This window comes from Manis javanica, chromosome 6 (genome assembly GCF_040802235.1).
Source record: "Manis javanica isolate MJ-LG chromosome 6, MJ_LKY, whole genome shotgun sequence".
NCBI lineage: Eukaryota > Metazoa > Chordata > Mammalia > Pholidota > Manidae > Manis > Manis javanica.
In genome coordinates, this window is record NC_133161.1 from 127,847,890 (window position 1) to 127,919,978 (window position 72,089).

General features: G+C 39.1%; 2 protein-coding genes across 2 annotated transcripts; one reads left to right on the forward strand and one right to left on the reverse strand.

Annotated features, from left to right (window-relative positions):
• Positions 1-23,096: 23,096 nt before the first annotated feature.
• On the reverse strand, positions 23,097-31,908 carry LOC140850177 (olfactory receptor 4C46-like). Its single transcript, XM_073239948.1, has 2 exons — positions 31,902-31,908; positions 23,097-24,031 (listed from the first exon to the last, which is right to left on the reverse strand). Exons 1-2 carry the CDS (start codon positions 31,906-31,908, stop codon positions 23,097-23,099), a joined length of 942 nt encoding a protein of 313 aa, XP_073096049.1.
• A 38,141-nt stretch (positions 31,909-70,049) lies between these two features.
• On the forward strand, positions 70,050-71,051 carry LOC140850178 (olfactory receptor 4C11-like). The gene is made up of 2 exons (XM_073239949.1): positions 70,050-70,780; positions 70,898-71,051. The coding sequence occupies exons 1-2, from the start codon at positions 70,092-70,094 to the stop codon at positions 71,049-71,051; spliced, it is 843 nt and encodes a 280-aa protein (XP_073096050.1). The 5' UTR covers positions 70,050-70,091.
• Positions 71,052-72,089: the final 1,038 nt, after the last annotated feature.

A 72,089-nucleotide genomic window follows, 5' to 3' on the forward strand; every position in this document is an offset into this window, starting at 1 on the left:
TGGTTTATAGCTATTAATAATATTATATACAAATCCCTCATCTATATCTGTATATCTATACAGAGACATATAGAGATACAGAGATAGGTACATGTACATAGTCTGCATGATTTACATATCTACAAATAAAAGTACATGAATGATGTGAATTAAGTGTATTTATATATATATACATGTATACAGATACATAAACATACAAATATATACATATTTTAGAATTATATACCCAAGATCCCATATTTTAGAATGAAGTGACATAAGGATGGGAAATTTTGCCAATAAAGTAATGAATTTCAGCAACTAGGTAAAAGTAGGTGGTTAAGAAATATTTGTTGAATGAAGGACCAGAATTAAGAAAATGTCCATAGATAAAATCAGACAGTGATCCATTGTATTCTATACTCAGTTGCGTTGAGAAAAAGGAAAGTCTGAATCCTAATATCCATGCCAAAATCATCATCTCCATGGAATATTTCCAGGAAACCCCCAAATATTTGATTTTTGTCTCCTCAACTCCAATAGCCCTTATCTATTAGTTCCCATTTCCATCAGGAGCTGCTGTGCACACCTTTTATTTCTATCATCTCACTGTAAGATGTAAGGCACTCCTAGATATGCCCTAAACATTCCATCCTTCCACCAATGTGTTGCATGTACTAGATACTTACAGTGGCATTGATCAGACTCATTTGTTCCAAGTAAAAAATGCAACTAGCTTAATCTCCAATTTAAATTTTACCAGCTTTGTAAGAGCTTATGCAGAGATGAGGATGTTCAGTTGCCCTCTTTTCTTTCCAAGGTACTTTGGACACCCTCTGCTCCAAATAGATTTAAAAACAAAAAGTGCTTCTAAAATTATGTCTTCTTCTCTGGAACCAGGAGCTGTTTGCTCTTCCAAAGAGACTATATTCTCACTCACATGCCAGATTGCAGGCTAAGACAGTCAGAGATTCAGTCCCCACTTTCTCAATCCACTCACAAAGGAGTTTGACAGGGAAATGCTTCACTTTTGGTTTCCCTGGAGGAATATTTAAACATGAATGATGCAAAATATTGGAGTCTGGGGAAGGTCATTCCCTAAAGTGTCTCTTCCCTTCCTAATTAAGAAACATTGATGTGATAAATAATTTAATCTCCAATATGGGTTATTACATCATGGAGAAAGGATGGCCTATCCTTGCAATTATGCAAGTGTTCATATGGGACAGTAATGATATCTTTTGCCTGGAAAAAACTAACAATCACTTAGTGCCCAGGACAGGGTGTCTCATTCCTTCTCCAATAAAATGAAATAGGGCTTCTTGAAGGAATGGCTGATTCTAGGTTTGGGACAGGGAATGTACAAGAGGAACTGGGGCATATTGTAATGCAAGAAAGCAAGGAAGTGCTAACACCTACACCCACATATATACTCACACACACACGTGTACTCACACCATGATGAGGATATGCCAGAGGGACACAGGAGCCTGTAAAAGAGGCCACAGTGCCCAAAGCTGGAAAAAAATTGAGCATCAAAATGAATAGCACAAATGTACACATAACCCAAAGTATAAAATAAGTATTTGTGAGTTAAATGATAAATACATTTCTATAACTGGAGAGGAATAAGCTAAATAATTCTAAATGACTTATGTAGATATTCTGCCCTCAAAGTCTCCACCTGTAAGTGTGGGCTGTAAATGTTGACTTCCTTCCAAAAGGCTCATGTGGAGTGGAGGAGGGCGAGACTTCACAAAAGGGACATGTGACACGTGCTACGTCAGCCAGGTGACCAAGTTTAACAGCGACAGTGATAAGTCACACGGAGATCATGTTCCCACTGAGATGAGGTGGTGGAAAAAACACTTTGCCATATAAACTTTCTCCCAATAATCCACAAAACGTATTTTGAGGAAAATATTGGACAAACTTAACTGAGGGCTTTTGTACAAAATGTCTGCCTATTTTTCCTCAAAACTGCCAAGGTCATCACTCAGAAGGAAAAGAGAATCTGTCACTGCCTACGGGTGCCAAAGAAAACACAACAACTTTATGTGATGTTGTATCTGGAATCCAGTTCTGGAGAAGAAGAAAAAATTAGTGAAAACTAATTTGTTAGGAAACTGGTTAAATACAGATTTAAGTTAAAAGTAATTCATTAAAAAATAATTAACATTGACTGATATATTATTTTGACAAATGTGCCATACTAATTAATATAAGATGATAATAAGGGGAATAAGTGTGGAGTTCATGGAAAGTCTGTATTAGTTTTTACAACTTCACTGTGAATGGCATGTTACATTTAATACACCCTCAAAGTTTATCTGTGTTGCAGCATGTCAGAAACTCCATCCTTTCCACACTGAATGATATTCCATTGGATGCAGAACACACTCTGTTTAACCGTTTATATGCTGAAGGACACTAGGGTTGCTCACCCACTTAGGCAGTTGTGAATAATGTGCCATTAACATGAAAGGGCAAGTATCTTTTCAACCCCTGCTTTCAGTTCTTTTGGTATATATGCAGAGGAGAATTGCTAGATCTAATGGTCATTTTATTTTTAACTTTTTGAGGATTGGCATACTGTCTTTCAAACAGGCTGCCCCATTTTACATTCTCATGAACAGGGCACAAGTGTGTGTAATGATGTTGGGCATCTTTTCATACTTTCTGTGTCCATTTATATATATTCTTAGCCTATTTTTTATTCAGGTTGTCACTGACTTATAGAAATTCCTTGTATGTTTTGGATAATGGCTCCTTATCAGATATACATTTACAAGTGTTTCTTCCTACAACACAAGTCACTTTTTCCACTCTCTTAATTGTGGTCTTTGATTCATAGAAGGTTATAATTTTAATGTACTCCAATCTATTTTTTTCTTCTGTAGCCTGTGTCTTTGGTGCCATATTCAAGAAGTTATGGCTTCGTCTAATGTCCTGAAGCTTTTCCTCTGTATTTCCTCCTAAGTGTTTTATAATTTTAGTTCTTATATTTAGGTATTTGATTCATTTTGAGTTATTTCGTATGTACTCTAAGTCACGAGTCTACTTTCATTCTTTTGCATCAGAATATCAAGTTTTCCCATAACCATTTGTTGGAAAATCTATCTTTTCTTCATTGGATACTCTTGGTACCCCTGTAGAAACTGGCTGGAGAAAAATGATGGTACATTTCTGGGTTTTCTAAACTATTCCAGTCACCTAGATACCTGTGTTTATGCCAGTATCACACTGTTCTGTTAACTGTAGCTTTACAGTAAGTTTTGAGATCAGGAAGTATGGGTGCCTCTACTTAGTTGTTCTCAAGACGTTTTTGTCTATAGGGTCCCTTGAGACTCCATGTGAAATTTTTAGATCCTTCTGTATCTTCAAAAACCACCATGTAGTTTTGATAAAGTATGTGTTGAATCTGTATTAGGTATTGAATCTCTATTGTTTTTGGTATTATTGACATCTAAACAATGTTTCTTCTAATCCATGATAATGGGATATATTTCAGAATATGTCTGTATGTGCATATTTATACATGTATAAGAAGAGATTTATTATAAGTGGTTGATTCTTGTACATATTTCAGTTGAGAAGAGCAAAATTTGTACAGCCAATGTCTCATTTTGACTTGAAAGACCAGGAACTGCTGTAAACCATAGCATCCACTGTCCCTATTCAGGTCCACAGGCAGGAAGCTGCTGGAGAATCCAGAAGAGTTCACGTGCCCGTGTGCAGCCCGTGGGGCAGGAAGAGCTGGTGTTTCAGCCCTCAGGCTCTCAGGCAGGAGAATTCCCTCTTACTCAGAGGAGTCAGCCTTTTGTAATTTTCAGGCCTTCAGTTGATTGGGTGAGGAGACCTACATTAGTGAGGGCAATCTGCCTTGCAGTGTACAAGTTCAGATGCTGATACCATGTAGGCAAACATCACAGTCACAACCCCAAGCGTATGCAAGCAAATATTTGTGCACACTGTGGCCCAGTGAAATTAACACATAAAATTAGCCATCATAAGAAAGCCCATATATAAACTGAAGCATATATGGTCAATTAATATACAATAAAGGAGCCATGTACATACATGGGAAAATGACAGCCTTTTCAGCAGCTGGTGTTGGCAAAACAGCATAGCTACATGCAGGAGAATAAAACTGGGTTATTGTCAAACCCCATATACAAAAGTAAACTCAAAATGGATCAAAGATCTGAATGTAAGTCATGAAACCATAAAACTCTTAGAAGGAAAGATAGGCAAAAATCTCTTCAATATAAACATGAGCAACTTTTTCCTGAATGCATCTTCACAGGCAAAGGAAACAAAATAAAAAATGAACAAATGGGACTACATCACGCTTCTGCACAGTAAAGGACACCATCAGCAGAACAAAATGGCATCCTACAGTATGGGAGAATATATTTGTGTCCAACAAGGGGTTATCATTCAAAATATATAAAGAAGTCATACCCTCAACACCCAAAAAGACATAACCTTATTAAAAATTGGGGGGAGGATATGAACAGACACTTCTCCAAAGAAGAAACTCAGATGGCCAACAGGCACATGGAAAGATGATCCACATCACTAATCATCAGGGAAATGCAAATTAAAACCACAATGAGATATCACCTCGCACCAGTTAGGATGGCCAAAGTAGAAAAGACTAGGAACAAAAACTGCTGGTGAGGATGCAGAGAAAGGGGAACCCTCCCTCCCTGCTGGTAGGAATGTAAACTTGTTCAACCATTGTGTAAAGCAATATAGAGGTTCCACAAAAAAACTACAAATAGACAGGAGGAGGAGCCAACATGGCAGCATGAGTAGGACAGAGGGAATCTCCTCCCAAAAACATATATATTTTTGAAAATAAAACAAATACAACTAATCCTAAAAGAGAGACCAGAAGACAGAGGACAACAGCCAGACTACATCCAAATATGCGAGAGCCCAGCGCCTGGTTAAAGGGGTAGGATACAACCCCGGCCTGGTGGGACCTGAGCACACCTCCCCCTAGCTCCCAGTGGGAGGGAGAGGGAGCCCAGGACTGGTAAACACCCAGCCCCAGCCACCCGCACCAGAGCGCAGACACAGTGCATGCGTGGAGGGCTGGAAACTAGGGAAATAGGACAGCAAGACCTCTGAGCAGGTTCCGAAGCTGATGCCCCTGTGACAAAGAAAAGCGAGTGCTTTTTGAAAGTCTTAAAGGGACAGGGACATAACAGCTGGACGGATACCAAACAGGTTACAACGCAGTGGCTGGAAATTACAGGGAAAACGGGGCACACTAACCCCTGGGCAACAGCTCTGAGACCCCTCACAGAGGTAAACAGCCAAAAAGTCCCCTGGTCATTACCCCTCTGGGTACTGCGAAAGCAGAGAAGCAGCCTAAGGCAGACCACACCCACAGAAAGGGAAATTCCTCCATAACAGCCTGGCAAGACACAAAGACTCAGTCTACACACAATTACCCAACACAAGCCACTAGGGGTCGCAGTTGTCCCAGTAAAGACAGGCCAGTAGCAAGTGAAAAGTCTGGCCCTCCCAGCTGACAGTCAATAGCACGTGTCAACATGAAAAGGCAAAAAAATATGATCCAGGCAAGACTAACTCACACAGTTTCGGCATCTGCCACATTTTCCCCTGAGAAGGAACCTGGGAGATAGATTTAACAAGTCTTCCTGAAAAAGAATTCAAAACAAAAGTCATAACCATGCTGATGGACTTGCAGAGAAATATGCAAGAACTAAGGAAGGAGAATACAGAAATAAAACAAGCTCTGGAAGGACTTCAAAACAGAATGGACAACATGCAAGAGGCCATTAATGGACTAGAAAACAGAGAAGAGGAATGCAGAGAAGCTGATGCAGAGAGAGATAAAAGGATCTCCAAGAATGAAAGAATTCTAAGAGAGCTGAGTGAACCTTCGAAATGGAACAACATACGCATTATAGGGGTACCAGAAGAAGAAGAGAGAGAAAAAGGGATAGAAAGTGTCTTTGAAGAAATAATTGCCGAAAACTTCCCAAAACTAGGGGAAGAAATGGCCTCTCAGACCACAGAGGTACACAGAACTCCCATGACAAGGGATCCAAGGAGGGCAACACCAAGACACATAATAATTAAAATGGCAAAGATCAAAGACAAGGACAAAGTATTAAAGGCTGCCAGAGAGAAAAAAAAGGTTACCTACAAAGGAAAACACATCAGGCTATCATCAGACTTCTCAACAGAAACCATACAGGCCAGAAGAGAATGGCATGATATACCTAATGCAATGAAATAGAAGGGCCTCGAACCAAGACTGCTGTATCCAGCATGAATATCATTTAAATATGAAGGAGGGATTAAAAAATTCCCAGACAAGCAAAAGTTGAGGGAATTTGCCCCCGACAAACCACCTTTACAGGGCATCCTACAGGGACTGCTCTAGATGGGAGCACTCCTAAAAAGAGCACAGAACAAAACACCCAACATCTGAAGAAGGGAGGAGGAGGAATAGGTAGGGAGATAAATAAAAAATCATCAGACCACGTTTATAATACATCAACAAGCGAGTTAAGTTAGACAGTAAGATAGTAAAGAAGCTAACCCTTAACCTTTGGTAACCACAAGCTTAAAGCCTGCAATGGCAATAAGTTCATACCTCTCAATAATCACACTATAGGTAAATGGACTGAATGCACCAATCAAAAGACACAGAGTAATAGAATGGATTAGAAAAAGCAAGATCCATCCATATGCTGCTTACAAGAGACTCACCTCAAATCCAAAGACATGCACAGACTTAAAGTCAAGGGATGGAAAAAGATATTTCATGCAAACAACAGAGAGAAGAAAGCAGGTGTTGCAATTATGGTATCAGACTAAAAAGTCTTCAAAATAAAGAAAGTAACAAAAGACAATGAAGCACATTACATAATGATAAAGGGCTGAGTTCAACAAGAGGATATAACCATTATAAATATATATGCACCCAATACAGGAGCACCAACATACCTGAAACAAATACTAACAGAATTAAAGGAGGAAATATAATGCAATGCAGTCATTCTAGGAGACTTCAACACACCACTCACTCCAAAGGACAGATCCACCAGACAGAAAATAAGTAAGGACACAGAGGCACTGAACAACACACTAGAACAGATGGAGCTAATAGACATCTACATAACTCTACATCCAAAAGCAACAAGATAGACATTCTTCTCAAGTGCACATGGAACATTCTCCAGAATAGACCACATACTAGGCCACTAAAAGAGCCTCAGTAAATTCCAAATGATTGAAATCCTACCAACCAAATTTTCAGAACACAAAGGCATAAAACTAGAAATAAACTGTACAAAGAAAGCAAAAAGGCTCACAAACACATGGAGGCTTAACAACACGCTCCTAAATAATCAATGGATCAATGACCAAATCAAAATGGAGATTCAGTAATATTTGGAAACAAATGACAAAAACAACACAAAGACCCAACTACTGTGGGATACAGCAAATGCAGTCTTAAAAGGAAAGTATACAGCAATCCAGGCATATTTAAAGAAGGAAGAAAAATCCCGAATGAATGGTCTAACATCACAATTATCAAAATTTGAAAAAGAACACATGAGGCCTAAGGTCAGCAGAAGGAGGGATATAATAAAGATCAGAGAAGAAATAAATAGAATTGAGAAGAATAAAACAATAGCAAAAATAAATGAAACCAAGAGCTGGTTCTTTGAGAAAACAAACAAAATAGAGAAGCCTCTAGCCAGACTTATTAAGAGGAAAAGAGAGTCAAAACAAATCAACAGAATCAGAAACAAGAAAGGAAAAATCATGTAGGACCCCAAAGAAATACAAAGAATTATTAGAGAGTACTATGAAAACCTATATGCTAACAAGCTGGGAAACCTAGGAGAAATGGACAACTTCCTAGAAAAATACAACCTTCCAAGACTGACCCAGAAAGAAACAGAAAATATAAGCAGACCAATTACCAGCAACAAAATTGAAGCGGTAATCAAAAAACTACCAAAGAACAAAACCCCCTGGCCAAATGGATTCACCTCAGAATTTTATCAGACATACAGGGAAGACATAACACCCATTCTCCTTAAAGTTTTCCAAAAGAAAGAGGAGGAGGGAATACTCCCAAACTCATTCTATGAAGCCAACATCACCCTAATACCAAAACCAGGCAAGACCCCACCATAAAAGAAAACTAAAGACCTATATCCCGGATAAACATAGATGCAAAAATACTCAACAAAATATTAGCAAACCAAATTCAAAAATACATCAGAAGGATCATACACCATGATCAAGTGGGATTCATCCCAGGGATGCAAGGATGGTACAACATTCAAAAGTCCATCAACATCATCCACCACATCAACAAAAAGAAAGACAAAAACCACATGATCATCTCCATAGATGATGAAAAAGCATTTGACAAAGCTCAACATCCATTCATGATAAAAACTCTCAGCAAAATGGGAATAGAGGGCAAGTACCTCAACATAATAAAGGCCATCTATGATAAACCCACAGCCAACATTATATTGAAAAGCAAGAAGCTGAAAGCTTTTCTTCTAAGATCAGGAACTAGACAGGGATACCCACTCTCCCCACTGTTATTTAACATTGTACTGGAGGTCCTAGCCATGGCAATCAGACAAAGCAAAGAAATACAAGGAATCCAGATTGCTAAAGAAGAAGTTAAACTGTCACTATTTGCAGATGACATAATACTATACATAAAAAACTGTAAAGACTCCACTCCAAAACTACTAGAACTGATATTGGAATACAGCAAAGTTGCAGGATACAAAATCAACACACAGAAATCTGTGGCTTTCCTATACACTAACAATGAACCAACAGAAAGAGAAATCAGGAAAACAACTCCATTCACAATTGCATCAAGAAAAAAATAAAATACCTAGGAATAAACCTAATCAAAGAAGTGAAAGACTACTACCCTGAAAACTACAAGTCACTCTTAAGAGAAATTAAAGGGGACACTAACAGATAGAAACGCATCCCATGCTCATGGCCAGGAAGAATTAATATCGTCAAAATGGTCATCCTGCTCAAAACAATATATAGATTTGATGCAATCCCTATGAAACTACCAGCAACATTCTTCTATGAACTGGAACAAATAATTCAAAAATTCATATGGAACCACCAAAGACCCCGAATAGCCAAAGCAATCCAAAGAAAGGAGAATGAAGTAGGGGGGATCTCACTCCCCAACTTCAAGCACTGCTATAAAACCATAGTAATAAAGACAATTTGGTACTGACACAAGAACAGATCCACAGACCAATGGAACAGACTAGAGAATCCAGACATTAACCCAGACATATATGCTCTATTAGTATTTGATAAAGGAGCCATGGACACACAATGGCGAAATGACAGTCTCTTCAACAGATGATGCTGGCAAAACTGGACAGCTACATGTAGGAGAATGAAACTGGACCATTGTCTAACCCCATATACAAAAGTAAACTCAAAATGGATCAAAGATCTGAATTTAAGTCATGAAACCATTAAACTCTTGGAAAAAAGCATACGCAAAAACTTCTTAGACATAAAGATGAGTGACCTCTTCTTGAACATATCTCCCTGGGCAAGGAAAACAACAGCAAAAATGAACAAGTGGGACTATATTAAGCTGCAAAGCTTCTGTACAGCAAAAGACACCATCAACAGAACAAAAAGGAGCCGTGCAGAATGGGAGAATATATTTGTAAATGACAGATCTGATAAAGGCTTGATGTCCAGAATATATAAAGAGCTCACATGCCTCAAAAAACAAAAAACAAATAATCCAATTAAAAAATGGGCAGAGGAACTGAACAGACAGTTCTCCAAAAAAGAAATACAGATGGCCAAGAGACACATGAAAAGATGCTCCACATTGCTAATTATCAGAGAAATGCAAATTAAAACTACAATGAGATATCACCTCACACCAGTAAGGATGGCTGTCATCCAAAAGACAAACAACAACGAATGTTGGCGAGCCTGTGGAGCAAGGGGAACCCTCCTAAACTGCTGGTGGTAGTGTAAATTAGTTCAACCATTTTGGAAAGCAGTATGGAGGTACATCAAAATGCTCAAAACAGACTTACCATTTGACCCAGGATTCCACTCCTAGGAATTTACCCTAAGAACACAGGAGTCAAGTTTGAGAAGGAGAGATGCACCCCTATGTTTCTTACAGCACTATTTACAATAGTCAAGAATTGGAAGCAAGCTATATGTCCATCGATAGAGGAATGAATAAAGAAGAAGTGGTACATATATACAATAGAATACTATTCAGCCATAAGAAGAGGGCCAATCCTACAATTTGCAGCAACATGGATGGAGCTGGAGGGTATTATGCTCAGTGAAATAAGCCAAGCAGACAAAAAGAAATACCAAATGGTTTCACTCATATGTGTAGTATAAGAACAAAGGGAAAACTAAAGGAACAAACAGCAGCAGAATCACAGAACTCAAGAGTGGACTAACAGGTACCAAAGGGAAAGGGACTGGGGAGGATGGGTGGATAGGGAGGGATGAGGTGGGGGAAGAAGAAGTGGGGTATTAAGATTAGCATGCATGGGGGGTTGGGAGAAAGGGGAGGGCTGTACAACACAGAGAAGACAAGTAGTGTTTCTACAACATTGTGCTATGGTGATGGACAGTGACTGTAAAGAGGTTTAAAGGGGGACCTGGTTATACAGAGGATCAAAGCCTAAGTTGGCTACCCCGAAAATGAACTAAGATACGATATCAAAAAGAACTTCCAACATCAGCACTCTCTGGAAGACTCATGCCAGAAGTTGATCATCAAAAAACTTCAGCAAAGAACCACGCGCTGCTACTGGTGTAGATGCACTCATCCCACCGGTTCCTGGACTTGCCATGAGAATGAAGAAGGAGATATCTAAGCTGGCCTGTGCATACAGTAAAACAACAAATTTGACTGGATCTATACTGTTGGAACTCAACCAAGCATTAGGAGAAGTGCAAATTGCAGTGCTCCAAAATCTTACAAATACTGACTGTCTACTGTTAAAAGAACATATGGGATGTGAACAGTCCCCAGGAATGGGCTATTTTAATTTGTCTGATTTCTCTAAGACTGTTCAAGTTCAGTTGGACAATATTCACCATATCACAGATAAATTTTCACAAACACCTAAGGTACCTGACTGGTTTTCTTGGTTTCACTGGAGATGGCTGGTAATTATATGTCTGCTTTCATTATGTAACTGTACTCCTATTATGTTAATGTGTGTGCACAATTTAATTAGTAGTTTACAACCTATACATGCTGAAGTTACTCTATAAGAAGATATGTCAAAGAAATAATCAATCTTCCCATGTTTTCTTCCGCCTGCTACTTCTATAGCTTTTCTTCTTCCTTCCTAATTACAACACTTAAATAGAATTCGTGCCTCATATCGAATTTACCGTGTATCATAATTCTTCCAAGTGGTAAAGATACCTCAAGGCAATGCTTGGCATAGAGGCCACAGGGCATACATATGCAAAGAAGTAAAAACCCAACCATTTCAAACAATAAGGCTTCTCTCTCAGTTACCAACTTTACATTTCCCTGTATGGCCCCGGAAGATGACTGGTTAGCCAGAGATGGGTAAGATTCCTCAAGGGAGGAACAACCTAAGACAGGCACAGTCGCAGGGGGGCCATCAGGTGAGAAATTGGGGATCAACAGAGGTGAGGCTTAGAACCTCTCCCCCCCTGTTCGGAGAGATATCTTCTGCATCCGTGGATGTTTTATTGCCCTTGTCTAGCTTGGGTTAACACATAGTCTACAGGCACACACCTGATCATCTACAATTGCTCTCTTACAACACTAAACTATGTTTTCTACCTTTATCTTGCACCTACCTACCACTTCTGCATTTTATTAAAAATAATAATAATAAAGATCTACATATAAATCAAGTATAAAAATCAAATGAATATTCATATTTGAACTGATTGTTTGTAGTTTATAATGCATGATCAAAACTGAAAGTTTCTGTGATGACTGCCCTTGTACTGTTCACCATGTAACTTATTCACCATGTAAGAATTTGTTCTCCATGTAAGAACTTGTTTGTTATGCTTCAGAAGATTGGAGACTGACGAAAATTGGGTTTGGGGTGGATTAATGATTGTGCATTGAGCATTGACTCCCCTATATAGAATTTTATTGTTTTTAACAACCATTTGATCAATAAATAGGAGAGATGCCCTCTCAAAAAACAAAAAACAAAAAAAAAAAAAAAAAGTACAGACTTCCAGTTGTAAAATAAATAAGTAACCGGGATGTAATGTATAGCATAAGGAATATAGTCAAAATATTGTTAACAACTTGGTATGGTGATAGCTGGTACCTTGAATTATCATGTATATAAATGTTGAATCACTGTGTTGTACACCTGAAACTAATGTAATACTGTGTGTCAACTACCCTTCAATAAAAATAATTATCTACGAAAAAGAAAAAATGAATGGCATGTTCATTTAACACATCCACAAAATTTATCTGTTTTGTAATGTCAGAAACTCCTTTCTTTTTAATATTGAATAATATCCCATTGTATGCAGAACAGATTCTCTTTATCTATTTATGTGTTTATCTATTTATAGGGTTGCTTACACATTTTGGCAGTTGTCCATGTGCCATAAACACAAGTATACAAGTATCACTTCTAGTCTCTGCTTTAAGTTCTTTTGATATATATCCAAAAGGAGAATTGCTAGATCTAATGGACATTCTATTTTTAATTTTCTGAGGAATGTCAAACTTTCTTTCAAACAGGCTGCTCCATTTTACATTCTCATGAACAGGGCACAAGTGTGTGAAGTGATGTTGGGCATCTATTCATATGCTCTTTGCCCATTTGTATTCTTTACTCATTTTAAAATCAGGTTGTCATTGAGTTTTAGGAATTCCTTGCATATTCTGGATAGTGACTCCTTATCAGATGTATATTTGAAAGTTTTTCTTCCTATTCCATTAGTTGCTTTTCCCTCTGTTAACTCTGGTCTTTGATGCACAGAAATTTTTAATTTCAATGTAGTTCATTTTGTCTATTTTTTCTTCAGTAACCTGTGTCTTTGGTGCCATATTTAGGAAATTATTGCCTCATCTAATGTCCTGAAATTTTCCCTCTATATTTTCTTCTAAGTGTTTTACAGTTTTAGCTATTATGTTTAGTTCTTTCATCCATTTGTAGATATTTTGTATATGGTGTAAGTTAAGGGTCAACCTTTATTCTTCGGCATGGGAATATCAAGTTTCCATCACCATTTGTTGAAAAAACTATCCTTTCCCCATTGGATGCTCTTGGTACCCCTGTAGAAATTCATATGACCAAATGTGATGGTATATTTCTGGGCTTTCTAAGCTATTCAATTAGCCTAGATGCCTGCCTTTATACAAGTATCACACTGTTCTGATAACTATACTTCTACAGTAAGTTCTGAAATCAAGAAGTGTGTGACTCCCAACTTAGTTGTTCTCACATCTTTAATGATTATGGGGTCCTTTGAGATTTCACATGAAATTTTCAGATTTTTCTATATCTGCAAAATTGTCATGAATATTTGATAGGGATTTTATTGAATCTCTTTTAGGTATTATTGATGCTAAGCAATATTAAGTCTTCCAATCCATGAAAATGTGATATGTTTCAGAACACACACACACACACAGACACACACACACACACACAGAGACACACACACACACACATATATAAGAAGAGATTTATACTAGGAATCATCTCTTGTGTATATGCAGGTTCGCAAGTACAAAATCTGTACAGCCAATGCCTCATTTTGAGTCAAAAGACCAGAAACTATTGCAAACCAGTAATATCTGCGGTCCCAATTCAGGTCCATAGGCAGGAAGCTGCTGTAGAATCAGAAAGAGTTAGTGTGTCAGTGGGCAGACCGTCAGACAGGAAGAGCTGATGTTTCAGTTTGAAAGGTCTCAGGCAGCAGAATTCCCTTAGAGGATGTCAGCCTTTTGTAATTGTCAAGCATTCAGTTGGATGAGGACCACCTACATTAGTGAGGGCAATCTGCCTTACAGTCTACCAGTTTAACTGTTGATATCATCTAGGCAGACCTCACACTCACAACACCAAACAATATTCAAGTAAATATTTGTGCACATTCTGGCCCAGAAAAATTAAAACATAAAATTAACCAAAACAAGTCCATTGCTTCAACTTAGTACCTAGATACATCTCCTTAAAGCATACTTAATCTCCAAATAAAATCATTACTAAGGTCATAATTCCATATAACATCATACAACTGTCCTGTGTACAACTGAAAATGAATAACCCCTGCCCTAGAAGGGAAAGTAAATTCTTGGGGTTATTGTCACTCCAGGGGAAAATCTCTCTCCCAGCTCAGGGCAAATGATCTTTGAAACCCAAATCAGTCAAATGGAGAAATTAAGTGGGAGAAACCAGGTTATTGCTTACAAGCACTTGTCCACTTCTGCTCTTCCATGTCTTTCATGACCTGGCTGCAAAAATGGACCCACCCAACCTCTCCAGTCCAGATATGCCATCGCTCCTCCATGTAATCATGTACTGACATGGAGATGAACTCCTACTCTCCACCCCTTGGAAACACCTACTGATATGGAGATGAATTAAGCCAGGCAAGAGATTCTGGAAATATTGGGATTTTATCCACAATTATCTTTGTTCTTCTCTTTAATATCTTGTAAAATAAATACTGCGATAGAAAATTGGAAATACTAAAATATTATGATGGAAACTCAAGATATCCTATGGTACATGGAAAGGTAAGAGAGGAAAGAAAACAAAGATGTTAGCTTACTGTATGTACTCACATACACAAACATATTCTTAATATAAGGAGGACAAAGAACAATTATAGTCTTTATTTCTGAAACTGGTCACTTTGTTAGGAATGATACATAGAAAGATACACATGAGCAGCTGGGGAAGGGGAAGATAAGGTTCAAGGAAAATAACTTCCCAAATTGACCATGTATGGGTGCCCACGTGAAGACAAGAAAGGTTTTGCAGGGAGATAACCTTTTGCCTATTGGGCACAGGACAAACCATTCCCAACAAGATCCCAACGCCACTGCAAACAAAACTAAGAACGGCCAAACGATACCTCCACATAATCTAATTAAAGTAAAATTGCTGTTTTGCTGCCCTCCCTCACCATGAGCTTTTCTGTGTGCATTTTGGGGAAAGACATGCTGACCAAGAGGAATGGGTATAAAACTAGAGCTGTCAATCAAGTGACCTCACCCTGTCAATCAAAGGGGTGTCTCCCAGCTAGGTAAGGATAAAGAGACCCTCCCCTAAAAGTTTGGGGCAGCTGTCTACCTTGACTCTGGCCCACTTCTCCCTTGGAGTGTATTAAAATAAAACTTTCACTCTGTTTCACTATTGCATCCCTGCCTTTCAATTCTTTGCTGTGGTGGGAGGAGAACTGAGGCGAACAAACTCAACCATAGCAACATGGTCATAGCTGGTGTTTCTATTATTTCTGTTCCTCGTTTGTATTTAGTGTGCCCTCAGCAAGCTCCAAAGCTGATCAGGGTTCTTCACCTGGTGGGGCGACACAGAGCTTCACTGGTGAAGAGTCAGGGCCATTAGTACCTCTGCTTGGATTGGGTTGTCATGGTTTTAGACTGACCTTCATCATTGCTAAGACTTGAATAGGTTTCCTGTCTGTTTCACTTCTAGGAACACCACAATAAACTAGCAACACTGTTAATCTGCTTGTGTTGATTATTCTGATGGCAGCTTTCACTCTGCTGTACCTTGGGGTAGCCATGTCCCACCTTGCCTTTGAGGGTTGAGTGGCACCACTTGGCCACTGTTACCTGGGATCAAATGACTCACACTTCTTTTAGATTTCCCAGTCCAGTGACCATAGTTCCCACCAGAGGTCTGGCCTACAGAAAACAGTGATCACAGAGCTTTTGAAGTACACTGTGGTTCTGCCTACAAATTTATTTCTTATGGTAATGATGAAAAGTATGCCTCCTGGACCTTTCCAGTGGGGTTAAGTAGAACTTAAAGGACAAATCCATTCTAACATTCCGCTATCCCTAGTCCTTTGAATCTCTTTCTGTACGTTGAACCAAGGGAGGTCCGGCATTGCTAATTTGCTCACTATGGGCCAAGTTTTGGTTCATGTTTTAGGCACCAACCAGACAAACTGCTAGACTTTTCTGCAATATTAAATGAATAATTACTTAGTGAGCCCATGGCACTAAATTTGGCATGATTAAAATTATGGCTCTTCTCTAATTGTCCCACATATTTCTCTTTTTTTTGTAGATAATTATTTTTTATTGAAGGGTAGTTGACACACAGTGTTACATTAGTTTCAGGTGTACAACACAGTGATTGAACATTTATATACATGATAATTCTAGCTACCAGCTATCACCATACAAAGTTGTTACAATATTTTGACTATATTCCTTATGCTATAGATTACATCCTGGTTACTTATTTATTTTACAATTGGAAGTCTGTACTTTTTTTTTGATAGGGCATCTCTCATATTTATTGATCAAATGGTTGTTAACAACAACAAAATTCTGTACAGGGGAGTCAATGCTCAATGCATAATCATTAATCCACCCCATGCCTAATTTTCTTCAGTCACCAATCTTCTGAAGCATAACGAAAAAGTTCTTACATGGAGAACAAATACTTACATAGTGAATAAATTACATGGTAAACAGTACAAGGGCAGTCAACACAGAAACTTTCAGTTTTGATCATGCATCATGAACTATAAACAACCAGTTCAAATATGAATATTCATTTGATTTTTATACTTGATTTATATTTAGATCTTTATGATTATTATTTTTAATAAAATGCTGAAGTGCTAGGTAGATGCAAGATAAAGGTAGAAAACATAGTTTAGTGTTGTAAGAGAGCAAATGTAGATGATCAGGTGTGTGCCTGTAGACTATGTGTTAATCCAAGCCAGACAGGCGCAATAAAACATCCACAGATGCAGAAGATTTCTCTCAGAAGAGGGGGGTGAGGTTCTAAGCCTCACCTCTGTTGATCCCCAGTTTCTCACTTGATGGCACCCCTGTGACTGTGCCTACCTTAGGTTGTTCCTCCCTTGAGGAATCTTACCTGTCTCTGGCTAACCAGCCATCTTCCGGGGCCATACAGGGAAATGTAAAGTTGGTAAGTGAGAGAGAAGCCTTATTGTTTGAAAAGGTTAGATTTTATTTCTTTGCATATTTATGCCCTGTGGCTTCTATGGCCAGCATTTGTCTTGAGGTAACTTTACCACTTGTAAGAATTATTATACACGGTAAATTCGATCTGATGCACGAATTCTATTTAAGGGTTGTAATTAGGAAAGAAGAAGTAAAGCTATAGAAGTAGCAGGTGGAAGAAAACATGGGAAGATTGATTATTTCTTTGACATATCTTCTTATAGAGTAACTTCAGCATGTATAGGTTGTAAACTACTAATTAAATTGTGCACACACATTAACATAATAGGAGTACAGTTACATAGTGAAAGCAGACATATGATTACCAGCCATCTCCAGTGAAACCAAGAAAACCAGTTAGGCACCTTAGGCATTTGTGAAAACTTATCTATGATATGGTGAATATTGTCCAACTGAACTTGAACAGTCTGAGAGCAAGCAGAGAAATTAAAATAGCCCATTACTGGGGACTGTTCACATCCCATATGTACTCTTAACAGTAAATAGTCTGTAGTTGTAAGATTTTGGAGCACTACAACTTGTACTTCTCCTAATTCTTGGTTGCATTCCAGCAGTATAGATCCAGTCAAATTTGTTGTTTTACTGTATGCACAGGCCAGCTTAGATATCTCCTTCTTCATTCCCATGGCAATTCCAAGAACTGGCGGGATGAATGCTGCTACAGCTGTAGCAGCACCTGGATCTTTGTTGAGGTTTTTTGATGATCATCTTCTGGTATGATTCCTCCAGAGAGTGCTGATGTTGGAAGTTCTTCTTCATATCATATCTTAGTTCATTTTCTGCGTAGCCAAATTAGGCTTTGATCCTGTGGATAAACACTAACAGACCCTTTGCCTACACTTTTATATGCCCTTTATACCATTGTGTAGAACTCATTGGAGGTCACCACATAGGAACTGCTTTTTTTTAAGAGAAAGGATTATCAGAAAAATGTACCTCCATAGCTGATCATCTGTTACCCTTTAAGTGATCAAAATTAAGGATATTTAAACCATGCATTAATCATTTATTAACAGTTAGTTTTATCCTATGAGGGAGTAATCCCCCTTTCCTTTCTTTCTTTTTTTTTTTTTTACTTTTAGTCAACACTTACTTGAAGAATATTATGTTTACTAGGCTTTCCCTTATACCAGGCCCCCCCTATAAACCCCTTTACAGACACTGTCCATCAGCATAGCAAAATGTTGTAGAATCACTACTTTTCCTCTCTGTGTTCTGAAGCCCTCCCCTTTCTCCCACCCCCGATGCATGCTCATCTTAATTCCCCCCTTCTTCTTCCCTCCCCCTTATCCCTCCCTACCCACCCATATTCCCCAGTCCCTTTCCCTTTGGTACCTGTTAGTCCATTCTGGGGTTCTGTGATTCTGCTGCTGTTTTGTTCCTTCAGTTTTAACTTTGTTCTTATACTCCACAGATGAGTGAAATCATTTGGTATTTCTCTTTCTCCGCTTGGCGTATTTCACTGAGCATAATATCCTCCAGCTCCATCCATGTTGCTGCAAATTGTAGGATTTGCCCTCTTCTTATGGCTGAGTAATATTCCATTGTGTATATGTACCACTTCTTCTTTATCCATTCATCTACTGATGGACACTTAGGTTGCTTCCAATTCTTGGCTATTGTAAATAGTGCTGCGATAAACATAGGGGTGCATCTGTCTTTCTCAAACTCGATTGCTGCATTTATAGGGTAAATTCCTAGGAGTGGAATTCCTGGGTCAAATGGTAAGTCTGTTTTGAGCATTGTGACGAACCTCCATACTGCTTTCCACAATGGTTGAACTAATTTACATTTCCACCAGCAGTGTAGGAGGGTTCCCCTTTCTCCACAGCCTCACCAACATTCGTTGTTGTTTGTCTTTTGGATGGCAGCCATCCTTACTGGTGTGAGGTGATACCTCATTCTAGTTTTAATTTGCATTTCTCTGGTAATTAGTGATGTGGAGCATCTTTTCATGTGTCTGTTGGCCATCTGTATTTCTTTTTTTGGAGAACTGTCTGTTCTGTTCCTCTGCCCATTTTTTATTGGGTTATTTGTTTTTTGTTTGTGGAGGTGTGTGAGCTCTTTTTATATTCTGGACATCAAGCCTTTATCGGATTTGTCATTTTCAAATATATTCTTCTATACTGTAGGGTTCCTTTTTGTTCTATTGATGGTGTCTTTTGCTGTACAGAAGCTTTTCAGCGTAATAAAGTCCCACCGACAAGGAAGACTCATCTAACTGTTTCATCTTCTCAGTTTCCTCAATCTTCCTGGAATCTAAGTCAGAGTCTAGTTTTTATCCATGACTCTTCCTTCTCGAATCATCATCATTTATCAAGTCTTTTTGTTATAGTACCTATATAATTTTTGATGCCTTCTCTAATTATCCATTAGGATTCCCTAAATGGTTAGGTTTATTCCTAGGTCTTTTATTTTTTTTGATTCAATTGTGAATGGAGTTGTTTTCCTGATTTCTCTTTCTGTTGGTTCATTGTTAGTCTATAGGAAAGCCACAGATTTCGGTGTGTTAATTTTGTATCCTGCAACTTTGCTGTATTCTGATATCAGTTCTAGTATTTTTGGGGTGGAGTCTTTAGGGTTTTTTATGTACAGTATCATGTCATCTGCAAATAGTGACAGTTTAACTTCTTCTTTATCAATCTGGATTCCTTTTATTTTTTTGTTTTGCCTGATTGCTGTGGCTAGGACCTCCAGTACTATGTTAAATAACAGTGTGTCCTACATATTTCATGTCCATTGCTATATATATTCCACAAAACTCTTTCTGTATAAATTACAGATCTCAAGTAGCATTTGGAATGTAGTGCATCTCCTCCAGAGTCATACTTTGTACCTCACCTTTAGGGACCTCCGGGGACTTGATTGTAGTTCCAAGTCTGGAAGCAAGGAAAGGTAGTGTGGGTGTGTGTCCTGAAGAGAATCAGGTTTCTTTCATGGCCACTGCCTCAAAGAAGTCCATTAGAGTTTCCTCAAAGGATGTGGGATGATCCTTCAGACTGAGGGGAGAAGCTTCTCCCACCAACAAGAAAGACTCATCTAACTGTTTCATCTTCTCAGTTTCCTCAATCTTCCTGGAATCTAAGTCAGAGTCTAGTTTTTATCCATGACTCTTCCTTCTCGAATCATCATCATTTATCAAGTCTTTTTGTTATAGTACCTATATAATTTTTGATGCCTTATCTAATTCTCCATTAGGATTCCCTAAATGCAGATCTTGTGTTTGTATTTTTATAACAGTGATTTATAAAGAGTAAAGTTGTAAGGAGCTGAGTAGGGAGAAGAAAGGATGCAGTCCTGACTGGAGCCTGGAGTCTGGCTTCAGCCTGAATGATGCAAGTTCTGGGCTATACACTGTGTTGCACAACTAGCTCCACCTTGAGGAAAGGGAGCAGCCAATTTTTACCCTAATTCCAGTAGCTCATTGGTTCTGGTCCTGAGATAATTGGCATTCCCCCCCAGATGAGGCAGCTCCAATTTCTCTAGTGCAGGTGGACAGGGAAGGATGGGGCTCCGGCACTCAGCAGCCCAGCGCAGCAGCTGGAGAGCAGGTGTGCTGGCCTGTGATGGGGCCTGGGGCTGGGAGCAGCAGGGTCCACCCAATGCTGCCTCCTCACGGGCACCGCCAGAGTCCAGCCTCCCTCCTTTCACACCCATAGCTTTGCAGTAACCTCCTAACTGCTCTCCATCTCCCTGTCTTGGCCCCTTCAGCCCATTTTCCACTCTGATAACCCACACAGAATTGTCATCTAAAACTCAAAATCAAACTGCACCACTCACTTGTTTAAAAGATCTTCCAGTGTTTTCCCCATGATACTTAACATTGGCCTTAACACAATTATGAGAACTTTCTTGATCTTCCCTGTTCCTATCTCTTCATCTTCAGATCTTACTATTTACCCTTTATAAGCTTAGTGTCCAGCATGGTGCCCAGGAAACAGTAGGTATTCAACAAGCAACTGAATGAAAACATGGATTAACAACCACAGCTATGTTGAACTCATTAGGTTTCTTCCTAGCTATTATCACCTTCTGGACTGTATCACGCATTCTCTCTCCTGGAATGGTCTCAGTCCAACTGATGCCTCTGTGCTCTGCTGACTTCTTTGCATTCTTTGGGTCCCATTATTATGTCTTTTCATCTGGGAACTCTTCCTGACTCCTTATGTCTTTGTTGTCTGTCTCACAAACCTGCTTTCATAGCACCTGGGCCTCCACTGTCTTACCATTTATAACATAATACTGGAATTTCAAGCTTCCTTTTGAATTTCTCTCAGTGGATTGTGAGTTCTCTGATGGCAAGACCAGCAGTTTTCTTTATTCACCACTAAAGCATCAGCCCCTATCAAGGGGCCTAATACTTTCTTTGAGCTCAAAAATATTTGTTGATTAATGAATTAATGAGGGAAGCAATGAACAGGATATACTTATCCTGGAATTGCTTTGCTTATTGATAGAGCTATGTATTTTTAAAAGCATCTTTTCATAATGAAATGCTACCAAAATAAAACCCATTAACAGAGAAAAATAAACAGTCACATTCAAGAGGTGAAAATGCTGAAAGGCGGGAGAATTATCAAGGCAAACTATTTGCTCTTTCACTGAGAATCTCAGTTTCAATTTCTTTCTCATTTCAGTAAAACAGGAGTTAAAATAAATTGTGGTTCCCAAAAGAAGTCTAGCTAGAATCTTCCTTAGAGTCTGAATCAAAGTAGGAGAAAAAATCTCCAGTATCATTTTTTTGCTCCATATTTTATTGACTTTATTCATCTTACTTTATACTTACATTTATTCATTCAATATTTATGATGCACCAAACATTGTTCTACTTGTAGACACTATCATTATGTAGCAGTCAAGTACTTTATAGGGTATGACTATATATTTAATAAATAGAAATCCCTTGTGACTTTGAAATATTCTTTTAATTTAAAATACAAAAATTACTTCATCTCACTTTCTCAATGGTCATCAACATAATGGTCATTAGCAAAACAACATGATTCTGAAGCCTACAAGGAAATTTGGGAATATGGCATAATATTCATCACATACCCTTTAAAGGTTAATTGACCCATTGCTTTTATATTTCTAAAATAATCACATATCACAATATTACAGTCAACCCATTATCATCAACTATGTTACCATGTGAAAATAAGAAGTTATTAATGAAATATTATAATTTAGTGATATACAATGAACTAATATGTATTATAACTGATAACATATATATATATATATATATACATATATATATATATATATATATATATATGTATATATATATATATATATATAGTCTGCAGCACAATCCTTAGCTGAATTCATTGTAATAACATAATTACCTTACCTTGCTATCATCATTGCCTGGCAGGGTGTCACAGAGGCTAAGAGTGTGGTCTGAGGGAACAGATAGGTTCTCCTTACTAGCTCTTCACTGCACCTCTGGATACTCTCCTCAGTACAATGGGGGACAATAGAAGTGCTTACCACTTTGAATTGTTATATAGATTAATGCTCAGTACACATATATTTTATTTATTTTATTTCATTTATTGTATTAAAGTGAAAGTTTATTAATCCATATCATGAATGAAGTTAGTAGAACTAATTTGGCAGAATTTGACAACTATGGTCTTAGGTTAAGCTTTTATTACTTTACTTGCACCCATTTCTGTCCCTTTCAATGCAAAATCAATGATTTTTAGAAATTCATCTTTTTTTTAATAACATGTGCATTTCCTACAGAGATCTTCCAAACTATTCTTTTGTCTTCTGCCTCAGTTGAATCAATATGGGGACTCTAGAATCATTTATTTATCAGTTGAATAAACAATTATTTATCAGCTTTCCTACTACACAATTTTCTAATGGCATTTTTCATCTGGGCATTTCTCAAGGTATAGATTAAGGGGTTTAGCATAGGGGTTATCATAGTGTAGAATATAGAAACTGCTTTATCAATTGATAAAGTAGCTGCAGGTCTCATGTACACAAATATGCAGGGAACAAGGAATAAGACCACAGCTGTGATGTGGGAGACACAGGTGGAGAGGGCTTTTCTCCTCGCCTCCAAGCTATGGTTCTGTAGAGAGCGAAGAATGACCACATAAGAGCCCATCAAGAGGAGGAAGTTTAACAGACAGATGAAGCCACTGTTGGCAGCAACGAAGAGCCCTAGAGTGTGGGTATCAGTGCAGGCAAGATTGAGCAAAGGAATCAGGTCACACATGAAGTGATCTATGATGTTTGGGCCACAGAAGGGTAACCGGAAGATGAACAGGATCTGTATGGTTGCATGAAGAAAGGCTCCCACCCACACCACTCCCACTAGCAGGCCACACACCCGCCGATTCATGATGGTTGTATAGTGCAAGGGCTTGCAGATGGCCACATAGCGGTCATAAGCCATCACAGTCAGCAGGGTGACATCAGCACCTCCAAATAAATGTTCCCCAAAGATCTGGGTCATGCATCCATTGAATAAGATGGTTTTCTTCTCGTGGAGTGAATCCACAATCAGTTTGGGGGCACTTGCAGAGGAGTAGCAGGCATCAATAAAGGAGAGATAGGCCAGGAAGAAGTACATGGGGGTTTCCAGTAATGGGCTGGCAGTGATGGTGACCAAGATGAGCATATTTCCTACCACAGAAATGATGTAGATGAGAAAAAACACAACAAATACGATTCTCTGCATCTTTGGATTCTCTGTGATCCCCAGTAGAACAAATTCTGTCACGTTGTTTCTATTCTCCACGTATTTCATATTATCTTAATTACATTACCTGAAAAAAATTAGTTTTTATTAACACAACCTCCAATTTATTAAGCTTCTGCATCTAACACATAATAACTACCTAGATTCTATTGAATGTGATTTCTTGTGAGGGTTTTTGAGATAGTAAATAGCTCTGAGTTCTTGGATATTACCTAAATTATCTCCTGTATAAAGATTCTGTTAAGAGTGTGGACATGAGGAACTTTTGCAGACACAGAGTCAGTGATCATTTGTGAACACTTAGTCGTCTGAGGCAGCTTAGAGCCTAATATGTCCTGGCAGGTAACTAAGAAAAGGGAGGTAGAACATGGATTTAAAGGCCATAAATGCAAAGCTAAGGATTCTTCCCTGTATTCTTTGGAGATGGGGGACGATAAAGAGGAATTGAGAATATGAATGGACAGATGAAGAGGAATTTGAGGAAAGGGAATTCTTGGATATAACTCCACTAATGATGTTGGGGTGTCTTGGATGAAGTGGTTTGAGGTTCAGTAAGAGGACGGAAACCAGAGACAGAAACCCAGTGTCAGACTATTTATAGTATATTCATATAGTATAATATAATGAAGGGTAGAGGGGTATTGGTGATGGGAATTAAATGAAAGGATCCCGGAGCTAGTGTGAAGAATGTATAATGCATGGAGTCTAATTCCCATACCATTATAATAGCTCATAAACATACTTTTAGTAATTGATTGCTATGTGTAAAGTATGGTAGCAACTTTTACAGTTGGTATTATTTCAACCATTCTGCAAATGAGGAAACAATCTCAGATGCTATGTTAATAGTAACAATAATTGTAATATTAACTAAAACTCAATGAATACTTACTAGGCTCCAAGTATTTTGCAAACATTTGGTTATGGAATTCTCACTACAAACCTAAGAGATGATTACCATTTTCATTCTTATTTTACAGAGTAGGAAATAAGAGCATAGAAAAGTTAAGTGTCCTGCTCATGATAAAGTAAATAATAATGGGCAGAGCTAAGATTAGGTCAGATTATACTTGGTATCTTCTTCTTCCTCCAGACTCTTAATCCATGTCCTCCATTGTTATAATAATCAATGTTGAACCAGTAATATTTTTGGTGTATCCGAAACAATTTCATCAACAGATGCACACACACACAAACACACACACTAGCGTATTGGAATCTCCAGATATTAATAAAAATGTGGTAGTGCTTTCACTGAAAGTCACTTTTCTCTTGGCCTCTCCCTCCGCCCCTTTTCCTGCCTCCCCAGTTCTCCTCCAGAGCCTGGGCCCCTGACTGTTCTGCCAAATGTCGAAAAAGACAGCCACAGTGGTTGTGTATTGGTTTGAGGCTCAGAAAGACCAGACTGGAATCTGCCTCTTCCACTTGCAACTTCTTTCTCCTGGAGTTACTTCTTGGCATCTTTAGTCCTTCTTTCCTCATCTATAAAGTGAGAATAAAATATCCACTTGACAGGTTATTAATGAGAATTGATAGAGGAAAGATACATGAACATATTCTCCACACTGCTGTGGACACACGGAGGACTCATCTATTATGAGTGTGTATGCTCCAAGACAGGAAGAATTACATTTTGAGTGATGATACAGAGAAACATTTAACCATGCTGAAGGTCAGGATTCATCTCCAGTTCTAGTTTTAAAGAAGCCACAAGACTCATATTACACATCCTAGGAAGGGTGCTCCACATTCATGGTTGGACTAAACAACTGATGATTTGTGTTATTTGATATTCATATTTAGGCCTTTTCTGCAGGTGAAATGTACTTAAATTTTGTTTTCAGTCTCACATTTAGTCTTAATTATTAAAGGAGATGTCTCATTTGGGCAATGGAAAGTGTTTAATATTAGTGAACTGGGTCCCACCATTTACTTAATATCTGTGAGTCTCCAATTCTTAATCTCTCAAAATAGGTTAACATTATTTGCAACCTATCTTTTGAAGAATTAGCATGAGGATAAATGCCTGATTACTACATTTGAAAAGTGTTGACATATAATGATTATATATACACATAAAGTAAAAATCTTTGAGGTGCATCTGCCCCAGTAAAAAACTTACCGTACAGAGTTAGATGAACTTAATTATGTTTGGAGGTGTTCAGAAACAATCCATCTTCAAATTGACCTCTTCTTGAAATAAGTAACTTTCATTATGAAAGATGTGAGATACTCAGAAAGAAACTACTCAGATTATTCAACATCAAAGTTGTTAAGAAAGTGTTTTTATAAATATAAATCTTTTCTTCTAGCCTATAGCCTCAGAAACCTGTTTAATAGAAACCTGTATTTGAATTTAGAATGGATGCATTTGAAACAGTATAGATAAATGATCTTCTATAGATCGTTCTGACCCTGTAGGCAACAGTGAGAACGAGCGGAGGAGATACATTCAGATGGGTCATTTCCCCCATGATGAGTCTTGCTCTGCAGATGTGGTCACCAAAAATCATTTCCCCTTGCACTGCATGGATATTTAAAGAGGTTTTCATAAAGGTTAAGGATCTTGTAGCTGCTACTTTCTCTCCCAGGAATTAATTATCTCTTCTGTTGGAAAGGCTTTGTCTTAGAAACATATTCTAGAGACACATGTTTGAGAAACATCCTTTTTTAAAATTTAATGGGGAATTGTATTCCCTGAACTTGGAACCTAAACATGTGTGTCTCCCTCCTCTGTCTAAACTTGAGTTTCTAAGAAGTTGAATGTCATGTGAATAGCAAGGTGGCCCAAGTCCAGTGTGGGAACCAGTACTGCAGTTTCGCTGTGGCCTCCTGTCACAGGCAGAACTTCTCTCCCTATGTCACCATTAAACCCACTGGAAGCCCCCTGTTGATTGCTTGAGAGATAAAGGAGGGAGGGTACAGCTCCAATTTGGAAGTTTTTGATGCCAAAAGCTGTTTTTCACAGTCATCAGAGGGTTATGCAAGTAAACAGAAACTCCAAGTTATCTTTGGGACCCATGGTATGGTGGGTATGGAATAGCAGACAGCACTGAGAATGCAGACAGATGTCAAAACAGAAGAAGAGAGTTCCAATTTCAAACACAAGAAGTGTTCCACATTCTTGTCACTTGGTATTTAGTTATTTTTAGTTATTTTCCTTCTAGTCTTTCTATATGACATGTAGTGATAAATTATTGTGACTTTAGTTTGTTTTTCCTGATAACTAATGATGTTAAGCATTTTTTTCATGTTCTTATTGCCCAGTTGTGTATCTTATTTTTTTGTAAGTTTAAAAAGTTTCTTTTCATCTCCTCTGCACAATTTAAAAATAGCAATTCCAGGTTTCTTATTACTAAATTGTAAATATTCTTTATGTATTCTAGATTTATGTCTTTTTCACATATATATTTTTTCTGTATAACTACATAGATAATTTTTATATATAATTTATAGTTAAAGCTATATATATTTATAAAAGTATAAAGTTATATGTAAATATAGTTTTTATATATAAATTTTTATTAAAATAAATTTATATTTAATTTTAATTTCAATAAACAGTAATAAATAATCATTTTAAACTTTATTAAAATTTATATTTTATGTAGTGTGTTTTCTTCTAGGCTGTGGATTGTCTTCTCTTTTTTAAAAGGATGCCATCTGATGAGCATTTTTAAATAATTGACAGTTCAATTTTTAACTTTTTCTTATGGTATATGCTTATTGTGTGAATCTAATAAACATTGATCTGCCCTAAAGTCTATGGTGGTATTCTGCCCAATTTTAATTGGGTTATTTTTTTTTTTCTATTAGGTTGTTTGAATTTATTATATATTTTCAAATTAACTCCTTATAAGTTACACGGTTTGCAATTATCTCTCCCATTCTGTAGGCTGCCTTTCAATTTATTAATTGTTCCCTTTGCTGTGCAGAACTCTTCAGTTTAATGCAGTTCTATGTATTGATTTTAGATTTTCTTACCTGCACTATTGGTGTCTAACCCAGGAAATCATATCCAAGACTAGAGTTAAAGGTCTTTTCCCCTATGTTTTCTTCTAGGAGTTTTATGGTATCACCTGCCTTATTTGTCTTTGAATCATTTCAAATTAAAATAGGGGCCCTATTTCATTGTTTTTCATGTGGATATCCAGTTTTCCCAAAGCTGCTTATTGGAGGGACTGTTCTTTCCCCATCGTGTGTTCTTGGTGCCCTTGTCAGCCGTCAGTTGACGGTATATGTGTGAGTTTATGTCTGGGCTCTCTGTTCACTTCCATTGTCCACTTTCATGCCAACACCATACTGCTTTGATGATAAAGCTTGGTTATATAACTTGAAACCAGATAGTGTGAGGCCTCCAGCTTTGCTCTTCTTTCTGAAGATTGCTTTGGCTATTTGGGGTATTTTTGGTTCCAAATAAATTGTAGGATAGGTTTTTCTATGTCTGTGAAAGATGCTATTCAAATTATGATAGGGATTTCTTAAATGTGTAGATGGCTTTGGGTTGTATGTACATTTTCACAATATTAATTTTTCCAGTCCATGGGCATGAAATATCTTTCTTTTTATATGTTTCTTTTTTAATCTTTTCATCTACTTCTTGGAGTTTTCAGTGTACACATCTTTCACCTCCTTGGTTAAATTTATTCCTTAGTGTTTCATTGTTTATGAAGCAATTGAAAATAGGATTGCTTTCCTAATTTTTCCTTCAAATAACTTGTTAGAATATAGAAATGCAGCTGATTTCAGTGTGTTGATTTTATACCCTTCAATTAATGGGTTCATTTAGTTCTAACAGTATTTGGTCAAATTAGGATTTCCAATATTTCAGATCCCATCATCTGTAAACAGATAATTTAACTTCTTCCTTTCCCATACATATGTTATGTATTTATTTATTCACTGCCCAAATGGTATGATTTGGACTTGCAGGACTGTGTTAAATAGAACTGGTGAGAGTGAGCATCCCTGTGCTGTTCTTGATCTTAGAGGAAAGGCTTTTAACTTTTGAACACTGAGTGTGCATTGGTACAGGTGCTCTGCGAGGCTGTGATACTGGCATATAAGGTGCAGCTATGTGCAGACCACCCATGGAACCAGGAACTTGGTCTTGCTGCAGTGACTCACTGGGGGTGCGGTGGATGCAGCAGGGTCGGTGGCTCTGGGAGGGCAAGGGCAGCAGTGGCTTCGGCCCAGAGGGAAGGAAGCAGTAGTAACAAAACCTGGTCATGGCCGGTCAGTGCATCAACTCTGGCCCAGATGTGGGGTAAATGACTGAATTTCCAGAATCTTCCAATTAGTCTGTCCATCTACATATCAATAGTTGTTTTGTAGAGCCTCTCGTCAATCTGGGGCAATGGGTGGAAAGAAAACAGCCATTCTCTCTTCCCCCTCCTTTCCTGATACTTACTTGGTCTGGCATCTGCCCATCACCAGTGGAGCTTCTCCCGGAAGAGGCAGGCAGGAAGCAGACAGCACCCTGTGGCTGTGGATCATGAGCTGCAGCCAGAGGAGACGGTCAGAGCCAAGCCTGGCCAGCACATCAGAGCACTCTGCGAGCAATAAAAATGGTTTCTCCCAACATGCTCTTTACCTTCACTTATTTCAGTTTCCCATATTTCATAGGAGATTCACCCCGAGACTTCCCCCAAAAGTTGCCTCCAACATGAGTCGGCAGGATCTTTAAACCCGGAATCTGTCTTCATGGGCACAATGTGCGGGTGGGATGCCCCTATGGATGGTAGGGAAATACCCTTGGACCCCCCTTTGGGTGGTGGGGAGACAGCTGGGAAACCCCCCACTGTTGGTGGTGGGGCCTCACACAGGGATCCCCATAGTGGTTGGTGTGGATTCACCTGGGGACTCCCCAGGGGGTATCTGGTCCGGGGTAGTGCCTCATGGTCCCTCCCCAGACCTGGGAAGGGGTGGGGACACCAGAGGCAGCAGAGTTGGCCCTCCACAACATAGGGGGGCTCAGGGGAACTGATTGGTCACGGGGCTGCAGGAGTATGTGGGGTGGCTGTTTCTTGTGGCCTTGGAAAGGGTTACCGACCAGAGGGACTCAGCTCAGAACTGACTGGAAGAACAGGAAGACGAGTTGTGGGATGCTCTGAAAAGGGAAGGAAAGGTGTGGAAAACTGAGGCTGTGCTGCTGAGAGACACGCTAGAGACACGGGAGGAGGCGGCAGAAAAACGCGAGGTGCAAAGGAAGGAAAGAGTGGTGCCTTCACCCTGGAGATGGTAGAGAGCTGGGGCCGGGGAGGGGGCTGCTGCGAGGCCACCGCCGGAGACAGCAACCCCTCCTGTACTGAAAGCCCGCCTGGTCGTAGCTAAGAAATAAAGACGCAACAACTGTGGTTTTCTCGGGGTGTGGGGGGGAGGAGCCGCCCCCTCCCCAGCCTGTAGAGCCTCCGTGTCCCACCCCAACAACCAGGCGAGCTCATGGATTCCAGCACCTGGTTTTGACAGAAGCACTCAGAACCTCTCCATACACTGCTTTTGTGCCTTTGAGATTTAGGAGTAGAGGACTTTGTTCTGTATGGGTAAGAAATGGGGAAACTGGCTTCCCTGATGACCCTCTGTTTTGGCAGAGGATACAAAATGCCCATCAGATCCTAGAGAATCATGTGCTGTTTGATTTGCTGACTGCAACCCTTTGGGCAGTTTGGCCTAATCAGGGTGATTTACCCAAATTTCCCATTAGCTAGAAAACATATGCAGAGCTCCAGTAGGTTCTATGGGATCTGGACATGAGAAACATCATCTATAATATGGACCCCCAGGGCCCCGAGGAGGAGTTGTTCACCATGGGAATGAAATATCTGGTGCTCCATGCAGCTCCCCAATGCCTCTTTGGGTCCCTGGTGACTATTCTTGCCTCCAACATATGGCAACCCATAAGTGAGTTGACTCATATTATAGTAGATCTGCAGGAGGTTGAAATAATAAGAGCACAGATGGAAATACAGTCTGTGACTGAAAGAAGAGGTTCAAAGGGCCCCGTGAAGGTCTCCAGTACACAGATGTGGGTTGATTTGATAGTAGTGGGGTCAGTGAAAGACAAACTTCTTGGACAGCCCAATAGAATCTTTCTAGAGCTGTGGAAGCAATTAAAGCCAAGGCAGTGGTTCCAGCTGCTGAGTCCAGGACACGGAAGCCAGAGGCAAGGCCCAGTGTTCAGCCTGCGTGTCTTCAAGACTTCCTGGGGGACAGTAGTAAGACCCCAGCTGGGCCTCCACCTCCACAGGAGGGCAATTGGACATAGTTATTTAACTGAGGGGGAAGACAGGGCCCCCCACCTTGGGGGATGTGGTGGGGACCAGAGGCCACATGTAGAATTAGCAATTCACTGGTCCCCAGTGAATGTACCACAAGTCCTGGCACTGGCGAACACAAGAGCTGCATGTTCTCTGATTTATGGCAACCCCAGGTGGTTTCCTGCGACCCCTGCTGTGATAGATGGATATGGGGTAAGGCAATTAGACAGGGAAAGCACAAATCCCTTTGGGAATAAGGCATTTACCCCCATTGGAGTTACATCAGCATTTGTTCCATGTGGGGCAAATGACAGTGTGGACTGTAGCCCATCAGTGGGGCTGGCCATTGATCTGTGAAGAAGTCAGTGGAGCCCAGTAGGAGTCCTTGTGTGCCCTAAGAGGGACTTACACCAAGTCCTGCAACAACATGGGACAATAGTAAAGGGACGGATACCTCTTGTCAGGTGGCAGATAGACTATATTGGGCCTCTGCACATATCAGAAGGATATTGGTGTGCCATGACTTGTGTGGACACAGCTACTGGACTCTTGGTTGGTTTTCCTGCACATCATGCAGATCACAAACCACCAGGATGGGCCTAGTGTGTCTTGTTGCAGTCTATGGGCAGCCACAGGTGATTGAGAGCAATCAAGTCACCCACTTTACTGGGCATGTGTTACAAGAATGGGTGCAGCAGTTAGGAATAAATTGTATGTACCATATAGCCCTACTGGTGCAAGCATGATAGAGAGGTACAATGAATGGTTTGTTGAAATCTGGCCTGAAGTCGGACACCGACAGCCCATGTGGCCAGTCAGTTCACTAACCAACAGTGCTATGGCATTTGAATGAGAAGCCCTGAAAAGGAGCCTTGAGCCCTGTGGACATGCTAATACACATTGCTGCCTCTCCTATATAACTGTATGTGCAAACCAAAGAGGAGTTATTGAAGCAAGGATGTGGCATCAGAGCAACTGTGCTGAAGCTGGAGACCCGGTCAAGTGGACTTGGCCCTGGACATTTCAACACATGGACCAGCAATGGCTGGTCCTTGGTGAAAAGGCCTGAAAGCTGGCCTCCTATTTGTTTCTGTAGTAACAGCAGAGTGGACCCCAAAGATCACAGGCGTGTATCCAAAACATCCAGGAGGTAAGAGCATCTTGCGGGGAAGTTTTGTTTTATCTTTATGGCCAGTGCATGTACCTCCCTTAGCCCTATATATTGACCCATCTGTAACTTCCACAGGGAGGGGGGTGAAAGTCATGTACTAGACTGGGATGAGATCCCATTCCTGCCACTGTCCTATCACAGGACCACTCTCATGTGCATTTTACCTGATGGGCAAGATTTGCCTCTGCTGGTGTTATTAAAACATGTATGTTATCGCCCTTAAGGTTATTTTCTTCTACAGTCCCTGTGACCTGGATCTGTCCCCCAGCTGCCACTGCTGCATGATGATTGCTCTGAACCCTCGGCTACTGACCACCTGTGGAATGAGGGAGCTTTGAACAAAATCTGCACCGGACTTTGAACCTAGCTGAATCCTCTGGCTTGAGAATTACCATGATTTTATTGCTGTTGTTATTGTATGTATTAGTCTGGTTACAATGATCCAGGTTTCTCACACTGGGGCCATTGTGGAAGATGGGAGTGTGTAGACTGTGAGGTGAGATTTCTGGATAGGTGGGCTGTGGGTAAAATTGCAACATTTCTAGAATCTCTTGCCTGATATTAGTGCATCTCCATAAAAATACGTATTTCCAAGGGGTGGAGAGAAATAGTCCATCTACATACCAATAGGTGATTACAAGGGGGTTTGATGGCATATATGGATGGGAGAGATTGGGTGAGGCCACTTTTTCTGCAATCGGACCATGAAAGACACGGGCAATTAAAAGTGGATGACTGCTTGCAAGCAATAAATGGCTTTCTCCCACTTTATTTCTCCCTTTTATTTCAGTTTCAAAAGTATTTTGCCCTGGGATTCCCCCCCCGCCAGAGTTATATTTTCTAAAGAGTGTTGTTTGGACAATTTTTTCATGTATTGATATGTACTAAGTATATTTCTGTGTGTGTGTGTGTGTGTGTGTGTGTGTGTGTGTGTGTGTGTGATGATTTTGTCTGTGTGTATGGTATGGTGGACCTTGGAAGTTGAATATGGATCTGAGGAAATACTTAGCCCATTAAAAGAATGTTATGAAACAAAACCTCCCAAATGCTTGTATTATCATGTGCTTTCTCAAGTATCCAAACGACTTTTTTGGTAAAACATATAAATATATTATACAGTTAGCCTACCAAAAATAAATTGAACTTAGATTAGTCACTTACTTATTAGCTATTCTTTAATGGATTCATATTCCAGCCTTCAGCATAATGCCTACTATCCTCAAAAATACTTGTCAAGTAAATGCATAGAACTTGATAAAATGTTTGGTTCACCATGTAAATTGAAACAGAATATTTAGTAAATATTAGTGGTTTAAATATATAAGTTAAGAAATTCTCTCCATTTATATAAGAATTTAATTTATAAATCCATCATTGCTAAATGTTGAAGGAATCCCTTAACTAGGTAATGAGCACTAATATTACAAAATCTGTAAGTAGAAAGAATTGTGTTCACATAGTTAAATCATGAGTCAACATTATTAAAATGTGTATTCTCCCTAACATAATCTGTAGATTCAAACTATCCCAAACAAAATATGAACAGGCATGTATTTGGAAGTTTCCAAAGTGATATAAAACATGTGTGATTGAAAGCACCTCACTTAGTTCCCACCTTTAAGAAAGAACAAAGTTGGAGAACTTATATTATTTAATGTTATGATTTCACAGTATGTTATAAAGCTGCTGTGATCACATGTTGTGTTTTTTCCATTAATATAAACGATCAGATCAATGGACGAGACTAGAGAGTTTCAGAAACAGACCTGCATGTGTTGGTCAACTAATTCTTAACAAAGGTCTGTAGGCAACTCCATGGAAAAAAAGTTTTGCAACAAATACCAGCGATGCACATTCGTATGTCCCACCACTACTACCACCACCACCAGCATCTTCATCTATATATCAAACTTTGTACAAATTCTATCAAATGTGTCTGAAAACTATATGTGAAATGTAAAGATATAAACATTTAGAATAAAACAAAGGAGATGATCTCTGTGACTCTGGATTAGAAAAAATATTTTCAAGTATAGTACCAATAGTGTAGTCATTAAAATAATAATAAAATGCAGTTCATCAAAATTAAAACTTTTGCAGCAGAGCACGTAATATGACCAGAGAATGTCAATGGAACACCAGCATCTGTCTCTAAGGGGTGCCCTAGTGCGTGTTCGTGCAGGGAGGAGAGTAGAGGTATGAACAGCTATCATCTTCTGTGGGCTGATACCAACTAACCTGAGAATAGTTTGGTCAACACTGGCATAATGTGGAGGTGGGCAATCAACAAAACACTGGATTTTTGACATCCTTTATGCTGAAGTGCAAGGATCCTTCATTACTCAGGGCTACTCAACTGTCAAAGCCTGGAAGCAGCCAATAAACTTACAATACCCATTTTCTTATTTTTGTTGCTTACTGGTTATTTGAGCTTGTAATTTAATCTCTAGACAGTTCTGTGATCATATCTGCATAACAGACGTAATAATACTTCTGTCAAAATAAGCATTATTATGAGTGAACTTAAGCTACCCGATAATTATGGTATTATTTTGCTAAATCTTTTGATCTGAATCAGATTAGATAGTATAAAACTGGAGTTTCTGACATTTGGAACGCATGGGAAAGCTTTAAAGGTGTGGATTTGTATGCGGTAGAAACAGAGATTAAGTGAACTTCAGTGTGTGAAGATGAGGCTGAGCCTAAGAAAATGTGATAGGAGAAAGCACCAAATAAAAAAAAAATGGAAGCTTTACTAAACTTTGAGTGCCCTTTCCTCTGAGTTTTCCATCTCTTTTTAACTTAATGATGTATCCCTTTCTTCCCTTCCATGCTCATGGGGAGAGAGTGTTTGTTCCTTATCTTTCCTTTCCTGTGTATCGGATTCCTCACTGTCTCTGCCAGCCTTGTTACTGCCTAACCAGTGACCTCATACCAGTTATGTTATCACAGGTCATTAATTTTATTGACCTGATGTACACCTATGGTCCTGATAAAGGTCCATACTTGAACTGTAAATGCCCACTTTTGGTTCTCTATGTCCTGTTTCATCTCAGATCTTCCAGAAAGCTAACCCTCTATTATTGCAGGCTGTATGAGTTTCCCTCCGAGGCTTCAGAAAGACTGAAGAGAACAAACCAATCAGTGTTTCCTGGTCTTTTGTGACTACAGCCTTTTTGGGCCTCCCAGCAGATAGTGCCTGAGCCAAGTTAATGCAAAGGTGGAAAGTTAACACCTCAGGGAACTGGGACATTATCATGAACAGTGTCCTGGCAGCATTTGGCCTGGGTTTGTTTAGAAGTGCCATTGGAAATATAATATTTACAACTCTCAAAAGTGTATTAATTTCTGTGTTGTCACTTAAAGTTTGTACTGGGGAAGCAGAGCCAGGATGGCAGCGTGAGTAGAGCAGCAGAAATCTCCTCCCAAAACCACATATATGTATGAAAATATAACAAAGACAACTCTTCCTAAAATAGAGTCCAGAGGACACAGGACAACATCCAGACCACATCCACACCTGGGAGAACCCAGTGCCTCACAAAGGGGGTAAGATACAAGCCTCAGCCTGGCGGGAACTGAGCACCCCTCCCCACGGCCCCTGGCGGATGGAGAGGAGTCAGCAGGGAGGGAGAGAGAGAGCCCAGGAGTTCTGAACACTGAGCCCCAGGATTCTGGACCAGAGCACAGACTCAGTGCATGTGTGGGGTCCTGGATACTAGGGAAACAGGGCGGCAGGACAGGTGAGTGGGTGCCTGTTGCTGACGCCAGAGAACAAGGAAACGGGAGTGGTTTTTATTTTGGCGAGTGCTTTTTGGAAGCCTTAAATGGACAGGGACCCCAATACTAGGGAAATGGCAGCAAGACCGGTGAGCGGGAGCATGAGACCGGCGCCTGAGGGCAAAGAAAATCATGCATTTTTCCTTTTTTTTGGCGAGTGCATTTTGGAAGCCCTAAAGGGACAAGGAACCCAATACTAGGGAAACAGGGCAGCAAGACTGGTGAGCGGGTGTCTGAGACTGGCACCTGAGGACAAAGAAAATAGCGCAATTTTTCCCTTTTTTTTTTCTCTCTTTTGTTGTTGCTGTAGATGTTTTGGTTTGGAGAGTGCTTTTTGGAAGTCTTAAAGGGGCAGGACAGGACACTTAGCACATAGGCAGGGAATCTGGTCATCTCTGGGCACTCTAAACACCTAGGCAACAAGGAGCACAGAGGCCCGTTACAGAGATAAATAGCCTCCCAGCTGCTTCCCCTCCAATGGGGCTCCACCATTTTGGAGGAGCAGCCCCAGCCAGGCCATGCCCACAGCAACAGCGGAGATAAACTCCAAACCAACCGGACAGGTAACTGAAGCCCTGTCTGCGCACAGCTGCCAAGCATAAGACACTAGAGGTCACTATTCTCCCAGGAGAGGAAGGCCACAAAACAAGAAGAAGGAAAGCTCTCCCAGCTGCCACTCGTACCAGCTCTGCAAATTATCTCTATCACCATGAAAAGGCAAAATTACAGGCAGACTAAGATACACAGACAAAACCTGAGAAAAGGACAGACCTAACCAGTCTTCCTGAAAAAAAATACAAAATAAAAATCATGAATATGCTGACAGAGATGCAGAGAAAAATGAAAGACCAATGGGATGAGATGTAGAGATGAAGTCCAGAGGGAGATCACAGATGTCAGGAAGGAGATAACAGAAGTGAAACAAACCCTGGAAGGATTTATAAGCAGAATTGATAAGATGCAAGAGGCCACTGAAGGAACAGAAACCAGAGAAAAGGAACGTATAGAAGCTGACATAGAGAGACATAAAAGGATCTCCAGGAACAAAACAACACTAAGAGAACTATGTGACAAATCCTAAAGGAATAATATTCATATTACAGGGGTACCAGAAGAAAAAGAAAGAGGAAGAGGGATAGAAAGTCTCTTTGAAGAAATAATTACTGAAAACTTCCTCAAACTGGGGGAGGAAATAATAAAAAAGACCAGGGAAATACACAGAACCTCCAACAGAAAGGTTCCAAGGACGACAACACCAAGACACATAATAATTAAAATCGCAAGGATCAAGGACAAGGAAAGAGTTTTAAAGGCAGCTAGAGAGAAAAGGGTCACCTATAAAGGAAAACCCATCAGGCTATCATCAGACTTCTCGACAGAAACCCTACAAGCCAGAAAATAATGGCATGATATATTTTATGCAATGAAACAGAAGGGCCTTGAACCAAGGATACTGTATCCAGCAAGACAATCATTTAAATATGATGGCAGGATTAAACAATTCCCAGACAAGCAAAAGCTGAGAGAATTTGCTTCCCACAAACCACCTCTACCGGGCATCCTAGAGGGACTGCTCTAGATGGGAGCAATCCTAAAAAGAGCACAGAACAAAACACACAACATGTGAAGAATGGAGGAGGAGGAATAAGAAGGGAGAGAAGAAAAGAATCTCCAGACAGTGAATATAACAGCTCAATAAGCGAGCTAAGTTAGGCAGTAAGATACTAAAGAAGCTAACCTTGAACCTTTGGTAACCACGAATCTAAAGCCTGCAATGGGAATAAGTACATATATCTCAATAGTCACCCTAAATGTAGATGGACTTAATGCACCAATCAAAAGACACAGAGAAATAGAATGGATAAAAAGGCAAGACCCATCTATATGCTGCTTAGAAGAAACTCACCTCAAACCCAAAGACATGCACAGACTAAAAGTCAAGGGATGGAAAAATATATTTCAAGCAAATCACAGTGAAAAGAAAGCAAGGGTTGCAGTACTAATATCAGAAAAAAGAGACTTCAAAACAAAGAAAGTAACAAGAGATAAAGAAGGACACTACGTAATGATAAAGGGCTCAGTGCAACAAGAGGATATAACCATTCTAAATATGTATGCACCCAACACTGGAGCACCAGCATTTGGGAAACAAATAATAACAGAACTAAAGAGGGAAATAGACTGCAGTGCATTCATTTTAGGAGACTTCAGCACATCACTCAAACCAAAGGATAGATCCACCAGGCAGAAAATAAGTAAGGACACACAGGCACTGAACAACACACTAGAACAGATGGACCTAACAGACATCTATAAAACTCTACATCCAAAAGCAACAGGATATACATTCTTCTCAAGTGCACATGGAACAATCTCCAGAGTAGACCACATACTAGCTCACAAAAAGAGCCTCAGTAAATTCCAAAATATTGAAATTCTACCAACCAATTTTTCAGACCACAAAGGTATAAAACTAAAAATAAATTCTACAAAGAAAACAAAAAGGCTCACAAACACATGGAGGCTTAACAACATGCTTCTAGTAATCAATGGATCAATGAACAAATCAAAATAGAGATCAAGGAATATATAGAAACAAATGACAACAACAACACAAAGCCCCAACTTCTGTGGGATGCAGCGAAAGCAGTCTTAAGAGGAAAGTATATAGAGATCCAGGGACACTTGAAGAAGAAAGAACAATCCCAAATGAATAGTCTAACACCAAAATTATTTAAACTGGAAAAAGAAGAACAAATGAGGCCTAACGTCAGCAGAAGGAGGGACATAATAAAGATCAGAGAAGAAAGAAACAAAATTGAGAATAAAACAATAGCAAAAATCAACGAAACCAAGAGCTCATTCTTTGAGAAAATAAACAAAATAGATAAGCCTCTAGCCAAACGTATTAAGAGAAAAAGAGAATCAACAAAAATCAACAGCATGAGAAATGAGAACAGAACAATCACGAAAGACTCCACAGAAATACAAAGAATTATTAAAGACTACTATGAAAACCTAAATGCCAACAAGCTGGAAAACCTAGAAGAAATGGACAACTTCCTAGACAAATACAACCTCCCGAGACTGACCAAGGAAGAAACACAAAAGTTAAACAAACCAATTTGCGAGCAAAGAAATTGAAACGGTAATCAAAAAACTACCCAAGAACGAAACCACAGGACCAGACGGATTTATCTCGAAATTTTATCAGACACACAAAGAAGACATAATACCCATTCTCCTAAAAGTGTTCCAAAAAATAGAAGAGGAGGGAATACTCCCAATCTCAATCTATGAAGCCAACATCACCCTAATACCAAAACCAGGCAAAGAACCCACCAAAAAAGAAAATTACAGACCAATATCCCTGATGATTGTAGATGCAAAAATACTCAATAAAATATTAACAAACAGAATTCAACAGTATATCAAAAGGATAATACACCATGACCAAGTTGGATTCATCCCTGGGATGCAAGGATGCTACAACATTCGAAAATCCATCAACATCATCCACCACATCAACAAAAAGAAAGACAAAAACCACATGATCATCTCCACAGATGCTGAAAAAGCATCTGACAAAATTCAACATCCATTCATGATAAAAAACTCTTAGCAAAATGGGAATAGAGGGAAAATACCTCAACATAATAAAGGCCATATATGATAAACCCACAGCCAACATTATAGTGAACAGTGAGAAGCTGAAAGATTTCCTCTGAGATCGGGAACCAGACAGGGATGCCCACTCTCCCCACTGTTATTTAACATAGTACTGGAGGTCCTAGCCATGGCAATCAGACAAAACAAAGAAATACAAGGAATCCAGATTGGTAAAGAAGAAGTTAAAGTGTCACTATTTGCAGATGATATGATACTGTACATAAAAAACCCTAAAGAATCCACTCCAAAACTACTAGAACTGACATTGGAGTACAGCAAAGTTGAAGGATACAAAATACACACACAGAAATCTGTAGCTTTCCTATACACTAAAAATGAACCAATAGAAATAGAAATCAGGATATCAATTCCATTCACAATTGCATCAAAAAGAACAAAATACCTAGGAATAAACCTAACCAAAGAAGTGAAAGACCTATATTCTGAAAACTACAAGTCACTCTTAAGAGAAATTAAAGGGGACACTAACAAGTGGAAACTCATACCATGCTCATGGCTAGGAAGAATTAATATCATCAAAATGGCCATCCTGCCCAAAGCAATATACAGATTTGATGCAATCCCTCTCAAATTACCAGCAACATTCTTCAATGAACTGGAGCAAATAATTCAAAAATTCTTATGGAAACACCAAAGACCCCAAATAGCCAAAGCAATCTTGAAAAAGAAGAATAAAGTAGGGGGGATCTCACTCCTCAACTTCAAGCTCTACTACAAAGTCATAGTAATCAACACAATTTGGTACTGACACAAGAACAGAGCCACAGACCAGTGGAACAGATTAGAGACTCCAGAAATTAACCCAAACATATATGGACAATTTATATTTGATAAAGGATCAATGGACATGCAATGGCAAAATGACAGTCTCTTCAACAGATGGTGCTGGCAAAACTGGACAGCTACGTGTAGGAGAATGAAACTGGACCATTGTCTAACCCCATATACAAAGGTAAACTCAAAATGGATAAAAGACCTGAATGTAAGTCATGAAACCATTAAACTCTTGGAAAAAAACAAAAGCAAAAACTTCTTAGACATAAACATGAGTGACCTCTTCTTGAACATATCTCCCCGGGCAAGGAAAACAACAGCAAAAATGAGCAAGTGGCACTACATTAAGCTGAAAAGCTTCTGTACCGCAAAAGACACCATCAATAGAACAAAAAGGAACCCTACAGTATGGGAGAATATATTTGAAAATGACTGATCCAATAGAGGCTTGATGTCTAGAATATATAAAGTGCTCACATGCTTCAACAAACAAAAAACAAATAACCCAATTAAAAAACGGGCAGAGGAACTGAACAGGCAGTTCTCCAAAAAAGAAGTACAGATGGCTAACAGACACATGAAAAGATGCTCCACATCGCTAATTATCAGAGAAATGCAAATTAAAACTACAATGAGGTATCACCTCACACCAGTAAGGATGGCTGCCATCCAAAAGACAAACAAAAACAAATGTTGGCGAGGCTGTGGAGCAAGGGAACCCTCCTACATTGCTGGTGGGAATGTAAATTAGTTCAACCATTGTGTAAAGCAGTATGGAGGTTCATCAAAATGCTCAAAACGGACCTACCAGAGGCGGGAGCCAAGATGGCGGCGTGAGTAGAGCAGTGAAAATCTCCTCCCAAAAACACATAGAGCTATGAAAATATAACAAAGAAAAATCTTCCTAAAATAGAGACCACAGGACACAGGACAACATCCAGACCACATCCACACCTGCAAGAACCCAGCGCCTTGCGAAGGGAGTAAGATACAAGCCCCAGCCCGGCGGGACCCGAGCGCCCCTCCCCCCGGCTCCCGGCTGGTGGAGAGAAACCGGAGCAGTTTTTTTTTTTGGCGAGCGCTTTTTGGAAGCCTTAGAGGGACGGGCCCCCGTTGCTGGGGAGGCAGGGTGGCGGGACCGGTGAGGAGGTGCCTGGGAACGGCGCCGGAGGACAAAGAATATCCCGCGTTTCTCCCTGCGAGACCTGGGGGCGGGTGCCTGAGACCGGTGCCTGAGGACGGAGGAGGTCGCGCGTTTTTCCCCTTTTTTTTTTTTTTCTCTTTTTGGCAAGCGCTTTTTGGAAGCCTTGAAGGGACGGGGACCCCAGTGCTAGGGAGGCACGGTGGCGGGACTGGTGAGCGGGTGGCTGGGACCGGCGCCTGAGGACAAAGAATATCCCCCATTTTTCCCTGCGGGACCGGTGGGCGGGTGCCTGAGACTGGCACTTGAGGACAGAGGAAATCGCGCGTTTTTCCCCTTTTTTTTTCTCTTTTCTGCGAGTGCTTTTTGGAAGCCTAAAAGGGACAGGGACCCCGGTGCTAGGGAGGCAGGGCGGCGGGACTGGTGAGCGGGTGCCTGGGACCGGCACCTGAGGACAAAGAATATCCCGCATTCTTCCCTGTGGGACCGGTGGGTGGGTGCCTGAGACCAGCACCTGAGGACGGAAGAAATCGCGCGTTTTTCCCCTTTTTTTTCTCTCTTTTTGCCAAGTGCTTTTTGGAAGCCTTGAAGGGACAGGGACCCCGGTGCTAGGGAGGCAGGGCGGCGGGACTGGTGAGCGGGTGCGTGGGACCAGTGCCTGAGGACCAAGAATATTGAGCGTTCCTTCCCTGCGGGACCGGTGGGTGGGTGCTTTTTGGAAGCCTTGAAAGGACAGGGACCCTGGTGCTAGGGAGACAGGGCAGCAGGACCAGTGCGCGGGTGCCTGGGACCGGCACCTGAGGAGAAAAAAAAAAAAATCGCGTGTTTTTTCTTTTTTTTTTCCTTTCTGTTCCCTCTCTCATTGTTGCTGTTGTTGTTTTGGTTTGGAGAGTGCTTTTTGGAAATCTTAAAGGGGCAGGACAGGTCACTTAGACCAGAAGCAGGGAATCTGGGGATCTCTGGGCACTCTAACCCCCTGGGCAGCAGGGAGCACAGAGGCCCCTTACGGAGATAAATAGTCTCCTGGCTGCTCCCCCTCCAACGGGGCTCCACCATTTTGGAGGAACAGCCCCAGCCAGGCCAAGCCCACAGCAACAGTGGAGATAAACCCCAAAGCAACTGGGCAGGAAGCAGAAGCCCTGTCTGCGCACAGCTGCCCAGCACAAGCCACTAGAGGTCGCTATTCTCCCAGGAAAAGGCTACAAACCAACAAGAAGGGAAGCTCTTCCAGCGGTCACTTGTACCAGCTCTGCAGACTATCTCTATCACCATGAAAAGGCAAAACTACAGGCAGACAAAGATCACAGAGACAACACCTGAGAAGGAGACAGACCTAACTAGTCCTCCTGAAAAAGAATTCAAAATAAAAATCATGAACATGCTGACAGAGATGCAGAAAAAAATGCAAGAGCAATGGGATGAGATGCAGAGAAAAATGCAAGAGCAGTGGGATGAGATGCAGAGAAAAATGCAAGAGCAGTGGGATGAAGTCCGGAAGGAGATCACAGATGTCAGGAAAGAGATCACAGAAGTGAAACAATCCCTGGAAGGATTTATAAGCAGAATGGATAAGATGCAAGAGGCCATTGAAGGAATAGAAGCCAGAGAACAGGAACGTATAGAAGCTGACATAGAGAGAGATAAAAGGATCTCCAGGAATGAAACAACACTAAGAGAAATATGTGACCAATACAAAAGGAAAAACATTCGTATTATAGGGATACCAGAAGAGGAAGAAAGAGGAAAAGGGATAGAAAGTGTCTTTGAAGAAATAATTGCTGAAAACTTCCCCAAACTGGGGGAGGAAATAATCGAACAGACCATGGAATTATACAGAACCCCCAACAGAAAGGATCCAAGGAGGACAACACCAAGACACATAATAATTAAAATGGCAAGGATCAAGGACAAGGAAAGAGTTTTAAAGGCAGCTAGAGAGAAAAGGGTCACCTATAAAGGAAAACCAATCAGGCTAACATCAGACTTCTCAACAGAAACCCTACAGGCCAGAAGAGAATGGCATGATATACTTAATGCAATGAAACAGAAAGGCCTTGAACCAAGGATACTGTATCCAGCACGACTATCATTTAAATATGATGGTGGGATCAAACAATTCCCAGACAAGCAAAAGCTGAGGGAATTTGCTTCCCACAAACCACCTCTACAGGGCATCCTACAGGGACTGCTCTAGATGGGAGCACCCCTAAAAAGAGCACAGAACAAAACACACAACATATGAAGAATGGAGGAGGAGGAATAAGAAGGGAGAGAAGAAAAGACTCTCCAGACAGTGTATATAACAGCTCAATAAGCGAGCTAAGTTAGGCAGTAAGATACTAAAGAAGCTAACCTTGAACCTTTGGTAACCACGAATCTAAAGCCTGCAATGGCAATAAGTACATATCTTTCAATAGTCACCCTAAATGTAAATGGACTTAATGCACCAATCAAAAGACATAGAGTAATAGAATGGATAAAAAAGCAAGACCCATCTATATGCTGCTTACAAGAAACTCACCTTAAACCCGAAGACAAGCATAGACTAAAAGTCAAGGGATGGATAAACATATTTCAGGCAAACAACAGTGAGAAGAAAGCAGGGGTTGCAGTACTAATATCAGACAAAATAGACTTCAAAACAAAGAAAGTAACAAGAGATAAAGAAGGCCACTACATAATGATAAAGGGCTCAGTCCAACAAGAGGATATAACCATTCTAAATATATATGCACCCAATACAGGAGCACCAGCATATGTGAAGCAAATACTAACAGAACTAAAGAGGGAAATAGACTGCAATGCATTCATTGTAGGAGACTTCAACACACCACTCACCCCAAAGGATAGATCCACCGGGCAGAAAATAAGTAAAGACACACAGGCACTGAACAACACACTAGAACAGATGGACCTAATAGACATCTATAGAACTTTACATCCAAAAGCAACAGGATATACATTCTTCTCAAGTGCACATGGAACATTCTCCAGAATAGACCACATACTAGCTCACAAAAAGAGCCTCAGTAAATTCCACAATATTGAAATTCTACCAACCAATTTTTCAGACCACAAAGGTATGAAAGTAGAAATAAATTCTACAAAGAAAACAAAAAGGCTCACAAACACATGGAGGCTTAACAACATGCTACTAAATAATCAATGGATCAATGAACAAATCAAAATAGAGATCAAGGAATATATAGAAACAAATGACAACAACAACACTAAGCCCCAACTTCTGTGGGATGCAGCGAAAGCAGTCTTAAGAGGAAAGTATATAGCAATCCAGGCACACTTGAAGAAGGAAGAACAATCCCAAATGAATAGTCTAACATCACAATTATTAAAACTGGAAAAAGAAGAACAAATGAGGCCTAAAGTCAGCAGAAGGAGGGACATAATAAAGATCAGAGAAGAAATAAACAAAATTGAGAAGAATAAAACAATAGCAAAAATCAACGAAACCAAGAGCTGGTTCTTTGAGAAAATAAACAAAATAGATAAGCCTCTAGCCCAACTTATTAAGAGAAAAAGAGAATCAACACAAATCAACATAATCAGAAATGAGAATGGAAAAATCACGACAGACTCCACAGAAATACAAAGAATTATTAAAGACTACTATGAAAACCTATATGCCAACAAGCTGGAAAACCTAGAAGAAATGGACAACTTCCTAGAAAAATACAACCTCCCAAGACTGACCAAGGAAGAAACACAAAAGTTAAACAAACCAATTACAAGCAAAGAAATTGAAACAGTAATCAAAAAACTACCCAAGAACAAAACCCCGGGGCCGGACGGATTTACCTCGGAATTTTATCAGACACACAGAGAAGACATAATACCCATTCTCCTTAAAGTGTTCCACAAAATAGAAGAAGAGGGAATACTCCCAAACTCATTCTATGAAGCCAACATCACCCTAATACCAAAACCAGGCAAAGACCCCACCAAAAAAGAAAATTACAGACCAATATCCCTGATGAACGTAGATGCAAAAATACTCAATAAAATATTAGCAAACAGAATTCAACAGTATATCAAAAGGATCATACACCATGACCAAGTGGGGTTCATCCCAGGGATGCAAGGATGGTACAACATTCGAAAATCCATCAACATCATCCACCACATCAACAAAAAGAAAGACAAAAACCACATGATCATCTCCATAGATGCTGAAAAAGCATTTGACAAAATTCAACATCCATTCATGATAAAAACTCTCAGCAAAATGGGAATAGAGGGCAAGTACCTCAACATAATAAAGGCCATATATGATAAACCCACAGCCAGCATTATACTGAACAGCGAGAAGCTGAAAGCATTTCCACTGAGATCGGGAACCAGACAGGGATGCCCACTCTCCCCACTGTTATTTAACATAGTACTGGAGGTCCTAGCCACGGCAATCAGACAAAACAAAGAAATACAAGGAATCCAGATTGGTAAAGAAGAAGTTAAACTGTCACTATTTGCAGATGATATGATACTGTACATAAAAAACCCTAAAGACTCCACTCCAAAACTACTAGAACTGATATCGGAATACAGCAAAGTTGCAGGATACAAAATCAACACACAGAAATCTGTAGCTTTCCTATACACTAACAACGAATCAATAGAAAGAGAAATCAGGAAAACAATTCCATTCACCATTGCATCAAAAAGAATAAAATACCTAGGAATAAACCTAACCAAGGAAGTGAAAGACTTATACTCTGAAAACTACAAGTCACTCTTAAGAGAAATTAAAGGGGACACTAATAAATGGAAACTCATCCCATGCTCATGGCTAGGAAGAATTAATATCGTCAAAATGGCCATCCTGCCGAAAGCAATATACAAATTTGATGCAATCCCTCTCAAATTACCAGCAACATTCTTCAATGAATTGGAACAAATAATTCAAAAATTCATATGGAAACACCAAAGACCCCGAATAGCCAAAGCAATCCTGAAAAAGAAGAATAAAGTAGGGGGGATCTCACTCCCCAACTTCAAGCTCTACTACAAAGCCATAGTAATCAAGACAATTTGGTACTGGCACAAGAACAGAGCCACAGACCAGTGGAACAGATTAGAGACCCCAGAAATTAACCCAAACATATATGGTCAATTAATATTTGATAAAGGAGCCATGGACATACAATGGCAAAATGACAGTCTCTTCAACAGATGGTGCTGGCAAAACTGGACAGCTACATGTAGGAGAATGAAACTGGACCATTGTCTAACCCCATATACAAAGGTAAACTCAAAATGGATCAAAGACCTGAATGTAAGTCACGAAACCATTAAACTCTTGGAAAAAAACATAGGCAAAAACCTCTTAGACATAAACATGAGTGATCTCTTCTTGAACATATCTCCCCGGGCAAGGAAAACAACAGCAAAAATGAGCAAGTGGGACTACATTAAGCTGAAAAGCTTCTGTACAGCGAAAGACACCATCAATAGAACAAAAAGGAACCCTACAGTATGGGAGAATATATTTGAAAATGACAGATCTGATAAAGGCTTGACGTCCAGAATATATAAAGAGCTCACGCGCCTCAACAAACAAAAAACAAATAACCCAATTAAAAAATGGGCAGAGGAACTGAACAGACAGTTCTCCAAAAAAGAAATACAGATGGCCAAGAGACACATGAAAAGATGCTCCACATCGCTAATTATCAGAGAAATGCAAATTAAAACTACAATGAGGTATCACCTCACACCAGTAAGGATAGCTGCCATCCAAAAGACAAACAACAACAAATGTTGGCGAGGCTGTGGAGAAAGGGGAACCCTCCTACACTGCTGGTGGGAATGTAAATTAGTTCAACCATTGTGGAAAGCAGTATGGAGGTGCATCAAAATGCTCAAAACAGACCTACCATTTGACCCAGGAATTCCACTCCTAGGAATTTACCCTAAGAACGCAGCAATCAAGTTTGAGAAAGACAGATGCACTCCTATGTTTATCGCAGCACTATTTACAATAGCCAAGAATTGGAAGCAACCTAAATGTCCATCTGTAGATGAATGGATAAAGAAGATGTGGTACATATACACAATGGAATACTACTCAGCCATAAGAAGTGGAAAAATCCAACCATTTGCAGCAACATGGATGGAGCTGGAGAGTATTATGCTCAGTGAAATAAGCCAAGCGGAGAAAGAGAAATACCAAATGATTTCACTCATCTGAGGAGTATAGGAACAAAGGAAAAACTGAAGGAACAAAACAGCAGCAGAATTACAGAACCCAAAAATGGACTAACAGGTACCAAAGGGAAAGGAACTGGGGAGGATGGGTGGGCAGGGAGGGATAAGGGGGGGGAAGAAGAAGGGGGGTATTAAGATTAGCATGCATGGGGGGGAGGGAGATAGGGGAGGGTGGGCTGCACAACACAGAGAGGACAAGTAGTGACTCTACAACATTTTGCTAAGCTGATGGACAGTAACCGTAATGTGGTTGTTAGGGGGGACCTGATATAGGGGAGAGCATAGTAAACATAGTATTCTTCAGGTAAGTGTAGATTAAAAATTTAAAAAAAAAAAAAAAGAAAGAAAGAAAGAAAAGGGGGATTACTCCTTAACAGGATAAAACTATTGGTAAATCAAGGATCAACGCATGCTTTAAATATCCTTAATGTTGATCACTTAAAGGGTGTCAGATGATCAGCTATGGAGGTACTCTTTTCTGATAATATTCCTTTCTCTTAATTAAAAAAAAAAAAAAAAAGCAGTTACTGTGTGCTGACCTCCAATGAGTTCTGCACAGTGGTATAGAGGGCATGTCAAAGTGTGGGCAAAGGGTCTGTTTGTTTCTACGCAGAAGATCAAGGCCTAGCTTGGATACCCAGAAAATGAACTAAGATACGATATGAGGAGGAGCTTCCGGCATCAGCACTCTCTGGAGGACTCGTGCCGGGGGATGATCATCAAAAAGCCTCCACAGGGATCCGGACGATGCTGCGGTTGTGGCTGCATCCAGCCCACCATCTCCTGGACTTGCCATAAAAAGGAGGAGGGAGATGTCTAGGCTGGCATGTGCATACAGTGAGACAACGAATTTGACTGGATCTGTACTGTTGGAACTCAACCAGGAGTTGGGAGGGGTGCAAGTTGTAGCACCCCAAAATCTCATGACTATAGACTATCTATGGTTAAAAGAACATATGGGATGTGAACAGATCCCAGAAATGGGCTGCTTTAATTTGTCTGATGGTTCAAGTACAGTTGGAAAATATCCATCATATCATAGATAAATTTTCACAAATGCCTAGGGTGCCTAAATGGTTTTCTTGGCTTCACTGGAGATGGCTGGTAATTATAGATTTGCTTTGTTTATGTCACCGTATTCCTATTATGTTAATATGTGTGTGCAAATTAGTTAGTAGTTTAAAACCTATACATACTTAAGGTACTATACAAGAAGATATGTCAAAGAAATAATCAATCCTCCCAAGTTTCCTTCATATGCTACATCTATAGCTTTTCTTCTTCCTTCCTAATTACAAACTTTAAATAGAATTCGTGCCTCATATCGAATTTACCGAGTATCATAATTCCTCCAGGTGGTAAAGATACCTCGAGACAAGTGCTGGGCATAGAAGCCACAGGGCATAAATCTGCAAAGAAGTAAAAAGCTAACCTTTGCAAACAATATGGCTTCTCTCTCACTTACCAACTTTACATTTCCCTGTATGGCCCCGGAAGATGACTGGTTAGCCAGAGACGGGTAAGATTCCTCAAGGGAGGAACAACCTAAGACAGGCACAGTCGCAGGGGGGCCATCAGGTGAGAATTTGGGGATCAACAGAGGTGAGGCTCAGAACCTCACCCCCCCTGCTTTGAGAGAAATCTTCTGCATCCGTGGATGTCTTGCTGCCCTTGTCTAGCCTGGATTAATACTTAGTCCATAGGCACACACCTGATCATCTGATCATCTACATTTGCCTTCTTACAGCACTAAACTATGTTTTCTACCTTTATCTTGCATCTACCTACCACTTCAGCATTTTATTAAAAATAAAAATAATAATAATAATAGGAGAAATGTGGGATCAACATATAAATCAAGTACAAAAATCAAATGAATATTCATATTTGACCTGATGGTTTATAGGTCATATTGCATGATCAAAACCGAAAGTTTCTGTGATGACTGCCCTTGTACTGTTCACCATGTAAGAATTTATTCACTCTGTAAGAATTCGTTCACCATGTAAGAACTTGTTCGTTATGCTTCAGAAGATTGGAGACTGACGAGAATTAGGCTTGAGATGGATTAATGATTGTACATTGAGCATTGACCCCCCTATACTGAATTTTATTGTTGTTAACAACCATTTGATCAATAAATATGAGAGATGCCCTCTCAAAAAAAAAAAAAAAAAAAAAAAAAAAAAAAAAAGGACCTACCATTTAGCCCAGGAATTCCACTCCTAGGAATTTACCATAAGAACACAGCAATCAAGTTTGAGAAAGACAGATGCACCCCTATGTTTATTGCAGCACTATTTACAATAGCCAAGAATTGGAAGCAACCTAAATGTCCATCGGTATATGAATGGATACAGAAGATGTGGTACATATACACAACGGAATACTACTCAGCCATAAGAAGAGGGAAAATCCTACCATTTGCAGCAACATGGATGGACCTGGAGAGTATTATGCTCAGTGAAATAAACCAAGCAGAGAAAGAGAAATACCAAATTATTTGATCATCTGAGAAGTATAAGAACAATGGAAAAACTGAAGGAACAAAACAGCAGCGGAATAACAGAATCCAAAAATGGACTAACAGGTACCAAAGGAAAAGGAATTGGGGAGGATTGGTGGGCAGGGAGGGATAAGGGGGGGAATCAGAAAGGGGGTATTAAGATTAGCATGCATGGGGGTGAGGGAGAAAGGTGAGGGAGGGCTGCAGAACACGGAGAGGAAAAGTAGTGATTCTACAACATTTTCCTATGCTGATGGAATGTGACTCTAATGTGGTTTTTAGGGGGGACTTGGTATAGGGGAGAGCATAGTAAACATAGTATTCTTCATGTCGGTGTAGATTAAAGATTAAAAAAAAAGAAAGAAAAGAAAGAAAGAAAGAAAAGGGGGATTACTCCTTGTTAGGATAAAACTATTGGTAAATCAAAGATTAACGTATGCATTAATTATACTTAATTTTGATCACTTAAAGGGTGTCAGATGATCTGCTATGGAGGTACTCTTCTCTGATAATATTCCTTTCTCTTAATAAAAAAAAAAAAGCAGTTCCTGTGTGCTGACCTCCAATGAGTTCTACACAGTGGTATAGAGGGCATGTCAAAGTGTGGGAAAAGGGTCTATTTCTTTTTATGCAGAAGATCACGGCCTAGCTTGGTTACCCAAAAAATGAACTAAGATACGACATGAGGAGGAGCTTCCGGCATCAGCACTCTCTGGAGGACTCGTGCCGGGGAATGATCATCAAAAAGCCTCCACAGGGATCTGGGCAATGCTGCAGTTGTGGCTGCGTCCATCCCACCGTTTCCTGGACTTGCCACTGGATTGAGGTGGGAGATGTCTAGGCTGGCATGTGCATACAGTGAGACAACGAATTTGAGTGGATCTGTACTGTTGGAACTCAACCAGGAGTTGGGAGGGGTGCAAGTTGCAGCACTCCAAAATCTTATGACTATAGACTATCTACAGTTAAAAGAACATATGGGATGTGAACAGATCCCAGAAATGGGTTCCGTTAATTTGTCTGATTTCTCTCAGACTGTTCAAGTACAGTTGGACAATATCCATCATATCATAGACAAATTCTCACAAATGCCTAGGGTGCCGAACTGGTTTTCTTGGCTTCACTGGAGATGGCTGGTAATTATAGATTTGCTTAGTTTATGTCACCTTATTCCTATTATGTTAATATGTGTGCACAAGTTAGTTAGTAGTTTAAAACCTATACATGCTTAAGGTACTCTACAAGAAGATATGTCAAAGAAATAATCAATCCTCCCATGTTTTCTTCCATATGCTACCTCTATAGCTTTTCTTCTTCCTTCCTAATTACAACCCTTAAATAGAATTCGTGCCTCATATCGAATTTTCCGAGCATCATAATTCCTCCAGGTGGTAAAGATACCTCGAGACAAGTGCTGGGCATAGAAGCCACAGGGCATAAATCTGCAAAGAAGTGAAAAGCTAACCTTTTCAAACTATTTGGCTTCTCTCCAAATTACCAACTTTACATCTCCCTGTATGGCCCCAGAAGATGACTGGTTGGCCATAGATGGGTAAGATTCCGCAAGGGAGGAAAAACCTTAGACAGGCACAGTCGCAGGGGGGTCATCAGGTGAGAAATTGGGGATCAACATTGGTGAGGCTTAAAACCTCACTTCCCCCTGTTTTGAGAGAAATCTTCTGCATCCGTGGATGTTTTAATGCCCTTGTCTAGCTTGGATTAACACATAGTCTGCAGGCACACACCTGATCATCTACAATTGCTCTCTTACAACACTAAACTATGTTTTCTACCTTTATCTTGCATCTACCTACCACTTCAGCATTTTATTAAAAATAAAAATAATAATAATAATAAAGGGAGAAATGTGAGATCCACATATAAATCAAGTATAAAAATCAAATGAATATTCATATTTGACCTGATTGTTTATAGGTCATAATGCGTGATCAAAACCGAAAGTTTCTGTGATGAATGCCCTTGTACTGTTCACCATGTAAGAACTTACTCAGTATGTAAGAATTCGTTCACCATGTAAGAACCTGTTCGTTATGCTTCAGAAGATTGGAAACTGACCAGAGTTAGGCTTGAGATGGATTAATGATTGTTCAGTGAGCATTGACCCCCCTATACAGAATTTTATTGTTGTTAACAACCATTTGATCAATAAATATGAGAGATGCCCTCTCAAAAAAAAAAAATAGTTTGTACCGTACTTCAAAACCAAATTTTCTTCAGGGCTAGGCTTAAAATAGATGATTCCAAGGACCCATATATTTGTGTTAGGTTTATAGGAAGGTATTTAAAATACCTTTTGTTTATCTTTTAATTTGAAGTATTAAATTAAAGGGCATTCAACATTTCTAGGCTGATTTCCTGAGGGATAAAGATGCACTTCTCAAGAAATAGCATGGCTGATAGTTTCAGTGAATATTTGTAGTCCATATTTGTAGTCCACTTCTCTTGCAAACCAAAAGGAGGTGTAAGACAGGTTTAGATTTCCAAAATATTTTCAGAGTTTATCTGGTTGTGTTTGAATTACTGGTTTGTAATTTTCCATTTTATTGCAGTTTGTGATACTGGAAATCATTTGGCAGCGGGAGTCTCTGTAGTGGAATTCTTGCTGATGCAGCATAAAACTAACCCGCCCGCCTTTCAGGGCTGATGGTAGAGATTTACCCATGTCACTTTTGCTTGAGAAGCGTCACACCAACCATGTGCTTGGCTAATTATATTCTACTTACATTTATTCTACATAATATCATTCTAAGGGCTGTAACTGTTCTTACACCATCTGATAATTTGGTTACTATAAAAAGTTTAGCATGCTTCATTGTAATTATCCACTACTGATAAGCAGAATTCTGGCTAATAACAAGAGTTAAAGCAATTTCAAGTTTCATCAAAATCAACTAAGAAAAGTTTATAGCATGCAAGATTCTGATATGCTAAAAGAAAATTAGAATATGCAATGGAAACTTTAATTTAAATATATAGGTTTCTGTACTTATGCTGACAACATAACCTAAAGGTCATACAGAATTTCTATTCAATACTAAGAAACAAATGAAGTAAATTTTTACTGTAGTTTTGTAGTGGAAAAATTCAGGCTAATAACTAATGTTAAGAAATGCCCAAAGTTAATCATTTTATCATCCAGCCAACTTAAATATTTTCACTTACATATTTTTGAAAATGCAGCATACCTGATTACACTTGTTGAAATCATGTTGCGAAATAATTTTTTTCTTTTTTTTCTATCGACTTGGTTGTATAGGTTGGCATGACAATTTCTTTAGTTGCTAAACTACTCAACATGAAAGAGTGCAAAAGGGAAATAACTCTGTGATAAGAGCCATATGTGTCACTGGGGTATTTCATGTTACCTCAGGTATTACTGGTCAGGAAGGTTCTGAATTATGTAGTGATATCTTAATTGAATGGATGAATAAATGAATTTTAAAGAAATTAAGCAATTAGCTCAAGAATCACGCTGCTCTGTCTCTTTAACATTCCTGAACATTTCTACCTCATTCTCTGCTTTGCCTGTTCTAACCATTTGCTCACTAGTTGCCTAAGAGTCTTTGTTCAACAACTGTGACCTGCATTTTTACAGAAGTTTTCCTTAATATTTCCAGAATCAAAATGCTGTTTTTAATGGCAATGATTCTCCTCTCCTGACTTTTCCCTTTTCCTTCTGCTAACAGCACTGTTCATATCGTGTGTGCCCTCGGAGTACAGGGTGGGTGTTAAGTTACTGTAGATTAAACACCAATGATGGGCCAGAAAACAGGCCAGAATCTTCATTAAGGAATCACATTTTAGTAAGAGTGGAGGAAAATTCTTTCAAAATGATTTAGAATCAGAGCATTCTAGAATACATGTTTATATTCAATACTCCATACCTCTTAACACACCTAAATACTCAGAAAGACAGGCTGGGTATCTTGTAACCCATCATCTTGCATATTCTTTTCTACTCAAATGAGGATTTAAAACAGTCTTTTCATTGCTGTCCTTCAAGACACCCTTTACCATGCCTCTCAGCTCTCACACATGAAATGTAGCCCTGAACTGAGGGAGAATCCCATTTTCTGATACTGATTTCCATCCGATGCAGTCCTCTTTCTCACCAACCAATGCACCATTTCCTCAGCCACTTGTCCTCCATGGACATCTGCTACCCCTCACGTGTGACACCCGAACTGATCAGTGACCTGCTAGTGAGAAGAAAATGCATTTCTTGTGGTGATTGCACGACGTTACAGGTCTTTTCCTTGCGTTTCGTTGGGAGCAGCGAGGTCTTCATGTCACTGTCATGGCCTTTGACCACTGCGTGGCCGACTGCCACCCTCTCCACTGCATGCTCATCATGAGCAGGACAAGGTGCAATCCCCTAGTCATGGCTGCCTGGGCTGGTGGGGCTGTCCATTCCTTTCCTCAGCTTTCTATGATAATTGAGCTGCCCTTCTGTGGTCCTAATGAAATCGATCACTGTTTTTGTGAATTTTTCCTTTGCTAAAAGTTGCCTGTACTGACACCTACATAACCGGTGTTCTCATGGTTGTCAATTCAGGAACAGCCACCATAGTGACATTTGTAGTTTAACTTGTTTCTTATGTTATATTATTCACTTTAACAAATCACTCAGGTGAAGGAAGACACAAAGCCCTCGCTATATGCGGGTCTCATATCACTGTGATAGTTTTTGCACCTTCAATCTTTGCCTGTCTTAGACCTCCAACCATTTTCCCCTAGGAGAAAGCATTTGCCCTGTTTTACACCAACATTGTTCCTGTGTTTAATCCTTTAATCTGTACTCAGAGAAATTCAGAGATGAAAAATACCATGAGAAAGTTTGGCGTCAGTTGTTGTTTTCAAAGGAAGCACAGAGTTAATTCAAAGAAGCTTACTACTAAGCAACTTTACAAAAGAAAAAGGCTAAATATATGTGGAAAAGCCAAAAACTATTTTATAGGTTTATATTCCATCACTCTTTAATAGAATGAATCATAGAATTAGGGCTTAGAAGTTTAAAGTAATAACTAAACAATACTAATTTTGCTTACCAAAATTAATTGGAAACTTTGCTAATTTTGTGGAGTAATCAGATAGGAGACAGCAAAAAAAATGAATGAATGCCACATTTTAAGGAGAAGGGATGACTGAATAGGGGGGCACAGAGGATTTTTATGATAGTGAATCAGTTCTGTGTTCTACAATTGGGGATACATGTCATCATGCATGTCAAAACCTATAGGAAGCAGAACACCTAGAATGAACCTTAGCATGAAGTATGAATTTTGGGTGATAATATGTGTTAATGTAGGTTCATCTATTTTAGTAAATGTGCCACCAGAGGGATAGGTTGTCCCTTTGTGGGGGACAGAACTAAATGGAAACTGTGTTTTCTGCTTAATTTTGCTGTGAACCTAAAACTGCTCTAAAAATAGTTTATTAATTAAAAAATATATTCTGGTATAATAGATAAAGCCAATTATCTTGTAACTGGAAAGAAGAAAAGACTAATAAAATATGTCTAGAAAACTAGAACACAATTTCATTAAAGGTCTTTATTGCATGCATGCTTGATAGGACTTTTTAAAAAAGATCTCAAGAAAAAGGAGAGAGAACAAAATAAGAAAGAAGGGACTGGATAACAGGATTTTATTAAAAGGAAGATAATTAAAATATTGAAGAAATTTTAGAATATGTAATTGAAATGAAAGAACACACTCATGGTGGACACCCTGTACAAAAAGATACAAAAAACAGAAAAAAATGAGGGACATAAAATTGAGAAAATCTATTAAAGCAGAAGAGTTGAAAAATTATTTTCTCAATAGTTACTTATAAAAAAAATAAAAATATTGCCACAATTACATTTATCTTTGCAAAACAATCACAAAATGTCAGGTCAGTTTAAGGTTTAAAGAGAATGCTGAAAACAACTGATTTTATTAGCAGATAATTTGTTTCATTGTTTATGAAAAGAAAAAATAAATCCCCCTTATTTAAATGGGCTCCTAGCATAAATAACATATGTGGTTTCTTGAAAAAAAATAAAATGTTTTCTAAAAATTTCACATAACATCACCTCTTTTTTTGTCTGTATATAGTCTTCACACATCTCATCTTAAAACTTCCTTTATGTCACTCAGTTATGCTTTAATTACAAAATAAGTGATATAGAAATACCAAAATTGAACATATATCTTCATGCACCTATGAGGGAAGGAATAAAATCCAGCACACTCTCAGAACCTATAAGGTTTTTTATTTAAAAAGAGTTTTTTAAGAGCAGTTTTAGATTTACAGCAAAATTTAGGGAAAGGAGCAGAGAGTTCCCATATCCTCCTGAACACACACATGCCCGTCCCCTCCCCGAAGAGTGGCACATTCATTAGAATGGATCTTTAGGCTCTATCTGAACTTGCCTAGACACACTGTTATCACCCAAAGTGAGTAGTTTATTTACAGTACTGTTCCCTCCTGGCGTTGTATATTCTATGAACTTGCACAAATGAATAATGACATGAATCAACCATTATGGTATCATTTCACTACCCTAAAAATCCTCTCTCTGTACTTATTCTGTTTAGCCCTCCTCCCAATATAACATCTTTTTCTTATTTATTTTCTTCATTAAGGAGAGCAGGGGCTTGAGGAGCACTCACAGTGGAGCCCTTTCCTATCCCAGAGAATGCTGCAAATCAAAACTATGAAGTCTGTTATCATTTGGCATTTTTCCCCAAGTGCCACAAAATTTTATTAGCAGGAAATAGGACTGTGGTATAAATTAAGTCCATCCCTAAAATCTATTAAGATTAATCAGGTACTTTCTAATCATTTTATTTTTATTTTGTTTCTATTAATATATTTTATGTATCTATTTTCTGGCCTGTGGTATAATACCCAATACCTACAAAAATATCTGTCACATAAATGTATAATGAACTTTATCAGTTGTTTTGCTCAATGTATGAGTGTATGCATAGAATATTTAAGAAATATTGATGATTTTATATGTGTAAATTAAGAAACTTTGCCTATTGCCATATGATTTTATTAGAAATTTAAAAGCCCACTGTTACTAATTTTTATTAAATGAATACCATAAGCTGCTAATGAACACTCCTATTACACAGCCACAATGTTTCAGTGCCATGAATATCAGAAGTCATCAGGCTTGAAGAAGTTCAGAATCTTGGGTGGCGTCCAAAGGGAAGACTGGCTGCTAAAGCCGCTGTCACCAGCAGCCGCGACACAGCTCCGTGTGGCTCCCTGCTTGGTCGCACTCTCCCTGCTCCTCACCCTGTTGCCATTTCTAGGCACCTACTGAGAGGGATGACTTAGACACTTGCCGGATATTCCAGTGTTCTCTTCAACCTCTGAGAGAAGCCTATGAATATGGCTCCATATTCCAAATATCCTAGGTTTTCAAGCAGTCCTAACTTCAAATTGTTAATCCTTTCCTCTGTACATAAATCAACTTTCCCAGAACATTCTGATTTTTCTAAATAAATGTTAGACTAGCTTCTTCATCTGAAAGTGCACAGAGTAGTTTATTTTACTTCATATTCTGATATTTTATTATAAAATGAACTATGATCTGAATTGGGTTCACTTCAAGGAAAATCGGCAGCTGTTTACATAACCCCTCTTTTCTCAAGGCCCTGGGACCATATTACAGGGAGAAGCCAGGTTTTCCTTAGGCCTTAGGCTTCCACATTTCAGTCCAGCTGGTGTCTTAGAGCCACAGTGATGACAGTTCATTCTCACAGGCACTGATGTTCAGGTGGTCCTGAGGGGATGGAATATGCCGGAGTGTGTTGCAGTGGCCAAGAGTTTAAGCTCCGGGGTCAGAAAACCCACTGTGATAGTTCAGCTGTATGACCTTGATTAATCCACAGAAAGTGCCCAGCTCAAGTCTTGGCATGAAGAAAGTATTGTGTGTTTGGCTGTGTTGTTCCTCTTGGACTAGAGATGCATTTATCATCCCAGCAAAATTAAATTGTGGTTGCTGGTAAGAATTGGACCAGGCTCCTTGTCCTTGACATTCAAGTTTTTAACCATTGTGTTGCATTTTGTCTCCAGACCAGCAAAGGCATTTCTACTCCTAAATGTAACTTAGTAGAAAAAGTGCAGGTGTTTGGTCCCCTCAGCTCCCAGGCCACCTTTTGATGAGGAGAAGGAAATCGGGATTTTCACTCTGGATGCCACTGGTGCAAGCTGGAGATTCCTTCCCAGGAGCAAGGTCATTTTTAGTAGCGTCAAATATATGAAATAATTGGGAATATATCTCACAAAATAAGTGTATGAAGTATGAATGAAAACTATAGAACTTTGTTGAATGAAATCAAAGAAGACCTTTCTCAAGGACAGCAATTCCATGTTCTTTGATCACTTGACTAGACTTCATCAAGATTCTGTTCTACTCCCCCATAACTAATTTCAAAGAAATACTCTGAAAAAATAATAAAAGCCATTCTTTTTCCCAGTTTAAAAGATCATTCTAACTTTTATATTAAACATGAAAGGATATAGATTGGCCCACACAACTTTATGAAAGAACAAACTTGAAGAGCTTACATTCCCTGAATTAAAGGTATAGTATAATGCTACACAATCAACACATTGTGACATTCTCATAAAGCTAGACAAGCAGATTAGTGGAACAGCCTAGAGAATCTATACTTGTACCTTTATGATCAGCTAATTCTCAACAAAGGTCTGGAGGCAGCTCAATGAAGGAAAGATACTCTTTCCAACAAATGAACATCTATTTGTGCATCTTTTTGCAAAAAATGTAAACATCCACTTACACATCTTTTGTAAAATTTTGTTCAAAATGGATCCAAATCGGAATGTAAAATAGAAATTATAAAATCTTTACAAGGAAACAAATAAGTAAATCTTCATGATTTTGGACTAGGTGAAGGGTTCTCAGGTAGGATGCCAAAACTGTGAACCTAAAAAAGAAAAGAGTGGCAAATTGCACTTAATAAAAATAAAAACTCTGTTGTAAGAATAAGATTGTTGAAAGGATGAAAAATCAATTTTCACACTAGAGGAAAATATTTAAATGTATATAGTTACTAAACAACTACTATCCAGAACATATAAAAGTATTTCAAAACGCAGAAGAAAATGAACAACCAATCAAAAAAGGATAAAATTTTTTAACACATGGCTCATCAAAGAATAAATGCACATTGCAAATAGTAACACAAAGGGATACTAGACATCATTTATTCTTAGGTAAATATAAAAATCCACCATGATACTGCTACATACCCACTCAAGTGGCTAAAATAGAGTGAACTTTTGAGTGTTTGAAAGGATGTGGAGCAATCAGTACCCACAAAACCCAGAACTAGAGATGAAAAATGGTATAATTACACTGGAAAACAATTTGGAAATTTCTTTGAAGTATTAAATATACACTTCTTGTCTGATCAGACATTCTACTCCATACTTTTTCAAAAGAAAGAAATCAATTTTCCATAAAAAAAGATTTGTCCATGAATTCCTGTAGCAGACAATTAGTGAAAGCCAACATCCGGACCCATCAAAATGGCTGAAATTGTGGAAATGGGTAAGCAAATTGTAGGATTTTCATACAATGGGATGCCCTCTGAAGTAAACAGGAATGTGCTATTGATATTCACAAAGACATGCCTGAATCTCAGAATACATATAACGGGTGAAATAATCCAGATCTTGCCTACGAAAACAGCTCACACTATATGCTTCCATTCTTATAAAATCCTAAAATCGCAAGTGAATCTACTGTTCCAGAAATAGATCTGTGTTTTCTTGGGTAATAAAGAGAAGTGGGAAGATAGATACAGGGGCACAAGGAACCTTTCGGGGCTGGTATGTTCATTATATCAATTTCTTTGGTCATCTTATAAGTATATATGTAGGTCAGGCCCTTTGAATATTGATTATGTATTTTGTATTCCAATTAAATTTTTATATAGATTTAAAATATATATATTCTTGGAATTGATCCTGTTACTTCTTCTCTGGCCATCCTGGAACTTCTAGATTTAGAAGGAAATCCAATGACTATTCTCAAGTTATTTGTTCAAGAATACACCTTGTAGATACTATGCAAATTTGCTGCCTTCCATTATTTGGAAAATTTTAAAAAATGTAATTTCATAAATAAGTTCATATAACTCATAAAACAAACTCTAATAAGGGAATTAGGAAAGGATGAATAGACCAAAATTAACTCTCACCAAAGGTAAGATGTCCTGAGACAAATTCAAGAATTGGGATTGCAAATAAGGCTCTTGCATGTATCTCTAAGGAGTATTCCAATATGTGTCTGTCCAGTGTGTGTGTGGGATAGGTGGAGATATGACCAGCTATCTCCTTCTGTGTAATGACACAAGCTAGCTTAAGTAAAGCATTCAGGCGTTATGTTGAAATGCTCAATCAGTAAAACACTGGGTTGTGATGGTAGACATGCTGAAATGCTAGAATTTCTCATTTCTTCAAGGTTTCTTAACTTTCAAAACCTGGCAGTCTAGGTACTAAACATGTAAAAACCCATTCCTTTCATTCATCGAAGGCACAGAGTCCTTTTTCTGCAATTTAGTAGCTCTCTGAGCTGGTCTTCTAACCTCTAGAGGTTTGTGTTCTTATTGGCACCATAGAGCTAATATTGCTGATGCCAAAATACACACTAGTGTGAAATGGAATTATAAGGAACCTAAAGCACAAAATAATCTCTCAGTAAATTGAAATTATTACTATTATATTGTACTAGGTGACATCCTATAAAAATTGATATCTGGAAGTTTTACAGGTCTGAAGAAAGTTAGTAGTATATGAATTTGTACATGATAGAGGGGAATTGGTGAGCTGAACTTCCATGTGTAGATCTGGGACTGAGCCTGTATAACCTGCAGATATGAAGTCACACAGGAGAAAAGTGAATGGTAAGCAGAAAAAAATTATTTGAGTAGAGATTTCACATGATATTTTTATTATATTATATTGCCTTGACAGTATATAAAACACATGAAATTTCCAGGAAAAGCCATGAAATATGAACAATTCAAATATCTTTTGGCAACTTCTATCTTACCTTATTGTTTACTATCACAAACTTAGATTAATTTTAAACAATAATTTTCTCTAGTACCTTAAATGTAAATAGGAGAAATTAATCAATTTTTGATGATTTTTCACAACTTCAGTTAACATATTTTCTTTATTTCTTTACTTGCATAGTGTTCAAGCATTTTTTTTTTCATACAACGTTTTTTTTTCTTTTTTTTTTTGAGAGGGCTTCTCTCATATTTATTGATCAAATGGTTGTTAAAAACAATAAAATTCTGTGTAGGGGACTCAATGCACAATGATTAATCAACCCCAAGCCTAATTCTCAACAGTCCTCAATCTTCTGAAGCATAACGAACAAGTTCTTACATGGTGAACGAAATCTTACATAGTGAATAAATTCTTACATGGTGAACAGTACAAGGACATTCATCACAGAAACTTTCAGTTTTGATCACGCAATATGAATTATAAACAATCAGGTCAAATATGAATATTCATTTGATTTTTATACTTGATTTACATGTTGATCCTACATTTCTCCCTTTATTATTATTATTATTATTATTTTTAATAAAATGCTGAAGTGGTACGTAGATGCAAGATAAAGGTAGAAAACATAGTTTAGTGTGTAAGAGGGCAAATGTAGATTATCAGGTGTGTGCCTATGGACTAAGTATTAATCCAAGCTAGACAAGGGCAGCAAAACATCCACGGATACAGAAGATTTCTCTCAAAACAGGGGGGGGGTGAGGTTCTGAGCCTCACCTCTGTTGATCCCCAATTTCTCACCTGATGGCCCCCCTGCGACTGTGCCTGTCTTAGGTTATTCCACCCTTGAGGAATCTTACCCGTCTCTGGCTAACCAGTTATCTTCCGGGGCCATACAGGGAAATGTAAAGTTGGTAAGTGAGAGAGAAGCCATATTGTTTGAAAAGGTTAGCTTTTTTACTTCTTTGCAGATTTATCCCCTGTGGCTTCTATGCCCAGCACTTGTCTCGAGGTATCTTTACCACCTGGAGGAATTATGATACTCGGTAAATTCGATATGAGGCACAAATTCTATTTAAGGGTTGTAATTAGGAAGGAAGACGAAAAGCTATAGAGGTAGCATATGGAAGAAAACAAGGGAGGATTGATTATTTCTTTGACATATCTTCTTGTAGAGTACCTTAAGCATGTATAGGTTTTAAACTACCAACTAATTTGCGCTCACATATTAACATAATAGGAATACGGTGACATAAACAAAGCAAATCTATAATTACCATCCATCTCCAGTGAAGCCAAGAAAACCATTTAGGCACCCTAGGCATTTATGAAAATTTGTCTATGATGTGATGGATATTGTCCAACTGTACCTGAACAGTCTGAGAAAAATCAGACAAATTAAAGCAGTCCATTTCTGGGATCTGTTCACATCCCATATGTTCTTTTAACCATAGGTAATATATAGTCGTAAGATTTTGGAGCGCTATAACTTGCACCCCTCCCAACTCCTGGTTGAGTTCCAACAGTACAGCTCCACTCAAATTCTTGTCTCACTGTATGCACATGCCAGCCTAGACATCTCCCTCCTCATTTCAGTGGCAAGTCCAGAAAATGGCGAAATGGACGCAGCCACAACCGCAGCATCGCCCGGATCCCTGTGGAGGCTTTTTGATGATCATCCCCCGGCACGAGTCCTCCAGAGAGTGCTGATGCCGGAAGCTCCTCCTCATATTGTATCTTAGTTCATTTTCTGGGTAGCCAAGCTAGGCCTTGATCTTCTGCATAGAAACAAACAGACCCTTTGCCCACACTTTGACATGCCCTCTATACTACTGTGTAGAACTCATTGGAGGTCAGCACACAGAAATTGCTTTTTTTTTTTAATTTTTTTTATTTTTATTAAGAGAAAGGAATATTATCAGAAAAGAGTACTTCCATAGCTGATCATCTGACATCCTTTAAGTGATCAACATTAGGATATTTAAAGCATGCGTTAATCTTTGATTTACCAATTGTTTTATCCTATCAAGGAGTAATCCCCTCTTTTCTTTCTTTCTTTTTTTTACTTAATCTTTAATCTACACTTACATGAACAATACTATGTTTACTATGCTCTCCACTAAATCAGGTCCCCCACTAAAAACCACCTTACGGTCACTGTCCATCAGCATAGCAAAATGTAGAATCACTACTTGTCCTCTCTGTGTAATAGAGACCTCCCTCCCCTTTTTCTCCCTCCCCCCATGCATGCTAATCTTAATACACCCCTTCTTCTTCCCCACACTTATACCCCCCTGCCCACCCATCCTCCTCATTTCCTTTCCCTTTGGTACCTGTTAGTCCATCATTGGGTTCTGTAATTCTGCTGCTGTTTTGTTCCTTCAGTTTTTTCTTTGTTCTTATTATCCTCAGAGGAGTGAAATCATTTGGTATTTCTCTTTCTCCTCCTGGCTTATTTCACTGAGCATAATACTCTCCAGCTCCATCCATGTTGCTGCAAATGGTAGGATTTTTCTCTTCTTATGGATGAGTAGTATTCCATTGTGTATATGTACCACATCTGCTGTATCCATTCATCAACTGATGGACATTTAGGTTGCTTCCAATTCTTGGCTATTGTAAATAGTGCTGTGAAAAACATAGGGGTGCATCTGTCTTTCTCAAACTTGATTGCTGCGTTCTTAGGATAAATTCCTAGGAGTGGAATTCCTGGGTCAAATTGTAGGTCTGTTTTGAGCATGTTGATGAACCTCCATACTGCTTTCCACAATGATTGAACTAATTTACATTCCCACCAGCAATGTAGGAGGGTTCCCCTTTCTCCACAGCCTCGCCAACCTTTGTTGTTGTTTGTCTTTTGGATGGCAGCCATCCTCACTGGTGTGAGGTGATACCTCATTGTAGTTTTAATTTGGATTTCTCTGATAATTAGCGATGTGGAGCATCTTTTCATGTGTGTGCTGGCCATCTGTATTTCTTTTTTGGAGAACTGTCTGTTCAGTTCCTCTGCCCATTTTTTAATTGAATTATTTGTTTTTTGTTTGTTGAGGCATGTGTGCTCTTTATATATTTTGGATGTCAAGCCTTTATCAGATCTGTCATTTACAACTATATTCTCCCATACTGTAGTGTTCCTTTTTGTTCTATTGATGGTGTCTTTTGCGGTACAGAAGCTTTTCAGCTTAATGTAGTCCCACTTGTTCATTTTTGCTGTTGTTTTCCTTGCCCGGGAGATGTGCTCAAGAAGAGGTCACACATGTTTATGTCTAAAAGGTTTTTGCCTATGTTTTTTTCTAAGAGTTTATGGTTTCATGACTTACATCCAGGTCTTTGATCCATTTTGAATTTACTCTTTTGTATGGGGTTAGACAATGGTCCAGTTTCATTCTCCTACATGTAGCTGTCCAGTTTTGCCAGCACCATATGTTGAAGAGACTGTCATTTTGCCATTGTATGTCCATGGATCCTTTATCAAATATTAATTGACCATATATATTTGGGTTATGTCTAGAGTCTCTAATCTGTTCCACTGGTCTATGGCCCTGTTCTTGTGCCATTACCAAATTGTCTTGATCAGTATGGCTTTGTAGTAGAGCTTGAAGTTGGGGAGTGAGATCCCCCCTACTTTATTCTTCTTTCTCAGGATTGCTTTGGCTATTCGGGGTCTATCGTGTTTCCATATGAGCTTTTGAATTATTTGTTCCAATTCATTGAAGAATGTTGCTGGTAATTTGATAGGGATTGCATCAAATCTGTATATTGATTTAGGCAGGATGGCCATTTTGACGATATTAATTCTTCCTAGCCATGAGCATGGGATGAGTTTCCGTTTGTTAGTGTCCCCTTTAATTTCTCTTAAGAGTGACTTGTAGTTTTCAGAATATAAGTCTTTCACTTCCTTGGTTATGTTTATTCCTAGGTAATTTATTCTTTTTGTTGCATTTGTGATTGGAATTGTTTTCCTGATTTCTCCTTCTATTGGTTCATTTTTAGTGTATAGGAAAGCCACAGTTTTCTGTGTGTTAATTTTGTATCCTGCAACTTTGCTGTACTCCAATATCAGTTCTAGTAGTTTTGGAGTGGATTCTTTAGGGTTTTTTATGTACAGTATCATATCATCTGCAAATAGTGACAGTTTAACTTCTTCTTTACCAATCTGGATTCCTTGTATTTCTTTGTTTTGTCTGATTGCCGTGGCTAGGACCTCCAGTACTATGTTAAATAACAGTGGGGAGAGTGGGCATCCCTGTCTGGTTCCCGATCTCAGAGGAATTCTTTCAACTTCTCGCTGTTCAGTATAATGTTGGCTGTGGGTTTATCATATATGGCCTTTATTATGTTGAGGTACTTGCCCTCTATTCCCATTTTGCTAAGAGTTTTTTATCATGAATGGATGTTGAATTTTGTCAAATGCTTTTTCAGCATCTATGGAGATGATCATGTGGTTTTTGTCTTTCTTTTTGTTGATGTGGTGGATGATGTTGATGGATTTTCGAATGTTGTACCATCCTTGCATCCCTGGGATGAATCCCACTTGGTCGTGGTGTATGATCCTTTTGATATACTGTTGAATTCTGTTTGCTAATATTTTATTGAGTATTTTTGCATCTACATTCATCAGGGATATTGGTCTGTAGTTTTCTTTTTTGGTGGGGTCTTTGCCTGGATTTGGTATTAGGGTGATGTTGGCTTCATAGAATGAGTTTGGGAGTTTTACCTCCTCTTCTATTTTTTGGAACACTTTAAGGAGAATGGGTATTATGTCTTTTCTGCGTGTCTGATAAAATTCCGAGTTAAATCCGTCCTACCGGAGTTTTCTTCTTGGGTAGTTTTTTGATTACCGTTTCAATTTCTTTATTTGTATTGGTTTGTTTAACTTTTGTGTTTTTTCCTTGGTTAGTCTTGGGAAGTTGTATTTTTCTAGTCAGTTGTCCATTTCTTCAAGGTTTTCCACTTTGTTGGCTTGTAGGTTTTCATAGTTGTCTTTAATAATTCTTTGTATTTCTGTGGGGTTTATCGTGATTTTTCCATTCTCGTTTCTGATTATGTTGATTTGTATTGATTCTCTTTCTCTTAATAAGTTTGGCTAGAGGCTTATCTATTTTGTTTATTTTCTCAAAGAAACAGCTCTTGGTTTCATTGATTTTTGCTATTGTTTTATTCTTCTCAATTTTGTTTATTTCTTCACTGATCTTCATTATGTCCCTCCTTCTGCTGACTTTAGGCCCCATTTGTTCTTCTTTTTCCAGTTTCGATAGTTGTGATGTTAGATTATTCATTTGGGATTGTTATTCCTTCTTCAGGTGTGCCTGGATCGCTATATACTTTCCTCTTAAGACTGCTTTCTCTGCATCCCACAGAAGTTGGGGCTTTGTGTTGTTGTTGTCATTTGTTTCTATATATTCCTTGATCTCTATTTTGATTTGTTCATTGATCCATTGATTATTTAGAAGCATGTTGTTAAGCCTCCATGTGTTTATGAGACTTTTTGTTTTCTTTGTAGAATTTATTTCTACTTTTATACCTTTGTGCTCTGAAAAATTGGTTGGTAGAATTTCAATATTTTGGAATTTACTGAGGCTCTTCTTGTGGGCTAGTATGTGGTCTATTCTGGAGAATTTTCCTTGTGCACTTGAGAAGAATGTATATCCTGTTGCTTTTGGAAGTAGATTTCTATAGATGTCTGTTAGGTCCATCTGTTCTAGTGTGTTGTTCAGTGCCTGTGTGTCTTTACTTATTTTCTGCCCAGTGGATCTATCCTTTAGGGTTAGTGGTGTGTTGAAGACTCCTAAGATGAATGCATTGCAGTCCATTTCCCTCTTTAGTTCTGTTAATATTTGTTTCACAAATGCTCTTGCTCCTGTGTAGGGTGCATATATATTTAGAATGGTTATATTCTCTTGTTGGACTGAGCCCTTTATCATTATGTAGTGGCCTTCTTTATCTCTTGTTACTTTCTTTGTTTTGAAGTCTATTTTGTCTGATATTAGTACTGCAACCCCTGCTTTCTTCTCACTGTTGTTTGCCTGAAATATGTTTTTCCATCCTTTGACTTTTATTCTGTGCTTGTCTTTGGGTTTGAGGTGAGTTTCTTGAAAGCAGCATATAGATGGGTCTTGCTTTTTTATCCATTCTATTACTCTGTGTCTTTTGATTGGTGCATTAAGTCCATTTACATTTAGGGTGACTATTGAGAGATATGTACTTATTGCCATTGCAGGCTTTAGATTCGTGCTTACCAAAGGTTCAAGGTTAGCTTCTTTAGTATCTTACTGCCTAACTTAGCTCGCTTATTGAGCTGTTATATACACTGTCTGGAGATTCTTTCCTTCTCTCCCTTCTTATTCCTCCTCCTCCATTCTTCATATGCTGTATGTTTTTTCTGTGCTCTTTTTAGGAGTGCTCCCATCTAGAGCAGTCCCTGTAACATGCCCTGTAGACGTGGTTTGTGAGAAGCAAATACCCTCAGCTTTTGCATATCTGGAAATTGTTTAATCCCACCATCATATTTAAATGTTCGTCATCCTGGATACAGTATCCTTGGCTCAAGGCCCTTCTGTTTCATTGCATGAAATATATCATGCCATTCTCTTCTGGCCTGTAGGGTTTCTGTCGAGAAGTCTGATGTTAGCCTGAAGGGTTTTCCTTTATAGGTGACTTTTTTCTCTCTAGCTGCCTTTAAAACTCTTTCCTTGTCCTTGATCCTTGCGATTTTAATTATTATGTGTCTTGGTGTTGTCCTCCTTGGATCATTTCTGTTGGGGGTTCTGTGTATTTCCATGATCTGTTTGATTATTTCCTCCCCCAGTTTGGGGAAGTGTTCAGCAATTATTTCTTCAAAGAGACTTTCTATCCCTTTTCCTCTTTCTTCTTCTTCTGGTACCCCTGTAAATCAAATATTATTCCTTTTGGATTGTTCACATAGTTCTCTTAGTGTTGTTTTTTTCCTGGAGATCCTTTTATGTCTCTCTATGTCAGCTTCTATACGTTCCTATTCTCTGAATTATATTCCTTCAATGCCTCTTGCATCTCATCCATTCTGCTTATAAATCCTTCTATGGATTGTTTCACTTCTGTGATCTCCTTCCTGACATCTGTGATCTCCTTCCGGACTTCATTTCATTGCTCTTCCATTTTTCTCTGCAACTCATCCCACTGCTCTTGCATTTTTCTCTGCATCTCTGTCACCATGTTCATGATTTTTATTTTGAATTCTTTTTCAGGAGGACTGGTTAGGTCTGTCTCCTTCTCAGGTGTTGTCTCTGTGATCTTTGTCTGCCTGTAGTTTTGCCTTTTTATGGTGATAGAGATAGTTTGCAGAGCTGGTACGAGTGACAACTGGATGAGCTTTCCTTCTTGTTTGTTTTTGGCCTTCTTCTACTAGGAGAATAACGACCTCTAGTAGCTTATGCTTGTCAGCTGTGCGCAGACAGGGCTTCTGCTATCTGCCCAGTTGCTATGGAGTTTATCTCCACTGTTGCTGTGTGTGTGGCCTGGTTGGGGCTGCTCCTCCAAAATGGTGGAGCCCTGTTGGAGTTGGAGTGGCCGGGAGGTTATTTATCTCCGTAATGGGCCTCTGTTCTCCCTGTTGCCCAGGGGGTTAGACTGCGCAGAGATCCCCATATTCCCTGTGTCTGGGCTAAGTGTCCTGTCCTGCCCCTTTAAGACTTCCAAAAAGCACTCTCCAAACCCAAACAACAACAGCAACATTGAAAGAGGGGGAAAAAAAAAGGGAAAAACACACGATTTTCTTTGTCCTCAGGCGCCCGTCTCAGACACCCACTCACAGGTCTTGCTGCCTTGTTTCCCTACTATTGGGGTTCCTGTCCCCTTAAGGCTTCCAAAAAGCACTCACAAAAGAAAAAGGGAAACACGCCCAATTTTCTTTGTCCTCAGGCGCTGGTCTCAGGCACCCACTCACCGGTCTTGCTGCCCTGTTTCCCTAGTATTGGGGTCCCTGTCCTTTTAAGGCTTCCAAAAAGCACTCACCAAAAAAAATGGGAAAAATGCGCGATATTCTTTGTCTTCAGGTGCCGGTCTCAGTCACCCGCTCACTGGTCTTGCTGCCCTGTTTCCCTAGTATTGGGGTTCCTGTCCCTTTAAGACTTCCAAAAAGCACTTGCCAAAAAAGAAAAAAAAATGCTCTGGTTTCTTTCCACCTGCCAGGAGCCACGGGGAAAGGCGCTCAGGTCCCGCCGGCCCAGGCTTGTATCTTACCCCCTTCACGAGGTGCTGGGTTCTCGCAGGTGTGGATGTGGAATGGATGTTGTCTGGATGTTGTCCTGTGTCCTCTGGTCTCTATTTCAGGAAGAGTTGTCTTTGTTATATCTTCATAATTCTATGTGGTTTTGGGAGGAGAGTTCCGCTGCTCTACTCATGCCGCCATCCTGGCTCCGCCCCCTTGGCAGATTATTTTTAACCTTTGCTTTCTCCATCAACTAAAATGACAGAATAAAATAGCAGTGTAACTCAATTCATACTCTTAGGACTGACACAGGATCCTATGAGGCAGAAAATGGTCTTTGTAATCTTCGTATTCTGTGTAGGAACAGTAGTGGGGAATTTGCTTATTATTGTGACCATCAAGTCCAGCCAAACACTTGGGAGCCCCATGTACTTCTTCCTGTTTTATTTGTCCTTTGTTGATTCCTGCTTTTCAACTTCCACAGCCCCTCGACTAATTGTGGATGCTTTCTCTGTGAAGAAAGTCATATCTTATAATGAGTGCATGACTCAAGTCTTTGCACTACAGTTGTTTGGCTGCATGGAGATCTTTGTCCTCATCCTCATGGCCATTGATCGCTATGTGGCCATCTGCAAGCCCCTGTGGTACCCAACCATCATGAGAAGGCAGGTCTGCATCATTCTGATTATTCTTGCATGGACTGGGTCTTTTATACATTCTATGGCTCAGATTATCCTGGCTTTGAATTTGCCTTTCTGTGGACCCAATTTGATTGATCATTATTGCTGTGATATGCAGCCCTTGTTGAAGCTTACATGCATGGAAATTTATGTGATCAACCTACTGGTGGTGTCTAATAGTGGGGCCATTTGCTCATTCAGTTTTGTGATTCTGATGATGTCATACAGTGCAGAAGGGAGGAAAAAAGCTCTCTCCATTTGCACTTCCCACATCACTGTAGTGATCTTATTCTTTGGTCCTCATATATTCATCTATACATGTCCCCCAAACCTCTTTCCCCATGGACAAGATGGTGTCTGTATTTTACACTATTGGGACACCCTTCCTCAACCCCATCATCTACACACTGAGGAATGCAGAAGTGAAGAATGCCATGTCCCCCAAACCTCTTTCCCCATGGACAAGATGGTGTCCGTATTTTACACTATTGGGACACCCTTCCTCAACCTCCTCATCTACACACTGAGGAATGCAGAAGTGAAAAATGCCATGAGAAAGCTGTGGCATATCAAAACTACCTCTGAAAACAAAAGATGAACTGTGGGCCTTGGTTGAGTACTTGCTGGGTCATGGTTTGACTGAATCTCTACAGATCAATTTCATAGTGTGTATCCTGAAACCACCATTCATTCAACTACAATGCACCTGACCTCCTTACTTTTTTCTGTGTTTCTGTCCTCAAACTAGTAGCTTTCCTAGCATCTTCAACCTGCCTCCCTCTTTTCCCGAGAGTTCAATACTGGCATTGTTGAATGTGAAATACAACTCACTATACAGTATATTCTCTAGTTTGATAGAAAGAAAGAAATATATATATATATATATATATATATATATATATATATATATATATATATATATATATAAAATCACAGCAGCTCAAATATGTGAGGATTCATAAGTAAAGTATAGCTGGTTTGCTATGATTTATAATTCCCTCCAGAACATTTTTGAAATAAGGTGTCCTGCTTTCTCTTGAACACTTGCATAGCAAAGGAACTCTCTTTGTGTATCAAGAAGTTCATTTCATTTTGTCATTAATTTAGCCTTGAAATGTTCCATACTATTGTATCAAAGACTTTTTAATATAATGATATTCTATTATAGTTCTGATTGCTTTCTTTAGCTCTTAAGATAAATGAGACTTATGTATGGGATTTTTTAAATGTAGTGTTACAAAGGCCTTGACATATTCAGCTACTTATATGATTGGTGTGTAGGGACTACAACAATGAAATTCTGTAACTCTAAGAATTAAAATGTAACAGAATGCACATTTTCAAGACTAAATAATAATTTAAAATATACCAGAATTACTGCATATATTTTGAGATAGAAGTACTTAAAGGTACTTGAAATTAACCTGGTTTGATGAGAAAAAATGTGATGACATTATTCTATGTGAAGTTGGAATATGTGAGTGAAATGAAGGAAAGCACCATAGGCATCCGGGTAGTGATCACTGACACTTGTCTTCAGTCAGTGGACTTTGAGAGAACCCACGGTTTAGCCCATTATTGTCACCTTCTTTCTCTACCTTTACATTCCTAATAAAGGTGTCATATAGATTGACAT

Excerpts from the sequence above, each read along its gene's own strand:
- LOC140850178 (XM_073239949.1), top strand. The coding sequence starts at position 70,092 with ATGAGGCAGAAAATGGTCTTTGTAATCTTCGTATTCTGTGTAGGAACA. Across the intron at positions 70,781-70,897 it reads TTCATCTATACATGTCCCCC|AACCTCTTTCCCCATGGACA; the intron begins AAACCTCTTTCC and ends CCATGTCCCCCA.